At 43.8% G+C, this 56,356-nt stretch overlaps 2 protein-coding genes across 2 annotated transcripts; one reads left to right on the forward strand and one right to left on the reverse strand.

The window, feature by feature from the left end:
* The first annotated feature begins 4,989 nt into the window (after positions 1–4,989).
* Positions 4,990–18,324, forward strand: RIOK2 (RIO kinase 2). Its single transcript, XM_032096747.1, has 11 exons — positions 4,990–5,194; positions 5,825–5,963; positions 6,640–6,756; positions 7,590–7,765; positions 9,327–9,415; positions 10,567–10,758; positions 11,117–11,209; positions 12,155–12,691; positions 13,598–13,694; positions 15,315–16,672; positions 17,173–18,324. Exons 1-10 carry the CDS (start codon positions 5,129–5,131, stop codon positions 15,474–15,476), a joined length of 1,668 nt encoding a protein of 555 aa, XP_031952638.1. The 5' UTR covers positions 4,990–5,128; the 3' UTR covers positions 15,477–16,672; positions 17,173–18,324.
* Positions 18,325–24,144: 5,820 nt separating this feature from the next.
* On the reverse strand, positions 24,145–29,432 carry LOC116438116 (ketosamine-3-kinase-like). Its single transcript, XM_032096763.1, has 6 exons — positions 29,240–29,432; positions 28,104–28,255; positions 26,641–26,732; positions 26,052–26,134; positions 25,524–25,646; positions 24,145–24,799 (listed from the first exon to the last, which is right to left on the reverse strand). Exons 1-6 carry the CDS (start codon positions 29,378–29,380, stop codon positions 24,461–24,463), a joined length of 930 nt encoding a protein of 309 aa, XP_031952654.1. The 5' UTR covers positions 29,381–29,432; the 3' UTR covers positions 24,145–24,460.
* Between the last annotated feature and the right edge of the window lie 26,924 nt (positions 29,433–56,356).

Here is a 56,356-nt window from a genome sequence, read left to right on the forward strand (position 1 = left end):
TCCACCCCCATCCCACCTGGAGCTCTTTAGGGAGCACTCCAAGTGCCCCTCTGAAGGTCATCCTGGAGAGCAGCAGCAACCAGGGATCCTGAGCCAGCTGTGCTGCCTTTGGCAGCACTTTGGCAAAGGGTCTGGAGCAAGGGCGAGGGAACAGTGACTCTAACTGCTGCAGGGCAGGGATGAGGGAAGGGCCATTGACCCAAGTGCTGAAATGCTCCAAAATCCAGAAGGGTGCTGGAGAACTGGGAAGCAACAAGTTCTCACAAGTGCTGAAGTGATGGAAGCCCTTGGAGTGAAGTTCCCTGAAGGAACTCCCAGGGCAGTTGCTGCTGGGATCAGCAGTACCAGGAGACAGCAGGATCTGCTCATTTTGCTGGATCTGTTTCCAGGACACAGGCTGTGATTTCCCTGCTCACACAAACCCCGTGCCCATGGAGCCTGCAGGGTAAGAGCAATGCCGTTCCAAAGAGAGGCTTTGCAGCTGAAGTCCACCGCCCTCGTATTTAGGGAATTAATGACTCCCATGCTAAAGCACAGCAGGTGTGCTGGTCTCTCTCTGTGTTGCAGAGCCACCTGATGTGCCTGTGCTGCAACACATGTGCAAGGACAAAGTGACTTGATAATATTTTTAGCACAGAAACTCCTGCATGTGATGGCACACATCCTGACCAGCAGGGGAGAGTGACTGGCCAGGGCCCAGGCCTCTAGTGGGAGGGTTTTCCCCTAAAATACCCTAGGGTAACAAGCCTCTGTTCGTGTCAGTTGGGAATGTTCCTTAAAATGATAAATTTCTTGCAGATAATTATACAAGGTTATACAGAGGTAGCGTAAGAGTCTTTGTCATCTATTTTTAGCTAAATAATACGGAGGGTGTTCACAGAGTACCCAGGATTCATCTTGTAAATCAACTCTGGCTGAGGCCTGCTGCTCAGGCCTCAGCACATCAGACACTGAATTTAGAGAAACTTTTGATAAAGAATACATGTCACCACCCTTCACTAGTAAAGATTCACTGAACTGTGCTTGGGTTTGGCTGTTGCTGTTCTGCTCTTTTTTCCCTGCAGACCAGTTCTGGTGAGGCACTGATGCAGCGTGGGCGCTGCCAGCTGCTCCCTGCCCTTTCCCTGCTGCCAGGCACTGACAGGATCCATTGGGGATCAACAAGGGGACCATCTCCACAGTTTCTGCCCTGCACCTCTGTGCTGGTTTTGGGGTAGAGTTAATTTTCTTCCCAAGGGCTGGCATGGGGCTGTGTTTTTGACCTGTGCTGAACTCAGGGCTGATAATACACAGATGTTTTTGCTAAGCAGGGCTTGCACAGAGCCAAGGCATTTCCTTCTTTTCTTACTACCACACTGGTGAAGGACTGGGGGTACATGGGACAGCCAGGACAGGTGACCCACACTGACCGAAGGGATATTCCGGACCATATGGCATCAGACTGAGAGTATAAAATGGGGGAAGAAGAAGTAAGCAGGGGACATTTGGAGTGATGACATTTGTTCTCCCAAGTTGCCGTGATTTATGATGGGACCCTGCTCTGCTGGGGATGGCTGAACACCTGCCCAGCCATGGGAAGCCGGGTATTAATTCCTTATTTTGCTTTGCTTATGTGTGCAGCCTTTGCTTTCCCTATTACATTGTCTTTATCCCAACCCACGAGTTTTCCAGCTCTTACCCTCCCAATTCACAGGACTATGCCAGCGTGCTCCCCACTGCTCACACTGTGGCTCACACAGATCTCCTCCTTTCCTTCTGTTTCTCTGCTGTGAAAGCCAACACCCACGTGGCCACTCCTGGGATGTGCTTGGCAAGCATTGGAGCACAGATGCCAAGCTCTGGAATGCTTTTTCCAGGACTGATGAATGGGACTGTAGCTGTCTGCCTGGCTGGATTTCTTCAGCCTGCTCCTGTTTGCCCCAGATCTGGCTGTCAAAACTACTGAAGGAGTTGCCAACATGACTGGTGTGAGGATAAGTCTGTGTTACCTGTTCTAGCCTTCAGGATGCTGTGATCTTTCAATTTCCCTTTCTCAAAAGGAAAAAAAACCAACCTCAAAATATTTGTTAAAATATTTGTTCCATTGACCTGTTTCATATTGTCCTGGGGTGACTTTATGATGTGTATCCCATGTCGCTGCTCTATGCCCAGAAATTAACTTTGTGCCTTTCTATGCCTCTAAACTGAGCCTGAGAGGGGGAAGAAAAAACTGAGCAAAACTTCTTCAAAGCAGTTTGCAGCTTGTTCAAGGTCACACAGAGATAGCGTTTTTTTCCCAGCTGCCACAGGGGAGTGAGGAGGCACCTGGATTGCTGCTTCCCAGTCAGCTTTTGGCCAGTTGTTCAGTTCCTTTTCTCCGGAGACAGACTGAGAGTTGAACTTTGCTTTTCCTTCCCTGGAATTTCGGATTTTCTCCCTTTTCTGCTGGACTGCTTCAATATCAGAGCACATGGGGAGGACTTTCCACCGAGCACAGAGGGCCTGGCCCTGGCCCAAGCCCCAGCTCCGAGGAGACCAAAGGGAGGACTCTGACACTTTCCCAGGTTTTTCTTCACAGCGAGAGATTTTATTATTTAGCATTATTTTCCTTTCCCGTGTGTTTGTTAAATAAATAGTTTTATCTCCTTCACTTTCCTTCGAGGAAAATTTATTTTTTCCCAGAACCTGGTGGGGGAGGGGTGGTTGTGCCTTCTCTCAGAGGATGTATTTCTAAATTTGGCCAAACCGGAACACATATCTTACCATAAGTCAACAAGGGCTCTTACAGAATGAAACGCTCAACATAGTCAAAATTTATGTTTTCTTTACAGAGTATGAAGCATGCTGGGTTTTACAACACACAATGCAGTTGAGTTTCACTTTACTTCTGCTTTTACCTAAATTTACTTTCACTTGAAAACATCAAACCACTGTGTACTTGCAGTACAGTGTGGCCCAAGTAATCTGTGAATTTGTGGAACATGCCACCAGACTTCACAACTTTACATCCCTGAGTTGTAGATCAGATGGGATACATTCTCCTTAAGCATCCAGACAGTTTCTACTTAAAGGAAAAAGTAACCATTTAATTATTTTCTCTGGAGATCAGATGTCTGCTTTTAACACTCAGCATTCACACAACGTGTTCCAGCCAAGTCAGAAATTTTAAATCAAAGTGCTGTGTTTGCTGTGAAGTGCTGGGGTTTAGTTTTAATTACTTTCCTTTTTTTATTATTATTTTGAGTGGTTTGGGTGTTTTGTTGGTTTGTTGGGGGTTTTTTTGGGGTCGGGGTTGTGGGGTTTTTTTGTTTGTTTTTTTGCTTGGTGTTTGGTTCTTTTTTCATAAGTTTACACATAAATTCCTGTACATGAAAGAGCAGTTTATATTGTAATCTTTTCAGAATTACAGTCATGCAAAGCAAAACAAGTGTTCATTAAATTCTGAAGGAGAGAAATTTATTTCCCATAGCATTTTCTATTTCTAGAATGCAATCAATAAGTTTGACTGTAATGATTGGATCTCCTCTTCCTGGAGATTTCACAGCCTTAGAAGAAAACAGATCCCTGCAGAATAATTTGGAATAATTTATATCTACACAACTGTGGATTCTTTGGGATTCTTTCTACTTCTGTTGGCAAGTGGAATAGTGAAATATCAGGAACACAGAATTTATTTACTGGTTCTTCAGGCAGTCAGATTATAATGGAAAATATAGACAAAGGTAATAAATTCATAATGGAAAGCTGCACAAGGACACTAAGCCTCACGTCTTCATTTCCCTGTCTACTGAAGCTGGAAGTTTCTCTTTCTTCCCCTTCTGAACAGGGGGCAAAATCTTTGCCAAAATCAGTGACAGGATCTTTTCAGTTCATGGGTCTAGAATGAGAGCAAGGCAGGAAAGCCGAAGGTTCTTAAAAAAAAAAAAAAAACTAGTAAAGGGTAGAAAAAAAAGGTCTTTGTTTGCTACTAAATGTGCCTGGAGAAGGTGAACGGTTGTTTTGTGTCAGCTTGATGAGGAATTGGGCCAAAATCAAAGTGTTTTGGAGGATGCAGTTCAGCCTATTTCCTGTTGTGTGTCCATAAAATGGACTTGTCGGAGTGTACTGACCATGGCATTACCAGGCAGATAAAAACAAAGACAGATAAAATTAATTTTGCCTGTAATCTATAACAATTATATATTCTCTAAGATTTACAAACCACAATAAAGGATGGAAATTATAACGAGCAAATACGTAGTCTAAGGGATGTAAGACTGAGAGATCACAGATCATAAATATGGATCTTTGTTCACAATATGTGCACCTGGCTGTCTTCTGCTCTTTAGGTTTTCTTGTTTGGGTTTTTTCTTCGTTTTTCAAAATAGCTGAACAGAGTTGAACGCAGATGACTGGCTGAGGGAAATTAGAATTTTCTTTCATTCTTATTTTCCTATATAAAATAGTGGGGAAAAGGAAGAAAAAAAAAAGGAAGAGGAAAAAAATATGCTGGATGCAGTTCTGGTATGTTAACGTGAAGGAAACTGCAACAAGCATTGACATTTTGGCATTCAGAACTTGCTTTTACAGGGGTTGAAGTGGTGGAACGTTAATATTCTTCACTTTCTCCTAGTGAAATATTTGCTATAAAAGTGTAAATGAAGACCAAAGAGCTTTTTCTCCACATCAGCTTGCCAAAACGCCTGGATTCGTGTTTATATGTGTTTGCATCACCGGGTTATCCTCCCGAAAAGACAGCTCTTTTCCACCCGGACACACACCGCCATTCCCTCATTCCACACGGTCCCACAGCATCACGTGACGAGGGGGAAGGACTCCTCAGGGCAACGGGTCCTGGCAGCTGTACGGGCGGGACAAATAACTCCGCTGCGGGAGGGAGGGATGGACGGGACTCCCGCCGAGCTCCGAGCAGAATCTCGCTGCTTTCTGGTTCTGATCCCCGCTCGGTGAGAGGCGGAGCGCACCTAGAGCGCACTGGAACCTGGCGGAGCGCGGGAGCGCACGCAGCTGCCAGGACCTACCCAGAGCTCTGCTGCGCCTGTGCGGCCCGCTGTCCTTCTCCTCACCCTCCTCCTCATCCTTCTCCTCGTCGTTTTCCTGATATTCTTTCTCCTTTTCCTCTTTTTCTCGTTCCTGCTCCTCTGCGGCCATGGGGAAGCTGAACGTGGTGATGCTGCGGTACCTGTCCCGAGAGCACTTCAGAGTGCTGACCGCGGTGAGCGGGCACGGGCAGCGGGGCCGGGCCGGGCCGGGCCGGGCGGTGTCGCAGCTGGCGGCGGGAGGGGCCCGCCTGTGGTGCCGCTGGGGCTCCGCGCTGGCCTGTTCTGCTGGGGAGAGCCCGGTTCGGGCCGGTGTTTCCTTCGGCCGCCCGGCTGGGGAGGATCGGGAAGGGCAGGGGGTCCGTGGGGACGCTCGGGAGTTTTCTGGGGATGCCCAGGAGGGTCCCTGGGATGCCTGTGGGGTCGCTGGAGATGGCCGGTGGATCCCTGGATATGCTCGGGTGGTCCCTGAGGATGGCCGGATGATCGCAGACCCATCACGGTGAGGCAGCATCACCAGCGCCTCCGCTCTCTGTGCTCCCCGTGACTGGGACTAAAATCTAATCAGCCACTCATGTTGTGGCTGGCACTGAAGAACTTTCCAGGGTGGGTTGTTGTACGTAAGCTGCCAAGGAGCAGTGAGGCAAACTGAAATGTTTGTTAAGTCTTAAAACTTAGAAAACGAAGTCTCAAAGTCTATAGTCTTTAAAAATTGCATCCTTGAAAGGGGATTTTACTCTTGAGTGAGATCTGATACTTCATTGTTGAACACAGGGCTGACAAATCTGGTTTTAATTTTCTTTTAGGTGGAAATGGGCATGAAGAACCATGAAATAGTTCCTGCTAGCTTAATTGCTTCCATTGCCAGCCTTAAACATGGTGGCTGTAATAAAATTTTGAGAGAGTTGGCGAAGCACAAACTTCTGGCTTATGAACGAACTAAAAGTGAGTTTGAATTTTGTGTTGGAGTCCCTTTCTCATCCTGTCCCCAGTGCCTCACAATGGTACCTGCCCAGCAGGTTGGGATGTAGGAGTGACCAGAGTGTTTGCTTTCCCATCTCTTGGACTTAGCCTGGGAATGTGGGTTTGTGCAGCACCAGATGCTGTGTCTGCTATGTCTGTTTGTAGCTGTAGAGGTGACAGGCAGAAAAAAGATTCTTTTTTGTTCAGGATAAGGTAAAAAGAATCATCACATCACAATCAAGTGCATATAGGAATCAACTGAAATGATATCCTCACAGTTCTGGAACAGACTTGGACATTTCACCACCTCGGGAACAGCTGCTGAAGCAGTTTTTATTATCTGCCGTGTGACAAAGTTGTGCAGGCCTTTCCCCCTTCCCTTCACCCTTTTAGTTGGATTTGGCCCTGAAAACACAGCAGGGAAGTATATGGGAAATACCTCTCCCTTTTGTCCCAGTTCTTCAGAGGACTGAGGATTGCTCCAATCCAATTTAAACATCTCCACCATTCAGTTGAATTGGGCTGATAAGAGCCAAGGGGTGAAATATTATATGGGTGTTATGTATTTTAGGAAACAAGAAACAAGACTAAATTGAGACTTACTTTAAATATGATGTATGCATAATAAGGAGTGAAATGTGGTTTATTTTTTTCATAGCTGTCCAGGGTTATCGGTTAACTAATGCAGGATATGATTACCTGGCTCTCAAAACTCTCTCTTCCCGACAAGTCATCAATTCTCTGGGAAACCAGATGGGTGTCGGCAAAGAATCAGGTAAATTAAAATAACATTTTTAATAATTTTTTTAAGCAAACACATCTGCAATATTGCAAATATTTTGCTAGAAACTAGGGGAGCTCTCCTCTGGTTAGGCAGATCAGTTAATCTGTCAGACACCAAGATGTATTTGAACATAGCATGTTCAAGTGCTGTGTGAGGCTACATTTGAGTATTTTTGCACAAAAGTGTAGTTGCACTTTGCCCATTTTGTCTGTTTCTTAGTTCATCGTTTAAAAAGGTACTTTGCAGACAGGTGCTGCTTGTGTTGTGCTTTGTGAAGAGTTTCAAACCATTTAACTAAAAAATAATTTCAGCTTTATCATCCCATGTAAAAATAAGGTAATAAAGTAAAGTAGGCTCAAAATTATTGGAACACTATCTTGGTTCCTCTTATGTGCATGTATTTTGACACAGAATGTGACTTTCGTAATTGGAGAATGGGATTATTTGGGACAAATGCTAGAAATTAAATTTAGGGTATTTGTTAACACTTTAAATTAAAGGATCTGGTTCCTTGAGTTGTCTGTCCACTCAGCAGGAAGGAGAAGCTGTTCCAGGGTGTGACTAAGAACACCAGAACACTGAAAGATGCTTCAGATCCCATCAGCATTTTCTCTATTGGAGTACCATGAACTCTTAAACAGTAATTTCTTCATGTTCAGATCTCTTATACACACAATGTAATTAGCTGCCTTTGCTTACTCTGGTAGAACTTTTGTGTCAGGATCAGTGAGGAGTGAGGTAACAAACTTTCACTGCACTTTTTTGGCTGGCTTGTTAGATATCATTCATTTCTTAGATCTGTGCTGAAGATAAATGTCTTCTAGATATTTATATTGTTGCCAACGAAGAGGAGCAACAGTTTGCACTGAAATTGCACCGGCTGGGGAGAACCTCCTTCCGCAACCTGAAAAACAAACGTGACTACCACAAGCACAGGCACAAAATGTCCTGGCTGTACTTGTCCCGGATAGCAGCAATGAAAGAGTTTGCCTACATGAAGGTAGGTGGCCACTCACACAGTGCCAGCAGTGGTGGGACACACTGGAAGATGCCTCTCAGGCTGTCTTTTCATCAGTTTGTGTTTGCAGTGCTGGTAGGATTTGTGCTTCATTTTTTCTTTCCCCTAATGGACTTAAAGTACACATTTCAGAAACTTTCAATGCTACATGCTTTGTACACTTCCCAGTGCCAAAAATAAGCTTTGCCATGGAAATAACATGGAACAGAATCAGGTGCCATGAGAGAATTTCAAATTTACATCATTATTTATGGTAAGGCAATCTATATATCACCAATTCTGCAGTTTTTCCTTTCAAGTTTATTGCATGAACTAGGAAACAGCTGTCATTTTTTAAAATTAATCTATTTTTTATTTTACCAAGCTTTCACTTGTTGCTGTGCTGTTGAGAAATCTTTCAGATCAAAATTGGTGTTTTGATCTAAAAAGGCATACTTAGTTCTGCGCTGTGAGAAAAGATTTCATTTCCAAGCATATACTGCTACTCTTGAATTCTGTGGTTTTTTACCTGCTTTAAAAAACCACAGATATTGTATAGTGATGAAAGATGATAGCTGAAAATTAATTATTAATAAAAAACTAGTTTTCCTTTCTCCTTCTGTGCTATCCAAGAGTAATATATACATAAAATATGATTTTCTTGTTCTTCTGAAAAAGAACCATGATGGATTCTCTCAGTGGCCTGAACAGAGAAAGAGAGAACTGACACCATAATTTAGAACTTCTGTATTGGTCCAGGTGGTCCAACTGGTAAAACCTTGTGTGGTCAGAACTCGTAGGAATGTAATTGTGGGGGTCCGTTTCCCTGGGCAGAGGGTTGGGGCAGGATTAATTGAGTGCTGAAAAACAGTAATAGTATAATACTTAAGCAACAAAAACTGTATTTATGTTGCTTTAGCTTAGGACTCTATCTTAGAAAAGTTTCTATCTTAGAAAAGTTCACTGGTAACAACAGAATGAGTAAAAAGAGAATGAACCCATTAAAAAGTTGACTGGATTGAGTGAATGACTAAATTTGTGCTAGAAAAGGCAAACAGGAGAGCTTCAAAATATTATGAGCCACCTTTGGTTAATTTTAAGTGTGGTATAATGCTGATTATTACTATTTAAGAATGAACTTTTTGTTTTTACAGCAACTGAGTATAGGTTGACTAGTCAGGCAGGAGTGTATTGGCAGCAGCTTGATGTAGAATTCTTTTCTAATGCCCAACACCCTATTTCCAGTTATCTGCTGCTGATTTCTCCAGCTAATGTACTGGATAAGGTTCTGTCATTTCTCCACCCTGTTGTGGTTTTCTTCCAGATGCAGTGTTATTAAACCTTGGGCAGTCCACTCAGTGTCTAAACTTAGGAATTTTATTTTTCTTGGCAGTGAAAGTTCAAATGGCTGTGAGGCTGTTTTCCTTCTTAAGCATGTGATTGGGGCAATATATGCTGCTATCATAGTGATATGTACTGCTTATCTTAGATGTGCGTTTGTCAGTATATGTAATATTTTCTTAACTATTTAATTTTAAGTTTTCAGTGTGTTTTCTCTTTCCAGGCTTTGCACGACAGAGAATTTCCTGTTCCAAAGCCCATAGACTACAACAGGCATGCTGTTGTTATGGAACTTGTTGATGGATATCCTTTGTAAGTAGTGAAGCTTGAACTCTCTGTGTTACAGGGACCCTAACAACCCTAGGAAAAGTAACAGGGTTAGGGTTTTTCCTTGTTTTATACACAGAAATTGCACATTCTAAATGTTACTTTATATACAGAGTATTGGATATAATATCTGTCATGTTCTGAGCTCCAGTTTGTGATCCTTACTGTCTTAATTCAGTTGAGTTTGTAACTCACTGTTGTAGAACTTCTGCTCTGTTTATAGAGAATACAATGTATAATCTGGTTTTGCACCTTTGAGAAAGATTATTTTTCTTGAGTTTTCCAAGCTTTAAAAACAGTAAATATTATTGAGGTTTGTACGTGAAGGGTTGGTTTGGTTTTGAATGCAAAAGGCCTGTCTGTTTCATACAATATACAATAACCCAGATCCGATCCCAAGATTTAAAGTGTTTAGTAATAGAACAAACCAGCCCACGCTCCTGTATAGTATTCAAGATCTGAAGTTTAATCAAGAGGGAATTAATTCCAAAGTATAACAGTTGAAGAGTAATGTGGAAAAGACTTGATTGTGTTTTGTCTCCCCACCTTCATTTGTTTAATAATTCCACATCCATTGTGTGGAACACCAAGTTCTTGTGGAAGTCTGCAGTGGAAGTTCACTTTTTCTTCTTTTCCTAACATAATCTAGAAAATCTGATTTTATAAAAGAAAATGCAATGGCCTATTTGAATTTCAGTGCAAGAAGACTTAGGTTCTACTGACATGATAAGATTACCTAAAACAGGAGAAAAAGTTTGCTGCCCTGTTATTTACGTAATGCATTATGACAGCAGTGCTCCATGGGAGACAGTGAGTGTGAGTTTAGATGAGGTTTAGCCAGGGTGTAAGGAGGTATTCTCTCCTCTTGAGGACAGAGGGGCAGTGGCACAGGTTGCTTGGGAAGGTTTCACAGTCTCTCTCCGTAAGTGGAAGTTTTCTATCCTAACTAAACAAAGCCCTCAGCTTTGGTCTGTCTCTGATTTGACTCAGCTTTGAGGAGGATGCTGGACCAGAGAGACCTGAGGGCCCTTTTGACTTGAATTACCCTGGCATTCTGTCAGATGTATTTTGTGTACTTTATTTGTATTTTTAAATTAGGTCTTTCAAGGTTCAGAATATTTTATTTAACTTTTCAGGTGCCAGGTGCACCAAATGGAAGATCCTGCTGCTGTCTACAGTGAATTAATGGATCTGATTGTAAAACTTGCCAATCATGGTCTGATCCATGGGGATTTCAATGAGTTTAATCTCATCTTGGATAATGACGACCATGCCACTTTGATAGATTTCCCTCAGATGATGTCAACATCGCATGCAAATGCTGAATGGTAGGTTTAGATTTAAATGTGTTTTCGAGGTCAATCTGACAAATGTTGGTGACAGCAAACAGTCAACCATGACTTGTTTCCATAAGTCTTTTCCTGAATCCTTTTCTGCAAGCACAAGTAATGTTCCCAACAAAGAATGAGGAGAAATGTTTCTGCAGAATAAATATGTGATTAATTGCTTCTCAGAGATAATAATACTGTTCTGTTAAGAAATGCTCAGAAATAAACTGCATCCAGTTTCTCTTCCTAGCCTTTTCACTTGGGATCACTAATAGGAATAATTTTCAAATAAAACCATGCTTCTCATTGCAATAGCCTTCACTGATTTTTAATTTGTACAATTCTGTATTTTTTACAGGTATTTTGACAGAGATGTTAACTGTATTAGGGAGTTCTTCAAGAAACGCTTCAACTACGAGAGCGAGCTCTTCCCAACATTCAAAGACATCAGGTAGAAATGACCAGATGTGTTTTGAATTGTTCTACTTATGGCAGTAGTGTTGGTTTTCTGAGAAAAATGGATGCCTGTGAGAGATGCCTGTGGGAGAAATAAAAAAAAAATAAAATAAAAATAGGCCCAACTGTGCAATTTTAAGTTACATTTTTGTCATTTCTGTTGTGTTTTCTCCCAAGTTACTGTAAGTGGTTTTCTAAAGCTAAAGTGTGCTTTAAAATCCTCTGCTGCCTTCTTTATTTTCTTGCAACCAAGGAAGAGACATCAATCTGAAATCTTGATCCAAATGTTAAATGTCCAGGAAATTTTAACAGTGATGCAGAATCAGCCTGTTTGACAATTCTAATATGTTGAGGCTTAACTTGGGTTTCCATTTATAACTATTTTTAAAATGCTTGTAAATAGGGTGACTGCCTCCTCAGGCATTATTACATTTAAACTTTTCTTCCTAATGTCTTTTGCTCCTTCTGAAAAGTTAACTGATTTTTCACTCATTTTAAGATGGAAACTGTTGCAATGAAAACAGTTTTATTTCATCCTGAGCACTTTTCCTAAGGAATTTCACATTGTAATCAGCCTTCGTATGTCAGACCCTTTATTAATCTGTTTGCTTAAGCATGATTTGAACTTAAATCCAAATGTTATTCCTGCTAAAGTAAAATGATTTCCTGTAAAAAAAACCAAACATAAATGCAGGTTGTGGAGATAGAATCATCTTCTGGAGAGTTTTCTTCTCTCGGATTACATTCTAAGTTAGTACTTTATCTAAAGCTCAGCACCATCACGTGGTGTTTTGTGTGTTTCAACAGAGTATATCTTCTTTATTGATAGTGTGGGTAATTTTAGTCTAGCTTGATTAGGATTTTAAATCCAAAATGTAGTATATTGGTAACTTGGTTTATTGAATTTAGCATATTAAAAGAAAACATTCCTCTTTCACAGGAGAGAGTGTTCTCTTGATAAAGAGATTGCTGCCAGTGGCTATGCAAAGGAGATGCAGGAAGATGGTGAACTGCTTTACCCCGCAAGTTCTGACGAGGATGACAACACAGAGGTGTTAGAACTTGCAGAAGATGCTGAGAAGGAGCTCAGGTTCTTCAGCAAAGATGAAGAAAACAGTGAAGACTTCACATGTGAAATGGGTGATTTCACTGAAAGCAGAGCCTCTGACAATACTGTGAGCAGCAGTGAGGAAGAGGCTGATGCAGCTGAAAGCAGTGAAAATACACAAACACTGAATATGGCAGAGTTGAGTTCAGCCTTGGAAAAAGCTGAAGGGCCAGCTGTGCCATGGAAGTCCAGTGAAGATGCAGAGAGTTCTGCAATTACTTCCTCTAAGGGCAAAAGATTAACTGAAAATGCTGGTGAACTGGAAGATCAGGCAGGTCAAGGAGGGTGCTGTGAGGGTAAGGAGAACGAAGACGAGTGCCCTGAGCTGGTCAACTCATCAGCTTTAAATGAGGAATTCGGGCATTACAGGTAAAGATTCACATTTACTGTCTAGGAGCGTGGATCTTCCCCCCAAAAATGTAAATCTCTCAAGCAGCTCAAGAAGAACTGCTCTTCAGCTGTCCTTGTTTAAACTGAAGACTAAAAATTTAATTTATTTTGAAAATACTGCTGTGAATACCTTTCCTATTGGTATAATGATTGTCCAGCTGTGTTGTAGTATCTAATGAGAAAATAGGTCTTGCACTTCATAGACCAGCCTATTTTCTGTGGTGGATTTTTCCCCCTATTTCTTCATTTCAGCTAATATTGATAGTGAAGTAGTTCTTGATGTTAAAATATTACTTCTAAAGACCTTTTATGAGTAAGTGTGTAATTCAAATATTTGTGTCAAAGGCAAATGTTCCGCTGCTCACTCACCTGAAGTTATTAAGAACAAGCTCCTTGCAGTCTGTCATTCAACTATATTATACTGTGTGTTGTTCTGGATTTTAATTCCTTTCCTGACAAACTTAGAAATTCCTGCTTGCCTTCAGACTAACCCCTTGTATGTGAAAATCTGTTTCCTGAGTTTGCCAGCCCACCTTGTATGTGGATACAGAGATCAAACTGATAAACCTCCTCATTTGCTTTTGCACTTCAGTTAAGTGATTGTCAAAACACTGTGCAGGATCTAAAGCGTTTTAGTGCCCTGAGGTTTCTCTTCTTGTGCTCTATATTTATGTGGCTGTTGTGCTACAAATTCTTCCTTTCACAAAGTGCCTGTCTTGGACAACCAATGTGATTATTTAAAATAGAAACACTTTGTAGCACTTGCATGTTCTGTTGCGAGTTTTCAAGTTGTAGCCCAGAAAGTGAAGACTCAAACATGGTGCTTATAAAGGCAAAGGATGTTTATCTTGCTAATGGAATAACACATTGATTTGTTTGTTTCAGTAATGAAGAGTGCATCGTTCCCGTTGCTGGGCACAGAACAAGGACTAAGAGCATCACATCAGTCAGAAGTGTTGGGAGCTGTTCAACCATTCCTCCAGTAAGTATTATTTTGTTATGCTGTCATCTAGTTTACCCTCAGACCACCTTAAATTGCACATAGCTGTTAGTACCTGTTTCTGAAAATGTACTCTGGTATTAATCATCTTTAAAAACACTGTTACCATCTACCTCTCCAGTTTGTCTCTCCATTCCTACAGAAAAATAGGATTGATACGGTTTACAGGGAGTGATTTCCAGCACTCTCCTTCATATTTTGCTTTTTGGTCTCTCACTGAAGCTCCATATCAACATTAACAACTCTCATTTACCCTGTAACTAATTTATATTAATGTATGTTAATTCACTAACAGTATCAGTTAATCCATTTCTGTTGCTAACCACGATTAATATTTTTTATTTTGAACCTGGATACTTGAGTCTAGGTTTAATTTGGCCTTTCTCACCTGTCTTCTTAGAGATTTCTTCACATTCTTTTCTGAAAGATTTCTGTGAACTCTCATTCAACAGCAATCTCTTTGGCAATTTGAATTTGACCTTCTGAATTACATAAATCAGGACGTTTTCAGCAGAATTTAATGTGCTTTTCTTCAACCCCAGACTAGGCAGTAGGTGATATGTCTACCTCAGCACCGAGAATTTTGCAACATATGGAGGTTGTGATGATGGAAAGACTAGTGAGTGTTTCCACCAAGTGCTGCAGTTCAGCATAGAATTTGGTGAATTTACATTAGATTACATGTCATAATGGTGTCTGCCTTGCAGAATTTATTCTAGCAGGTTCCCAGCACAATACGATTCCACCATGATGAAACAGATGAAAGTAATTTGATTTCTCTTTTTCTTCCAAGAAAAAATACGCAAGTGTGTGCCACACTTGGCATCAGTGTGGCAACTTGAGTTAGGACCATGCCACAGTCTACCAAATCCTGGCTTCGTTTTTGTTACGGGTAGATACTGCCATCACAATGGAGAGCAGAACTCAGAATGAGGCAGAGGTGCAAATAACAGATGAAATTTCATAGAACTACTTCAGTTTGATGGAATGGGAAAACTGGAGGAGGGATTGTAAATCGCTAACTTCCCGTTTCTCTTAGCCACACTTGTGTTAGAGTTGTTGTTTTCCAGTAGAATCAGTCATATTTAGGGGCATATCTAAACTTCAGAATAATCAGGGTGCTAAAAAAAACAACACAAAGCAAATAATTACTGCTGGACATGGAATGTTCTACAATATTACCAGCTTTTACATTTTGGTGGAAGGCCTGTGTTCTGCACTGAGAGGTGTGGGTCCTTTAGCATCTCTGTAAGAAACACACTTGAAGTTTAATTTTAAAATTAAAAAGGATTTAAAATGCTATTTATTATAACTCAGAAGATAATAGCACAGATAAGCCCATACCCCTTTAGGTGCTGTGAGTCCTGAGGGTGTAGCACACACACAGCACTCCGTCCAGACCTTGTACATACCAGAGAATCTCCTTTTTCAGTCAGCTGAGCCATTTTATGATTTTCTCACAAGGAAAAACTTTGTTGATCATTTCTCCAGTCAAGGTGAATATCATGAATGTTCATGTTGGTCCTGAAAAAGTTCTGTTGTCAGGTCATGTGCTAAATGATTTAAAGGAGTTTTGATTCCAAATTGTGTGTTTGTTTGTAGGAGCTGGTGAAACAGAAGATAAAGCGACAACTGACCAAACAGCAAAAGTCTGCTCTGAAACAGCGGCTGCAAAAAGGGGAGGCAAATATTTACACCAAACAACGTCGAGAAAATATGCACAACATTAAGTCAAGCTTGGATGCAGCCAATTTCTGGGGATAGCTTATTAAAGCTCACGTGGAACATGAGGAATGTATACAGCTGAAAGAATCGTGCTAATTTACCAATAACCCTTTTATGTAAAGGAGCAATCTCTGCTATGCAAACCAGATATTTTTCTGGAAGTTAATAAACCTCATTCTCGTTCCTGTGACTTTAACTGGGAGGTTGTGTTTCTAGTCAGAGCTCTTGACTGTAATTTACATTGTATCAGTAGAATTGGTTAAGGTCATGATAGTAATTCCCAGCAGTGTTTTGTCATAAATGAATTGTGGTGTGTTTGTTGTGCAGAGGCACAAAAAGATTTTTTCTTTTTCTCAATTCTAGATGCACAATTATTTACAGAAATGTAAATTGGAAATACTTTCTGCTAAGTTAGTCAGATATGACTTTAACTTCAAAAAACTTCCTTTATCTTCAAAAACTTGGGGAATTAGATGTAACAAAACTTGGTTTCGTGTCTGAAATAATCACTTAGTGCAGGATGTCGCTTATTTGCTGTATCTTAGAAACATAAATAGGAGAAATCATTAAAATGTTTGTTGGCACAAGCACATTTTTGAAGTGCTGTTCTACAAAACAATATTGAAGCACAAAAAACCCTACTGCCATTAAACGACTATTCTGAAGGTAAAAGTGGCTTACAGTGGATCTAAAAAGCTAATAATCTAAAATTTGCCTGAATTTTTAATGGAATACTAAATACAACTGACAAAGATCTATAAAAGCATTATTAAGCAGTCGTTTAGAAATCTTTCAGTATTTTGCTTGTGAGACTGTTCAGCCGTCATACATGTCACTGTCATTGGCACAAGGAGCTACCTCAACACCATTCCATTAATATTTCTGTTTTAATCGTCAGTACTGGCAGAGCTGACCAACAGGAGTTTAGTCTCGTTTGTGTATCCATTCTGATTAGTTCTGGACTTGTTTGGTGGATGGTTTGTTGTTTTTTTTAGAATATACAGTGTCTTCACATGACCTAGACAGTACTCAGTAAGCAGGAAACGCCAAAACATTAAAAAGCCCCTAGAATACAATCCCTGGAGATAAGAGTGCTCATTCTTACACCAAGAGCATTCTGCAAACACCAGAGCATTTATCTTCCTAGTTACCATAAGCAGACACTGCTGCTGTTCTACAAGCAGTAGCAGGAAGTTGGATTTTTCACATTTAACACCCCAAACTGTAGCCTGGCAGTTTGGGATGCTAGATGTGAAAAATCCGATTTCTCATTTTCACTGGCACTCACTGCCCCTGGATATTTCCACCTGTGTCTCCCAGTTCCCTTCACCCTCCCCAGGACCAGGGTGCAGCAGCGGCTGTCTGCACGAGGGATGCTGGCACAAGCAGCGGCATGGCAATCAGCAGCTCACAGCCCAGGGTGAGAGTGAGGTGTAGCCGCCTCTGGCATCGCCGTGTCCCCCGCGGCGGCAGGGCAGGCTGGGGAGGGCAGAAGGAGGAGTTTCCGCGGTTGAAGCCTTTGCCCGCCGAGGACCCGGGCCCTGCCCCTCCCCGGCAGCCCGTCCCGCGCCCCTTCCCGCCGGGATGGCCGCAGGCTGGGGAGGCGTCGGTGGCTCTGGACGGCCTGGCGCTGCCTGGTCGGGCGACAGGAGCAGCATCCGCCGGCGCTCCACGCTCTGGGAAGAGCGGGCGGCACCTTCGCCGCCGCCGCGCACCGGGAGCGCGGGGCCGGGAGCGCCGCCGGCCGGGTCCGCAGGCGAGGACAGCAGGACGCGCTCCGCGGGTAGGAACGAGCCGCGCTCGTAGCCTGAAACTCCTTCCCTGCCTCCTTTTCGGTCCCCCGGGCATCTCCCCAGCCAGAGCCCCTACCCCGCCGTCGCCTGCCCTCTCCCGCACCTCGTGCATGCCCCCGGTTCATCTTCCTTTCCCCCGCTCCTTTGTATGGTCAAGGAGAGATGTTTGACAAGACATAACATTGGCAGTGAGTCCTATATTTTCTTCCTTTCTCAGAAGTTGCATCCTCAGGCTTGTTAACTCCATAATTCTTCTCAAAGAGGTAGTGTTCTAGTGATCTCTATTTTCTGGAGGTTCTAAGTGCAAGGAAGGGAGGGTGAGAATTTTGTAAATGATAGTTAGGCATAGATGACAGATATTTGTCTTTCCATACAATGGAAAGCAAAGTCCTAGCAGAACTCTAAAATCGCTTTATTTGTTACTATGTGATTTAATTGTAATAGATATTTAGATTACGTGTTATTAGCTCAATATTAAATACGTTCCTAGTACAGTTATGACTTTTCATGGTCTACTGAAGATTAAAGAAAACCATGATGTTTTTAAGGAAATACCTCCTTCACAACACTGGTTTCAAAAGCCAGTTGCTGAACTTTTTTAGATGGCTCTCAGTAGGGAAGATTTTTTGTCATTTAATCACTACCTTAAATTATCTACTAATATCTTATGAAGGAATCTTTCAGATGTCTTTTTCTATAGCTATAAATCCCTGGCTTCAGAGAAGCAATTCCTGCTCTAAAAACATCCATCTCTCTGCTGTCATGATTCCCAGACCTGTAGCCTGCATTTTCCTTCCTGCTCTGCTCTCCCTCCCGAGTTATCCTGTGGGATTGGGGTGAGACACAGACGAGGCTGTTCCTCTTATCCTCACTATAGCTTCAGTGCAGGTGTGTATTTGCAGAGTGTGTGTATCATTCCCCAAGCTCTGACTCTGTGTTACTCTGGATCTGAAGTTTTCTTCATAAGACTGACAGTATGTGACCTTTGTGTGTGAGCTGAAATTTTGCCTTTCATCTGCTTCAAGACCTTGGGTTGTGCCTCCTCTTTGCATCTGAAATATAAAACCATGTTTATTATGCTAGATATAGACAGACTTTTGATTTCATTTCACCCTTTGTGCCTTGTAACATAAATGACAGGAAGAATATAAAAGGACAATCCTGGGGTTTTTTTGACCTCGTTTTAGTTAAACTGATGGATCATATTTTAATGTGACTTTTCAGATATCATACTACCAGAGGCATCATGTAGTCCAACTTACACTTAGCAATCTGAAGCCCATAAACTTTCCCGGCTTCTGAATATTTGTAGGATGCAATATCCACAGTAAATGGAAAGTTTAAGGGAGGCCTCCTTAAGTCACATGAAAATAACAAAAGGTAACAATGGAAGAGACAAGAGACACTTTCCAGTATGGATATTGTATCAGCATATCAGAAATTGTAACATGTTTTCTTTCCTGAAAAACCTTTTTTTTTTTGAAAGCCTGGCTGATTGAAAGCTGGAGATCATGATCATAAAATTAGTTCTCAGATGGTGCAATTTAGAATTTAATCTTGGATTCACAAAGTGAAGAATTTCTTTCATTATTTGACTGCTGTAAGCAAATGTGACGTGCAAACTTAGGCATGTGTGTGAAAAGATGTTCCCTCTCCATATTAGAGTTCAGGTATAATGCATCATAAGCAGAGTCAAGCTATCCTTTTATCTCCTTTAAAAAACCCAGTGTGAGTGTGGCACTAGGAATAAGTGAATTTCATTGTTGTTTTCTGCCTAGAGAATCATTTCACGTCATTTATATTAACATATCTTAGTTGATGAAAACTTTTATAATTTGATTCTCTTACAATATAAAGCAATACAAATGTTTTTTAAACTACAGGTCTTCACAGTAGTTAAGCAGAAATAACTTTCTTCTGTTTCATTTTCTGAAACAGTAACTTTTAAAAGACTAGTTTTCCTCTGTTGTAATTGTCAGTAATTTTTTTTTTTATATTAATGGCATTGCACTTCAAAGGTATAATTTTATTCCTCGATAGTGTTATGCTTTTGCAATACCCTTCTGGCTGCCTTGCCTGTCCTCTACCTGAAGTTACTCTGCTCATTCTCTAAATCAAACTTATAAGGTTCAAAGTTGAAATTAACTGACCCAAAGCCATAGTAATTTGTGATACATGTCTAAAATACAATAACAAGCAATACTTTTTCATTGTTTTCCTATATTGTTAAGATTTTGTTGGTATGCTAACAATACAGATCTGTGATGTCTTTTACTCTGTCTCTCCTCACACTTTACACTTTTAAAATTTAAAAGAAGACAAATATAGGAAAATTTATAGAATTTATTGAGAGAAAAAAGGGGTGGGAATAGCCTCTAAAAGAAGTAAAAGAAACCTAACATGGACACTTGTAACATAACCAGTTTTATTCAGATCTAGTGGAACAATTTCTATTTATTTCAATTGGGTTAACTAAGGCCTCTCAAGGAGGAAAGGAAAAGCCCCTGAATGTATGTGACATGCTTTTACTTCAATATTTTATTTTTAGTAATAAATGCAGGGTTTTGCCATAGCTTGGTATGAAAATTTTAGGAAAAAAAGCAATACAGCAGTGTCACATGGGGTCAGATATCTCTGCAACAGTGAGCTAAAGTAAAAAGTTGAGGAGGGAGTTATGCTGAACAGAAAAACTGTGACTGGGGTTCTCACTACTAATCTGCAAGGAAACATACAATCTTAATATTTCTGTACCAAACTGATCCTGGTTGAGAAAGGTTGGGTGGGGAGTTTAATTCCAATAGAAGGAGCAAAGGGTGGTAAGTCTGTGAGCTGGGCATAGACAGAACCTGCAACAATGCTAGAAGGTGCGACTGCCCAGAGGGAACCTGTGCAGAACAAAATAAAGGGTTCATGATGGAGCTTGGGCAGCGGCAGGTGGGAATGCTACAAAAAATTTGACAAGTGAGGACTATTAGGAATTCAAGAAATAGTTGTTCTTTTGTCACATTCAATGCCTACAGGACAAGCTAATTCTATACCAGCTCCCACCTGTTTTCACTTCTGTTCAAACAGCCCTACAGCAGTTTAAATCACCAGATCTGTTTTGGAACAGCACTGAAGATGAAAAGCATATGGAAAACCAGTACTAGAGTGCAATATTTGTATCTGCTGGCAGTTTTTGCAGGGGGCAGCAGTCCTTGGCAATGAAAAGAGAAATCACACTGAATTGTTGGGCATGTAGGAACTGAAGCAACTCAGGTTCTTGCAGAGAGGTATCTTCACAAAAAGGGCAGTCAAGCCCAAGGAGGTTGTGCAGACTCCATTCTTGGAGGGTTCCAAGATCAGACAAAAATCGAAGTGACCTGGCCTGCTCTTGTAGCTTATCCTGCTCTAAGCAGGAGATTGAACTAAGTGAGCTCCTGAGGCCTGTCCCAACCTGAATTTTCCTAAGATTCTTCCCACTGAGTTCTGATTTCCAGGTTTCCCTTCCCCTAACTCCTCTCCAAGGCAGAAACTGATGTTACTCAAATTATGCATAATCATATCCTAATCCACTAAATAATTCCCTAAGGAGTTAATTTCAAAATTTAGTTTAAATTATTCATGTGGTGTGATACATCTTGAGAAAAGACTTGGAACTATTATTAGAGGACATTAAAACTGCTGACATCATAAAATACAACTACACTGTGTTTCAGAAAAATCCAGTGGGTTTTTTTGTTCTTTTTTTTTACCCTTTTTCCTTGTCCAAACAGAAATGGAAAGTCAGTAAAATTATGGTACAGAACCAGAACATACAGAATGAGAGCATGGATATAAGGAAATGTTCTCATGAGATTGAGAATGTACTGAGGAACAGATAAGAAGCAGGACACATTATCTTCAAACTGTGAGAGAAAGAGATGAATACTAACAAAGGCATGCCTAGAACACATAATGCAACAAAATGATCAGAGGAGAAAGAATTCCAAGACCAGTGCAGAACTGCACAAAACAAACTAAAAAAAAAGCAATTAACTTGTAGAATTGCAGTAACTTTTTGAGGAACCATGAGCACTCTGTCTTCAGGAGAGATTTAATTCCCTTCTCCATCCCCAGATTCAACTGGTGTCTAGAAGGGCTCAAAGACAAGGGACTAATGGAAAAGGAGAGCTTGCTCTTACATCCCATTTTTCTGCCTCTTTACACCCCTTTCAATTTTAATGACAGCACAAAACAGCTTTGAAAAAATGAGCATAATATCCCTTAAATTAATACTCTACATACAATTGTTTATATTCGTGTAACTTGCATATAACACAATTTTTCTTCAATCACATAAATACTTTGATTCAGTTCTATTAGGAAAAGGTCACCTCTGAAGACTTACTGTTTATCAGTAAGTTTATCTCACATGTGTGACTGACAGAAAATCCACTTTCATATTCCTTTTGTCCTGCTAATAATGTATAGTATTTAGATATTTTAGAAAAATCAACATCTTTGTGGAAGATTTATACAGAGAACGACCTTGCTAAGTAACTTCTAAGTTTATTATGGAGGAAGATGGATCAGTAAAGGGATCTAACCAGGCTGACTGCTGGCTAAAGCTCCACAGCATTTCCTCAATCAGTTGCACTAACTCTGGGTGACTTGTACAAGGAGAAAGGCACAGACACAACATTTTACCATCAGCATCTACACACTGGTAAAATTCATAAAAACTTGAAGGCAGAGTAGGTCCTCAAATTGCACTGACCATGCACATTCCCATAAACACCTCTGATGATCATAACTGTCTCACATAGTAATGACCTTTAGCAGGTCAGAGCAAGCAGCTTCCCAAGAATAAATATAAAATATAAGAATTTAATTCAGGAAACAGAGACAACCATAATAAACTGGAAAACTTGTATTTAAGCAACAAGGTAAAAGTAAAACCTGTTTTACCAAGCAGACTTTGTGCAGGAATAGTCAAACAGCCAGTGAGAAAAACAGTAGAATTAGGGAGAGAAAATTGTAGCAAGTGACAGCCTTCTCCAAACTTGCTTTCACTTTGTGTAAGTAACTGCAAAACCAGCAAACAAAAAACCTTCAGTAATATGCCAGTGTCCAGTGCAAAGCAGTTTTAGTTAACAAAAGTCATTTCCCAACACTCAAAGTGCATGTTAGGTATCGTGCATCTCTCTCACCTACCTGGTAGGCTTGCACAGAAGCACCACTATCTGCCTACATCAAAAAGAGAACAGTTTCAGTATGAACACCTTGCAGGCAAAAGCCATAGTCTGTGGAACTTTCATCAAGGGCTTCTGACACTGGTGAGGTGCTGTCCTCTGAATGACGCATTTACCTCCTTTGGTTTCATGTCTCTTACCACAAGAGCTATGACATGCACTTCATGGGGACTGTGAGGTAAAAATTTAGGAAAGGAAGACCCTCTTGCTTTCCAGGTTAGCCACAGATGTACTGGGCCCACAGGTGTCTACATCTTCTCCTCCTCAGTCTGTCTGAATCCCTGGGAGACCTTTACAGATAATATTTTAGAGGGAACAGTGCAGCACTCTAAGTCTGCATTAGAACTCTCATGACCAGAGATACACAAAAGGTGCAGCAGAGTGGGCACATTCCAAATCCCAAAGGCACAGTGTGGTTTACTGATCGTTGTGACAGAATAAGGGTTATAAACCATCTGCTATCAGTTACAACGCTATAACCAGATCTGGTTATGAACACACTGGTATCAGAAACCACAAGCAGTAGTATCCCCTTGGAATAAAGGTTACCTGACAGGCACCCTGTGGAGAAGCAGAGGGGTACAACCCACCAGTCATCCCAGGATACACAGGGGGAGTCTCCTCCGACCTCCCTCCCCTCCTGTGTTGTATTTATAGTTTTTTGGGGGAGTGGGAGAAGACAAAGTTCCAGCTGATGTCATTTCATGATTACATTGAGATTGAGTGACTTCAGTTTACACATGTGAAGTATGTACGGGTTTTACTTCATTAGCATATGCAGCTGTGAAAGGTTTTATTGTATTTTCAAGCCGGTGAAACAAAATTCAGCTTTTGGTCACTGGTGGGGCCCTTCCTTGGCTTAGTTCCCGTTGGCTGCATTGCTTTAAACAGAGCATCACCACAACACCTCTGTGCCACTCTGTCCTTTGTTTCCTGCCTCTCTCAGGGCAGCACCCCAAGCTCCCTCATTGTCCCTGCTCCTGGGGCTGCAGTTTGTTTCTGGTGAACTACTGCCACCATGGACACTTCCCTTTGCTTTGTCTTTTAATATTTCTCCACAAGGACTGAAATAAAATGTTAGCTTATGGCACCTGTACTCGAAAGCTACAGAAAACGTATGTGAAGACCGCACCACAACCAGATGGCATTGCTGTATGGGCACTGAGAATAGTAAAAAAGCAAGATGAGTCCATGCAAAGTGTCTTACCTAAAGAGTTCTCTAGGAATGCACACTGTTGGACAAAAGCATAACCCAAAAAAAGAAGAGAACTAGTTATTGTGGAAATGTAAGTGCTGTGGATAAAAGCCCACTGACCAAAAGCACAGAACAGCCTACAAACATGCCAGGAGGCACCAAAATTTCACACCACTGTACAAGAAAACAGTCTCCATCCAAAAGAATCACATTTGCAACATACTGGAGGTCTTTAAAAGCCTCTGGACACAACCCTGAGTAATGTGCTCTATGGGACTCTGCTTAAAGCAGGTAGGTTGGACTTGATGACATCCAGTGACCCCTTCCAACCTCGCCCATTCCGTGATTCTGTGATAATAAACAGCAAGCCCAAATCCCTTCTCACAGTTCCTGTTATTATTTTCCTGTTGGCTTTCAAACCATGTTGTTAACATTGCTCTCAGGCTCACAACCAGATGAGAAAGAGGGGAGAAGACACAGCAAAACACAAAGAACAACTCTTTTAGGCATCTCCTCAGTGTTTATTTGTATTACTTTGCATAATCTCAAGCACTTTCTGGATATGGAGATCTTTATTCACTGTGCAAATGAATAAGCTCCTTCTGCAGATATTTCCATGATAAAGCTATTTCCAACTATCCTAAAAAGCGATGACTAAGCTACACTTGGTATTCAGTAGGACTCACTGATTCTAAGGTCTTTAGCTGAGCAAGGTCAAGAGTTTCACAGGGGCTTTTTAACTAACATCACTACGCCTGCAGCTGCACCAGCAAGTCTGAGGTTTTCCAAAAAGCATAGGAAGTATTTTGCTTAAGCAGCAACTTACTTTACAAGGTTTCTCATAATGTTTATAGAAGACCCTCTGTACCCTGAACCAAAATGGTTCCAGTGGTTCATGTAGTGGAACAGCTGATAAAGCTTTAGGCGTTTCTCAAACCCTGTGGCTCTGGGGATTTTATTGTGATAAGCAGAATAAAAAGGACCACTGAAGCCACCAAACATCCCAGCTATTGCAAGATCATACTCTGAATGGCCGTAGAAAGAAGCTGGATCGAAGATAATTGGACCAGAATCATCCTCAGCTACATTTCCTCCCCAGAGATCCCCATGCAGGAGAGAAGGAACGATTTCTACACCACAGAAAAAACTGGGTATCTTCAGCTGCAGGGGGGAAAAGCAAGACATGTAAATTACTACAATCATTCACCTTAAAATGTAGAGGTTTATCTGCATACTTCAAACTTTTTAAAAGTCAGTTAAATAAACCTGTAACTTCAAACAGCACAGGACCAGGTCAAAAGAGATTCTGAGCAAATCCAGAGGATTCCTGTTTTTCATAAAAGCCAGGAGCAGAATAGTCATCCAAATCTCTTTTAGGAAGACAGTAAAGAATTTAAAACTGCATTTGGTGCTGTAATATTGACCAGGTTTAACAACAACAACCACTGCCAGTTCATCATTAGAAGGCTCAGGCATCTCTCAGCAACCTTGAGGAATTTCCACCCAAAGAGCCAAAGTTGCAGTCACTTAACCAGATACAAACAGTAAATGAACAAGGTGCAGAACAGTACTGTTTATGTACATTTCTCATCATGCAAGTGTTCCAGGGAGTGAGAAATATGAACTTCATCTATAAGATTTCCCAAACAGACAGACAAAGTGTTATCTGGCACTTCGGAATTCACTCTGGAATGTTAGCATAGGGTGATGTGGCAAAAGCCATTACACCTTAGAATAAAGGGTGTTTTAATCCCCAAAAACTGGAGTCTCTTACCAACAGAACCAGGTGCAAACCAACAAAAAGGAACTTTGTTTTAAGATAATAAAATCTAGATAACTGATACCCAGCTGTCACTATAATGAGAACTGTGAGAATGGCTGGTACCTGAAGCTGTGCCCAAAGTTCTCTTGCTTCCCTGTCTCCTGAGCTCCTTTCGATCAGGTCCATCTGGGGCTGGATCCTTTGTCTGGCAAAGAAGGTCACCCAGTCACTGCGCCAGTTGTTCACCTGAAGGAACAGGACTGCAGACGTCAGTCCTACACCACACAAAAGGCAGATTTTCTTCTTTTTCAAATAAGCCTTTTGAGGATTACACAGCCTTTGTGCTGGTACCATCCAGGGCAGTAAATGCTGCCATTTAATTGAATGTTATCTTCAAACATTCAATTAGGGGAATAAATAATTTTCTCTCAGTGATTAAAATCCAAGAAATTGAGGAGCCATCAGTGTCCAATGCAGCTATAAGTGCTGTCCAAAGCACTACTTTTCTTAGCAGGCTAAACCATGCTTTTTCTTATTCGTGGCTCCACAAAAATTCATTTCTTTACATTAGGATAATTTTGACCCTTTTTGTCACCCAAGGGAAAATGAGATAAACTTAAAATTCTATCAGTCTGGTGAAGTACAACCTACCTGCGGAAGATAACCACAGCAGGTAGCTGTATGAAAGCCAAAACGATCTACAAACTGGACTTCCATTTGCCCTTGTCCTTTACCTTTCAAATCAAAGACAAAAATTCAACACCAATGACAAAATACTGAGCATCCACAATGCAAATGAACCTTAAAACTATGCACAGGTACAATACTGCTTCTACTGAGAATAAAAAAAAAATGCACCTTAATGTTCTTTTTGTTACAATGGTTGCTGCTGCTGTTTTTTAAATTTAAAGCTCAATGTAAAGCAGCTATATTACAGTCTTTATTTTTCTTTATTTTTTTAAATTTTAAGGTACAGTATCTCTACTGATACTCTACTGATGTCCTTGTAGAAACTGTGGTTCAGGCTCCCAAACTGAATACATGTTTTGCTCACAGAAATCCAAGCAGAACAAACAAAAGTAAGAAGAAGAACACCCTGCCTGGGTGTTTCATCCCAACGTATTCTCATACTACCTATTTTGGAAGAAGATGAATCTGTCCTGAAGCGGCAAAAGATATTTTAACTACTTTGTAAATTATTATTAATTAGGTAAACTTTGAAAACAGCTGTGTACTGTACCAACTGTGCTCCCTTCTTTCTTCATCTTCTCTCTAAGTTGCTGGTTATGAAGGTGAAGATCAGCCAGCTGAGTTCCAAGCAGCGCTGAATGTCTAAGAAACAAAAATAATGTTAGCAACTCTGACACATGAATGAATCCAGACCCTGATATTCCAGGGGTCACTTGAAAACGTTTATCAAGCACATAGAAGTTCTCCATCTCTAATAAAATAACTTCGCTAAGTATTCCAGTATTATAAACACTTTATCTTCCTGTCAAGACTGCATATTAATATAGACAAAATGTACTTACTTGGTTGTTTCTGACACCACTATTGAAAGTGAAATCATAAATTTAGTAACAATTATAAACTATCAATCCTAATTCCTGTGTGATATCACTTCTACAAGCATTTTCAGTAAGGTATGTGTAAGAAAGCATGTACATAACGTGGAACATGTTGTGCCTTTTTTTTTGCCCTCTGGCAAACTGTCTTTGGAAAATAGAACCAAACAATGCTGATCCCCTTCTTTCTATCACTGTTTCTGGCTGCTCTTCTCTAAAAGGCCTCAAAGATGGGTGTCAGGTAGGCCTAGTTTATTATCTATTTTTCATAAAAGCTGATCCTCTACAGAGTTCAGAAAAGTCTTGTAGTAATTGCAAACAATCCTTACAGCCAGTTGCCCTCCATGTAAAACAAAATTATGTTCCTTTTCCTTTCTTTGACCTTTCTCAACTTTCTCTGTTCTAAAAGCACAGTCATTTAAGGCAAATTTAGTTCTTCATTTTGTTCCTGTTAACACAGATTGTAACTCTCCCCCAAAATCTGCACCCTGAAGGTACCATTTGAAATCCAAACCAGCAAGGTCTTTGCCATTTCTCTTGGGACTCACTGAGGGCTCTTCATAAATCAGAAACCCCAGCAATAAGCAGGATGATGGACAAGACTTTAAACTGGCTACAGAAGTTCTGAAAGTGAGATAAGAAATTGGTCATGATCACCTTCCCCGTGGAATCAGACAGACAGATTCATCACATTAAGTGCTAGTCACAGAGAAGAGACAAAATTTTGAAACTATCAAAATGAAGGTTAAGAGTTGCAAATATATGGAGATCAAGACTAATTCATTTGGGAAAGTGCCTCTGCACACTCATGACAAGCATTAGAGCACTGGTTCTTATATCAAAGGCTAGTACACAAAACAGGTGATCAGGTCATTTTCCTTACTGCAAAAAGGAACCTTATTATAAAACCACTAAGTACCTAAACAAACCAACCCAAAACTAATCAAAACCCAGACTCACTTCTTGATGTATTATCAGTTTGCTAGGTGAGGCATTACAGTTGTCTGCTGTATGACTTCCCATATGTCCCTTGACTTGCTTTAGAAAAAAATTAAGTTTTTCCTATGAAAACAAGTCGTTTAATTGTCATAATAGCCAAAATTTCTGGTTAAAGGAGGCAAAGGTAACACTGTTTTACCTGTTCAAGGTCTTCATTTCCAAATGTTCCATCACCAGCACAGTATTGTCCCCAGGCAGTTCTACAACTTTGATGGGTTTGGGCACTCTTACTGTCTGTGTTTTCAGAATGGCTTCCAAGCTTGCCATTTCTCCCAGAAACATTCTTCTGGCCTGCCAGATATTAAAGGAAAGCATTAGTCTCTAGAAGTGTGACTCACAGGTAAAAGGTTAAATAAAAAGGTTGGAGCAAACATTTATTCACACACAAGATACAGACAGAACGGGACCATCAGACTTGATGATAATTCCATGGTTGCAGAAATTTTACTTTGTAAAACAACTGAGTGAAAGCAACTTTGGTTCTAGCATTCTCTATAACTTAGAAACTCTCTTTACACTTGAAGGAATGCAAACTGCATACACACAAAATGCATGCAATATTCTATTAATACAGCAAATGTCTAGGAAGCCATGGACAATATACACCATCAGCTGGGAGACTAGAAGAATGTTGCTGACATTCACACACATCATGACTTTCCAGACCAAGTAATACAGTCAAGCTTCAAAAACAGCTCTATTTGCAGCCACAGAATCACAGAACCATAAAATTGTTAAGGTTGGAAAAGCCATCTAAGATCCCTGAGTCCAAGCACTAACCCAGCACTGCCATGGGCACTCTGTGCCAGTGCCTGACCACCCTTTGTGTGAAGAAATTTCCCCAACATCCAGTCTAAACCTCCCCTGACACAACTTGAGGCTGCTTCTTCTAACTTGTTCCCTGAGAGCAGAGCCTGACCCTCATCTGGCTGCACTCTCCTGTCAGGAAGTTGTACAGAACCAGAAAGTCCCCCCTGAGCCTCCTTTTCTCCAGGCTGAGCCCCCCCAGCTCCCTCAGCCACTCCTGGTACTCCACTCCCTTCCCCAGCTCCGTTCTCTTCTCTTGACATCCTCCAGCCCCTCAATGCCTTTCTTGTCGTGAGACGTCCAAAACTGCCCCCAGGATTCGAGGTGTGGCCGCAGCAGTGCCCAGCACAGGGGGTCGGTCACTGCCCTGGTCCCGCTGCCACACCAGGACTGGCACAACCCAGGGATGCTGCTCCCCTCGGCGCCGCCCGCCCAGCCCCGGCATCCCCGATCGCCTCCCCGCCACACCTCCCCCTCGGAGTTGCTCTTCACGAACACCCGGCCGCGGTCCGTGTCGTAGCTCCGGCCCTGGCTGATGCAGCCGCCGCCAGAGTGCCCGGTCGGCCGCAGCAGCGCGGTGCCCAGAGCTCGCTTCAGGGCGTCCTCCATGGTGGCCGCTGTGAGGGGAGCCACCGGCGGGAAGAGAATTAAAGGCACGGGGAAAGGCGGGGCGAGAAGGGGCGGGCAAGGGGCAGCTGGGGCGGGGAAAGGGCGTTTGAGGGGGGCAAAGGGAATCTCAGGGGGGCAAAGGACGTTTGAGGGGCGACAAAGGGCGACTTAGGCGGCCAAAGGGCGGCGGAGGCGGCTGAAGGAGCCGGGCCCATGACCCAGGCGCTGCTGTCAAAGGGTTCTCCCGCTCCTCTTATGCCAGTTTGCCCCCGTGTTCAGTTTTTTTCTTGTGTTCATGACAGAATAAATTACAGAATAGCAGAACGTTGTGAGTTGGAAGGGACCCACAGGGTTCGTCGTGTCCAGCTGCTGGCCCTGCACAGGACGCCCCAACAATCACACCCTGTGCCTGAGAGCATTGTCCAAATGTGCACCTTGTGCTCTGGCAGGTTGGTGCTGTAACCACTTCCCTGGGGAGCCTGTTCCAGTTGCCAAACACCCTCTGGAGGAAGAAGCTGTTCCTAATATCCAACCTAAACCTGCCCTGACACAACTTCAGGTCCCCTTAGGTTCTGTTGCTGAGCACCACAGAGGAGACATCAGTGTCTGTCCCTTCTCTTCCTTCACAAAGTTGAATACAATGATGAGGTGTCCCCTCAGACTAACTGGGAAAGATCTCTGAGAACATCAAGTCCAGCCTGTGACTGGACACCACGTTGTCAACCAGACCACGGCACTGAGTGCCATGTCCAGTCTTTCCTTAAAGACTTCCAGGGACAGTGGCTGCAGCACTTCCCTGGGCAGCCCCTTCCAGTGTCTAATCACCCTTTCTGTGAAGAAATTCCTCCTAATGTCCAACCTAAACCTCTGCTAATACAGCTTAAGACTGTGTCCTCTCATCCTGTCCCTTGTTCCCTGGGAGCAGAGCCCAAACCCCCCTGGCTGCACCCTCTTGTCAGGGAGTTGTGGAGAGCCAAGTAGGTCCCCCCTGAGCCTCCTTTTCTCCAGGCTGAGTCCCCCTAGCTCTCTCAGCTGCTCCTTAATGGACTTGTGCTGCAGACCCTTCACCCATCTGTTGAGTCGGTGGGTTTCTTGGGTTGGTGGCCACGAGCTGGTGATCACAATTTCCCCTGCCACAGTTACACTCTACCCAGTTTGATGAGTTGCCTTATTTTGTTCCTCATAATCTGGCATTGTCTTCGCTGTTTGGCCAAGTGTCCTTGGTTTGAAGATGTCAGCATTCTATTATGTCTGGTTTCAGCTGTTTTATGACCTCAATTTACTTGTTTTTATTTTTCTATAGCTGCTGCAATTGCTGAGACATTTTAAACATAATTTATCTAATCTGGAAGCCTGATGGTTCATCACTATCAAGTACTTGATTTCTGCCTTGAGATTTAGTTTAATTAGTCTGATCCCAAGGATGGAGCTCCTCTGATATGGAGATAGGCAGCAAGAGCTGGGGGGGCTCAGCCTGGAGAAGAGAAGGCTCTGGGGGGACATTTGAGCGCCTTCATGAGCCTAGAGGGGCTCCAAGAGACCTGGAGAGAGACTTTGGACAAGAGTCTGGAGTGACTGGACTATGTCTTCAGGCTGGAAGAGGGCAGGGTTAAATTGGATATTGGGAAAAAATTGTTCCCTGTGAGGGTGGAAAGGCCCTGCCACAGGTTTCCCAGAGAAGCTGTGGCTGCCCCATCCCTGGAAGTGTCCAAGGCCAGGTTGGACAGGGCTTGGAGCAACTTGGGATAGTGGAAGCTGTCCCTGCCCATGGCAGGGGGATGGAATGAGGTGGTGTTTAAGCCCCTTTCAACCCAAACTGTTCATGGATTCCATGAAAGCAAAGGTTCACAAAGAGCTCTGCCTGGTACTGCCATTCCTTGTTCTCCTTTGAAAGCTTTCAGGAGTTGCAAGTCTTTTCATTTTGTGTTTTGAGGAACAAGTCCCACTCCATCCTTCCATGGTGGTGTTGGTGAGGTTGGAGGAGCAAGAGTGGGAGAAAGTGATGGGAGCAGTAATTGGCAAAAATTATGTGTATCTGAGAAAAGAAAGAAACCATCAATAAAAGTTTTTTAAAAGTGCTATGTGATTCATGCTCTGTGCAAATGAACTAACCTTCTGTTTGTACTCATTTACCGCCCATTTTATTTTTCACAATATTTGCTGAAACTGGCAAAATTTTTTTCAAATTTATGCTTTCAAAATACAACATATTCAAAGCCCATTTTGATTTTTCAGGCAAGTGATGCTGTTAATCTGTATCTCATTATTGAGCAGAGCTACATTCTAGAAAGACCAAAGCCAGGTTTCCTGCTGATCATATGGAACATCTTGAGCTGAAGTCAGTTCACTGAACTGGCTTGATGGTGGAGAAAAAAGAGCAGAGAGACGCTGTTTGATCACTGCTAAATACCAGCCTGAGGATTTACAGCAGCCAGGATCAAGAATTAGTGAGATCCTGTGGGGGGCTCACCTGCCTACATCACTGGCAGCATCAAAATGGTGATGGAATGGAATCCCCCAGGCACGGCAGTGCATTTCCAGCACATTCTGAAGCAGCACACTTACTCAAATGGGCCAGAACAAATCCCCTCCTGTTCACCAGTTGTCTAATGCACATCTTTCCTGTTTCTCTGCCTGCACATGACAGCAGCACTCTTGCACACTTTGTCAGCCACCCCAGCCAGGGAGTCACCATGTGCAATGTCTGTGTCATTGTGTGCGCAGGTCAGTTCTACAGGGCAGGCAGAACACCATCACAGGCCCTGCTTCAGTGGGTTCCCAGCATTTGCTGAACAGCAATGTACACTCCAGGGACACAACAGAGATGCAGATTCACTGCACTGTTTTGCAGCACACAGGCTGTCGTGGACACCCACAAGGCCTCAGAAATGCTCAGTGCAAATGGAGCAAAAACTTCCATTAAAGCCTTGTCAGGTCTGACAATGAACAGCACTGCTGGACCTCTGCAGCAGCACTGACCTCCAGCTGCAGTACAGGCACAGCCTGTAACCTAGAGGGTGCAGGCAAGTACAGGTCAGTGCAATCAAAGGGGGGTGAAAAATAGTCCATGAGCTGTGCTGGGTCTTGGTGACACAGGGACAGGGCTAGGAATGATCACACACATTGAGGCAGCTGTGGCAGCACGCTGTGTCCCAAGTGGCGACTCATGTCAGACCTAGGCACGTGGCTTAGATACAGGGCACAGAACTTCCAGAACAGGTCCAAGTATAGAGAGCTCCACTGCATTTTAAGCTGAGCAGCCACATTGTTTCTCAGGTGGGAGCTTCCCCAGTCCATGCTGCTGCAGCACGACCCCAGTGAGTTCAACAGCCACTGTGTGAGCCCTGAGCACTTGGGCATGGGTGTGCTCAGGACACAGGGCAGGCACACCCAGGGGAATGCAGCTGTGTGTGGAAGGGCTTCTGTTCCTTTGCCACTGAAAGGTGGAGCTGAAAACAACTGCACTAACCCAAGGGACCCAGGGCCAACATGGTCTCAAGTAGGAAACACAAATGTCCCATCCATGCAACAGAAAGGGATGCACTTTGCCTGCCTTTACACTTCCAGGAATGCAGTGCCTTTGAACCCACAAAGTTAAGGAAAAAATCACACTGATCCCATTTACTCGAATGCCTGTTTTCTGGAAGGGAAATATTTTCTGGTTTACAGTGACACACAACAGGGTGATTTGATGATGGAGATGACGTCTGCTAGCCATACTGCCAAAATCTTGTCAAAAGCACCAAAATCAGATTTGAAAACATAATGTTTCCCTTTTCTCTTGGCAGCATTTTGAAATGACAAATGCAGTGAGACACTCAAAGATTTGGCTCAGTTTTGACCAAATAACCTATGTTTTCACAGGATAAAGTAAGCAACGATTCACATTAAAATAAACCAAAAAGTTGCATGAAATGAAAGTTTCTGCTCTTAGGTAATCACAGTCGTTCATAGTTACAGACATGTCATCTTTGCTATATTTCTGGCACTCAGGGCAAAAATCTTTAAATATATATTTCATATTTATTACATTCTTTGCCTCTCTCTTTTCAAAAAATACTTGATAGCAGCATATAAATAAATACTGACATGTTTAAGTTATAATCTTGCCCAAAACCTAGATTTGTTTCGTTTTTGTAAAGCATTCATTTCCCCAATATTATTAAAGCTGAGGAACTACTGGATTGGGAAATGGTCTCATCTTCCACAATGGAAGCAGCAATTTTATAGGAAAAACCTACAGCTACAAGCAAACACTTTTAGCCATCACTGCAATGGGGGCTGAAGTTGCAGGGGTGAGTTTCTGCCTCTTTAACCCTCCAAAACAAGATGATTTCTTGTTCTTTTGTGCAAATTTCTGGTCCTTCTATCACACTAGGCAAAGAGTTTGTATTAACAAGAAAGAAGAGAAAACAGCCTTAGACTTATCCTAAAGTATTTCAATTCCCTACAATATTTTTCTTAAAATGTGCACAACTTCCCAGGAGAAGTACTGGGTCTCCAGTACCTACTGATAAATTTATTTAAATGCACAAAACCTAAGCCTTGAAGAAAGGAAAAGGCTAGAACAAAGCAGCTTCAAATATGGTATAAGCAATAAGTAGTTACAATGCTGAAACTTCTTTAATACAAAAGACACTAATTTACATAATCTTAAATGATTAAATTACAATTCAGTAATGACTTACATAATCTTGCAGGTATTAATCCTAAATTTTAAGTAAATAAGCTACACTTGATAGACTGGCTGGCTGAAGCAGACAACTGGTGCCAGGATTCTCCTTGCTGATTGTCAGATTCCTGTATTAATCTCTTACTGTGGACAGCTTGTTGTGGAGATACTGGCATCTGTTCTTCACCTCAGAGTAGCTGTGGCTAGACTATGAAGGAGAGATAAAATTAGGGCATGCAAACATTTCTGCAGAGTTTAGAATTTCATGTTCTTTGCTTTAAAGTAGCCTTGAGCAAGACTCAGAGGTTACCCCCTCCCAGAGACTGTTTTGTCTTCTGATACTCTAAGACTTTTCTAAGAATCATCTTCGAGAAGAAAACCCCCCATGAAGTCAATATGAAGAACATTTCCCCACTACTACAAAATGCAAACTTATGTAAACACTAAAAATACACTCAATTTGACACAAGGTATTTTCTTCTTTGTGAGCCACCACTCTCCTGCTTTGCAAAAACGAATCTCAGGCGCCTGTATCACCCAAGATCTGCAGTTAAACCTGTCAGTAAGCAATAAAAACAGCTCGTGCTCAAAGACTCTTTGGGATGTGTCCCCTGCTGCTGTGCATCCACAGACAGCTCAAACAGGTGAAATCTGAGGGCTGAACAACTCTTTTGGCTGACTTTTGCAAAAATCAGAGGCAGTCCATGCAGCACGTGTGGGTATATGCCAATTCGACAAGGTTTCCTGTTGTCTGCTGGAGCCGAGCCTGGGACTTGGCCTTGCACAGCTGCAGACCCGAGAGCACGGCTGTGGCACAGGGCTGGTGATGTCAATAAAGCAGAAAAAGAGTATTGTATGGAGATCCAGTTCTAAAGTTGTGAAGTTGGGTGTAATGGCATATTCCAAGTAACTGGTACTCAGAACACCCAGCACTTCAGGGTGCTCAGAGACTGTGAGACCAGCAGAGTTCTTCGCAGAACTTTTCACTTTTCTGCTTTGGAATGACTGCCTTTAAAATTAATGCCCTTAAAATTAATGTTTATGTTAAAAATAGAGCCCGCAGCATCCTGTGGGTCTGTGGGTGATCAAAGGCTCCAGGCCTCTGCATCCTTTCTCTTGCCTGCTACTTTTGTTACATGTGTGGCACAATTACTACACAGTGCTCACTAAGGAGCTGACGTTGCTGGTTGCCAATTGTTAGTTATGTCCTTACTGTGAACGGAAAGATATGGCTAATGGTATTATTTTTTTCTTTACAGACTAGTCTAAAAGAAGAAAAAAGTTCTATTTAAACTTTTAAGAAATTCTCTTTTGGACAACTATTAATATCCAGAAACATTTTTTTTTTTCATTGTCTGCACTGTGTCTCAAACTTGTGTTTAGGACACCAATAATCACCCTTTGACATTTGTTGATCATCTTTTATGAAGTGACCAAATGGCATCCCTCCATTTCAGCATGAACAGGAGTCACGTCACCAGAGGAAGGTGAGTACTTTCTGTTTCTAGTTCTGCTGAAGAAAGACCAGACCATGACTGAGCATTTTGCGAGGAGATAATAAAGAAGGTTCTGATGGCTAAACCTGCAGGTGCTCAGCTGGCCACTGGAGTCCCTGGAAAATGCAGTTCTATAACCATAAAAATGAAGGACAAGCCCGGCTGGCAGCAATCTCTAAATGTTCTTGTTCAACACAACCACAAAAGCAGGGCTGACTTTAAAGTTAGATCCAGATTCAAAGTTATTCCATGTGGCACAGGGTCCTGTTTCAGGGACTAAATTTAAAAAAAAAACAAAAACCAAAACAAACTAAGTAAATCCATGGCTGGAATTCCAGTGAAAAAATTGTACCTCTGCTGGATTAAAACCAGGAGCTTTGGATAGATGGGAAACAAATGCCTGTCAGTGCTAGACACTGTTCTTATTGTGGAGAGAAAGCTAAAGTCGCATAGAAAAAATGGAAATTTCCAGCAACTATTTGTAGTGCTGATCCTATCCACAGTATTTGCTCTGTGCTGGTGTCAGGTTTGTGGAGGGAAGTTTGCAGCACGTGAAATGCAGTGACTGTAAATGCTATAGTATCTTTAATACAATCCATGCATGGAGTTGGTACTGTTAGGAATTCGGAATGAAGGAAGGAAGGAAGGAAGGAAGGAAGGAAGGAAGGAAGGAAGGAAGGAAGGAAGGAAGGAAGGAAGGAATTCGGAAGGGATTCGGAAGGAAGGAAGGAGGGAAGGAAGGAAGGAAGGAAGGAAGGAAGGAAGGAAGGAAGGAAGGAAGGAAGGAAGGAAGGAAGGAAGGAAGGAAGGAAGGAAGGAAGGAAGGAAGGAAGGAAGGAAGGAAGGAAGGAAGGAAGGAAGGAAGGAAGGAAGGAAGGAAGGAAGGAAGGAAGGAAGGAAGGAAGGAAGGAAGGAAGGAAGGAAGGAAGGAAGGAAGGAAGGAAGGAAGGAAGGAAGGAAGGAAGGAAGGAAGGAAGGAAGGAAGGAAGGAAGGGCAGGAATATATATTTACAGTTTAAACAGTGACTTACTGAATGGCATAGTGGTTATTTATTTACCCATGTGTCAACCCATCTACATCTCTTAGTATACTTTGCTGTATGAAATCTCAAAATTACATGAAAAAAGATGATGAAAGAGACTGTATACTGCACATGAAGAATTATGGTGTCATTTCAGATAAATTTCCTAATGAGAAGTAAAAAGATAAATAAGCTTCATGCATAATCGGAATGACTCAAGCTCTCAATGTCTGTAAGGCTTTTTATCATTGTAGCATATGAACAGTCCTGGACATGTGTCCAGAAATGAGCGGAACATGGTCTCAAATCTGCTACAGTATTCTTCATTTCCTAAGAGGTTCAATATTTTAGAGCTATAGAAAACTAATACTGGTCAACTTTCCAGGTACTTCATTTCATCTAACAGGCTGTGTATGATTTTCTGCATGTTCAGAGCTGAATATTCAGTGCTCAATATTTTTGTGCTTTTATAGTGTTATTATTTCAACTTCTTTCCTCCAGCTGTTTCAGAAGACAGGTTCTATTATTAAGAATTATCAAAACAGAATTTAACTAGGTAACTGTATAATGCAAAAGCGAAATATTTTCTAATTCAGTTCTTGCCTTCAGTGTCTTTTATCGCCTTCATGTTGGTTTTCCTCAGAAGGCATCTTTCTGGCTTTTCAGCACAAGCAAGACACACCTGTACAGAACCACAGAATCACAGGGTCACCAAATGCTTGGGGGACCTCTTGAGATACTCCAGCTTCTCCGAGAAGTTCAAGTCACCCTCATGGCCCTTCACTGGACTCACTTGGCAAGCTGAGCTCTCTGTCCTAAGGGGAGCCCACCAGCTCTGTGTGGAGAGGAAGGATTCCTTCCCTCGAATGCTGCCTATGCTCTGCCAGTCCAGGGGGTTATTGGCCTTCCCTGAAAAGATTCTCCCCAGCCAGCTGGTCCCTAGCCTGTCCTAGCACGTGGATGGGGCTATTCCTTCCCAGGTGCCCGACTGTGTTTCTTCTTGTGGAACTTTATGAGGTTCCTGCCAGCCCTTTTCTCCAGCCGGCTGAGGTCTCTCTGGATGGCAGAACAAACCTCTGGTCTACAGAACAATCCTTTCCATTGTTTCTCACCACAAACCTGCTGAGGGTGCTCTCTGTTCCAACATCCAGGTCATCCACGAGGACATTAAATGGTGTTTTGGCCCCAGTATTGACTGACGGGGTGCTTTATAAGAAATGGTGAATAGGAAACCTTTGTACTTTTTTTTTTCCTTTTTTTTTTTCTTTTTTTTTTCTTTTTAGGATTAGTAGATTTTTTTCCCCTGGAGGAACAGTAGAAATTATTTATAGAGAATTCATGCTAAAAAGTACAAGGAAAACCACTGCATAATAGTGAAGCACAGAAGCAAGAGTTCCTGAGATGGAGCCACTGGCAATACTTATAAAACCTGTCATGAAGATGTTCTTTGTTACATTTGAGAACAGATTTTGATATTTGCTACTGGACAAATTGCCTCAAGTCAAGAAAGAATCCTCAAACTTGTCTAATAAAACTGATTGATTCTCACTACCTTTCAAAAAAGCCTGAGTTAATTGTAGATTTAGGTGTCTGGGAAAAAAACTGGGAAGGAGTTTACAGTTACTTAAAGAGAAAAGGGAGGAAATTAATGTTTAAGCATCTGGTGATTTTCCCAAAACTCAACTCCCAAACCTTTTTACTGGGCAAGCAAAGCAGAACAGTCACACAGCCCCAGAAACAGGCAAAAAGTGTCCTTGTGCCATCACCATTGATCCAGCAGGGCTGTAGACATGACAAACTCTGAATTCAAAACCAAATGGGAAAATCTGGTGTAGGTATTGGCCTGAAATGCCTGGATGTGGTGGCCTCTCCCAGGAAGGCAGATGAGAAGCCCTGTGAATAGAGACCAGGGGCTGTCACCTGAGCAGAGCCAGTGCCGCCCTCACACAGCAGGTCCAACTTGCACTAGCCAGCCCTCAAACTAACAAAGATACTCTTCCAAATTTAAAAAGGAGTGGTAGAAGTGCTAATGACTCAAATGATGACAACGGCCCGAGGCAAGAAGGGATAACGGGACAGTAGGGCCAACAGTGGTGTTGGATCCTGGGCTCTCTGGAGTCAGGGGCAAAGGGCCCTTCTACCCTATTTTGGAAGGCAGCAACTCCAGCTCCTTCCTGCAGCTGTGGGACCAGGCTCCATTGCTGGTGGGTTTGAGGAGCACAAAGGCACTGGCTTCCAGAAACATGGAGACTTGGGAAGTGGAAAGGGACCTGGTACCGTGGGCAAGTGCCAGTGGGAGCAGATGGGGCTAGAGCAAAAGATTCCTTTCTACTTCTCCCTGTGCTGGAAGCACAACCTACAGGGGTGGGAGACTCACCCAGAGCTGGCCACTGACCACCCAAATCCTCCAAATCCCATCATTGAACAGGGAAAGGCAGTGAGGGGCAGCTGCAGACAGTCCATGCTGACTGCTCCCACCACACTCCTGCTCATGGGAGACCTTGGCAATGTATCAGGAGCAGGGACAAGATGTGTGACACAGGTGATCAAGGAAGAGCAACACAGAAATGTAGGAGTTCAAAACAAGAAACCGGTACTTCCTTTTTCCTCCTGGCACTGGGCACCTGTAGGGGAGAACATCCCATCTCACATCCTGGTGACATCACAAGTGGCAGATTGTGACCTCACCAGAGGATGGCTTCTCACATCTTGTATCTCACTGCTCATATGTGGGCACCAGCAGAGCCTGAGTCAGTCTGGTTCAAGCCTTGACTCCTGCCAAGCATTTCTGCAAGTGGGATCAGCTCATGGTGCCAAACTCTCCCCAGCCCTCTGCAGAACTCAGAAATGGCCACAGGGACAGAGTGGAGCTGCCCCATCTGCCAGGACACTCAGAATGACATGGCTTCTGCTCTGCCCTGTCACCACCAGTTCTGTCTGGGCTGTATCCTATGGTGGACAAGGGAAAATCCAGCGTGCCCACTCTGCAGCAGGCCAGTAGAGACTGTCAGGTTTCCTGGCCATGAAGAAGATGACTATATAGAGATGGTCATCAGAGCCTGTGAGGAGTCACCAGAGACCAGCAGCCAGGCATGGAGAGTCCCTTCCTTCCTCCTGGGTGAAAACAGCCCCAGTTGTGCAGCAGTGACACCTTCATCTTCTTCACAGGGAACACTGTCCCCAGCTGAGCAGGGGACTGCAGGACCAGAGCCTGTGGGTGGCCTCCTACTCGAGGTAGGTGGGCAAGACTGTTCCGACAACAGCAGCATCTCCTGGACCCCGTGCAACCATGCCTGCGCCAGAGGCTGGAAGGAATATTCTGGGACCAGTGGTGGCTGGTTGAGGACACAGAGAGCTGCATCCTGTACAGCCTTTGTATCTGTGGTCCAGATGTGGAGATGCTGCAGCCTCTCCTCAGTGAGCACACAGTGCCAGTGATCCACAGCATCAGCAGTGTCATTGTGGGCCAGTGCAGTGAGGAGGCCCAGAGGCTGCTGTGCTCTCGTCCTGTCAGGGATGAGAACAATGGCCCTGTGGCCAGCTCCAGCTCCAGGAGCTCCAGCAGCTCCAGAAGATCCAGATCCAGGTCCAGCAGCTCTTAGTCCAGGAGCTCCTGGGAGGGGACTCCGACCAGCAGCCCTGCAGCCTTCAAGATGGAGAAAAAAGCTTGTACATCAGCAACTACCCCTGCTGGGAGCCCCAGCTGCCCCTCACCTGCACCCAACCCCTCAGAGTTGGACCAGAGCCAGGAGAGACTACAGCAGCCAGTGGTGGCAGGTCCCTCTGCCCAGGGCTGCAGACACAGCCCCCCTGCTCCTGGCCAGGGCAGGAACATCTTGCCCAGGGGGTCCTCGCACCCCCCAAAGCAGAGGGTCCCCAGCTCCCAGGATTCTTCTCCTCCCAGCAGGAGACCACCCTGACAGCAGTGCTAGCAGGACTAATGCAACCCTTTAGTCAGGAAATAAAAAAAGGAAATAAATTGTTGTTTCCCTTACACAGTCTCTGAGCTTCTCTTCCTTCTAATGCCTTTACCCTTCCCCTCATGCCCCACTGTTGGAGGCACCCGCATGCTGAGTGGCACAGCCATGGGCCCTGGAGCCTCAGGGCCATGTCAGTGGTGCTTCCTCCCATAGGAAACCCTGCTGCAGCCACACACCCGCAGTGCGGCAGATGACAAAGGTGGAATGGGCAGGAGGGGCAAATTATCTTGTCACCGATACATTGAGGATCCAGCTGGGCATCACTCCTGGCTTCTGCTGGCATGTCCCCGTTGCCCCACTTGGTCCCAGTGCCTGAGGGTAATCCCAAACTCTGACCAGCCAAAAGGAGTATCCCCGGAACCCTGGGCACCACTCCAGGGTGTCAGCACGGGGATCATGAGGATGTGTCCCCCCAAACTGGGTGTGCCTGAGTGTTGCAGTGGCTAAGACCACAGTACAGCCCCCAAGTTGCCTTAAAAGTGGTCTCTCCTTACAACACTGTGCTAGAAAGTTCTCCCTCTGTCTAGATTCTGCTGGTCACTGGCCCTCTCTCCCCTCCCATCCCTTTTCCCATTGGCCCCTGTTATGCCATTCAACCTTGCCTCTGCCCCCTAGCCCTCAGACCATTGGTTTTGGATGCTCTGCCCGCCTTCGGGAGTTTTTAGGATAAAACTGGCGCGGGCTTTTGGTTTGGTGGTTCTTTCTTGCCTCTGTTCCCTTCAGGTGTGTTGCCATTAAACGCCTCAGAATTGCATGCAGAGAACCCTTCTCACGTCTCTGTCTCCGGTTCGTGCACAGACTGGGTGTGAGCGGCTGTTCGCAACCACCTGTGAAGGTGAGGTTGTGTGCACATGTAGGTGCCAGGAGAGTGCTGCCTAAGCAGTCCACGAGGGACACAGCAGGGACAAATGTGGCATCGCTTCACCAAAGTCCTCTTCCATACCTGAGGGGCCTGGCGGAAGTATGTGGGCATTGTTTACGGAAGTGGCCTAAATGCCTATGGCCAGAGGGGACCCTTCCTCTCACCCAGGGCTGGCCACCCCACCCAAATCCTCCAAATCCTGGCATTGCCCAGGGAAAGGCAGTGAGGGAAGGAGGCATCATCTAGCTACAGGAAGTCCATACTGACTCCTCCCACCACATTCCTGCTCTTGGGACACCTTGGCAATGCATCAGGAAGAGTGACATGATACATGGCCATGCATGTGTGTCAGAGACTGAAAACAGTTCATGCCTCAAACATTGATATAAAATTTTGCTCCTTATAAAGAAGCTACAATGGAAGAAGCTTCCCTGAAGAGTGGGACTTTGAACTGAAAAGTCAAACTGTTGATTAGATAATGGGAAACCTATCCTTCAGTCATCTCAGGCTGAGGGAAAGGAATGCCTCCACAAAAGGCCAAAGCCACCAGCTGCAACTATCCCTGGCTGAGTTTGGGGTGGGGGGAGAGCACAGCTCACAGAAGCCAGGTTTACACAGACTCCCCCCAACCAAGGGGGGAGGAGGAGGTTTTGGGTGCATGGTGCAACCTCTGGTGAGAGGCAATGAGCACCCATTCTCCGATTACACAAACTGGCCCAGCTGTGGAACCCCCAACCCCACAGGACACATCCACAGGACGGTCACGTGAGAGGCTTGGCCCCACAGGGCTGCACGTGGTGCAACAGACCCAGAGTCTGCCGTGAGAGACTGACCCCCCTCCAGGGGGACATGGCTGGACATGCCCACCCAGCCTGAGCATGTACACCCATGGGACTCTGTGCCTTCTGGGGGGACTTCACCACCGAGAAGACCAGCTGGAGAGGATCAACGAACAACATTGGGATCCACGGAGTGGTGATATTTTCCTTATTCTGTCCCTGTCACTCTTTCTCTCCCCCCCATCTTCTTCTTTCTCTTTTCTTTTTTCTTTTCTTTTTCTTTTTTCTTTTCTTTTCTTTCTTTCTTTTCTTTTCTTTCTTTTCTTTTCTTTTTCTTTTCTTTTCTTTTTCTTTTCTTTTCTTTTCTTTTCTTTCTTTTCTTTTTCTTTTCTCTTTCTTTCTCCTTTCCTTTCCTTTCCTTTCCTTTCCTTTCCTTTCCTTTCCTTTCCTTTCCTTTCCTTTCCTTTCCTTCCTTTCCTTTCCTTTCCTTCTTTCCTTTCCTTTCCTTTCCTTTCCCTTTCCTTTCCTTTCCTTTCCTTTCCTTTCCTTTCCTTTTCCTTTCCTTTCCTTTCCTTTCCTTTCCTTTCCTTTCCTTTCCTTTTCCTTTCCTTTTCCTTTCCTTTCCTTTCCTTTCCTTCCTTTTCCTTTCCTTTCCTTTTTCCTTTCCTTTTCCTTTCCTTTCCTTTCCTTCTTCCTTCCTTCCTTTCCTTCCTTCCTTCCTTCCTCCTCTCTTTTTTTCTTTCTCTCTTTTTTCTTTCTCTCTTTTTTTCTTTCTTCTCTTCTTTCTTTCTTTCTTTCTTTTTCTTTTTCTTTTTCTTTTTCTTTTTCTTTTTCTTTTTCTTTTTCTTTTCTTTTTCTTTTTTCTTTTTCTTTTTCTTTTTTCTTTTTCTTTTTCTTTTTCTTTTTCTTTTTCTTTTTCTTCCCTCTCCCTCTCCCTCTCCCTCATATTTATCATCAAATAAAACCCTTACTATTGCCACTGGCATATGGTCTCATTTGCACCTTAATTCGGGCAGAGGCATTTCTAAGAACCTTAAAACTGGATCATAACAATGTGTGACACAGGTGATCAAGGAAGAGCAACATGAAAATTTAGAAGTTCAAACCAAGAAACTATATTTTCTTTTCTCTCTTGCACTTGTAGGGGGGAACATCCATTGTGACATCACCAGGCGCTGGAGGGTGAAATCTGAAGTGGCAGATTGTGACAGCACATCCATTGCTGATTTTATTTGGACACCAGCAGTAACTGGGCCAATCTAGCCTAAGCCTTGACTCTTGCTGAGGAAGACACTGAGGTCTGCAGAGTCAAACCAGGCTTTACCCAGCACTGGTGGTGTGTTGGGGGCTGCCATCAACAGCTCTCCATGCCCATCTTACACCCATCGCTCCTCTTTCCCTGCCCTGCCTGGTTGGGGTAGTTGGGCACTGCAGGTGCAGCACTGAGAATGAGCTGTGCAGGAAAACATCCCTGCAGGGTGGCCATGGGGTGGGTGATGGGACTTAGGGAGACGAGAGAGTGTTCTTTTTCAGGGGTCTGGCCATTTCTTCCTCCCCTCCCTAGGACAGTCAGTGACTGCAGCTTCTACAGTGTGTGACGCCAATGAAGGGGAGCAACTCCTGATGCTCAGGTCTCCCCAAAGTGCTGCCGAGCACAAAAATGGCCAGAGAAAATTACAGCAACTGCCTCATCTGCCAGGACACTCCAAAGGATGTGACTTCTGCTCTGCCCTGTCACCACCGGTTCTGCCTGGGCGGTATCCTGCGGTGGACACACAAATCTATCATGCCCACTCTGCAGGACACCAATAGAGACCATCAGGTTTTCTGAGCAGGGTGAACAGGACTATCTGCTCTTTGCTGTCATATCCCCTGAAGAGTCACCAGAGACCAGCAGCCACACAGGTGCAGTTCCCATCATCCTGGATGAAAACAGCCACCACAGCCCTCTGGTGTCCTCTGCATCTTCTCCATGGGGAACACTGTCCCCAGCTGAGCAGGGGGCTGCAGGACCAGAGCATGTGGGTGGCCTCCTGCCCGAGGTGTGGGCAAGACTATTTCAACAACGACAGCACCTCCTGGACCCTGTGTGGCCCTGGCTGCATGAGAGGCTGGAGGGAATATTCCAAGAGCAGTGGTGGCTGGTACAAGTTACACAGAGCAGCATCCTGCATAATGTCTGCCTCCATGGTGTGAATGTGGAAAACTTGGTCCTAATACTGCAGTACTGCCTTGGGGAACACACAGCACCACTAGTCCATGGCCTCATTGATGTCATTGTGGGCCAGTGCAGCGAGGAGGCCCAGAGGCTGCTGTTTTTCTACACTGGCAGGGAGGAGACTGACAGCCTTGTGCCCAGTTGCCAGCTCCAGCTCCATGTCCAGCAGCTCCAGGTCCAGCAGCTCACAGGAGAGGATTTCTGCCAGTGTCCCAGCAGAATTCAACATGGAGGAGAAAGCAGGAACATTGGAGGCTGTCCTCCAAGGGGGTCCCAGCCACTGCCCACCCGTGCCCATTCCTGCAGAGCGGGACCAGCCCCAGGAGGAGCCAGAGCAGGCAGCAGTGGCAGGTCCCTCTGCCCAGGGTAGCATCTGCAGCGCCTCTGCTCCTGGCCAGGGCAGGGACCACTCTCAGGGAGCCCCGGTGTGCCTGAAAGAGGAGAGCCCCCAGCCCCCAGGATTCTCCTCCACCCAACAAGAGGCCAAGGCAGGCACCTGTGCAACCCTGCAGCCCTGAGGGGCTTTCGTCAGAGGAAGTGATGAAACCTGGACCAAGCAAGCCTACGGTGACCTCCCCTTCCCAGGTCTTGCTTCCGTACAGTGCCTGGTGAAGTCCCTGCTGGGGCAGTCCTCTGGTGCCAGCAGTCCAAGTTCCCCCAGTAACTGAGAGAACCTGACACACAAATGTGAGCACATTTGAAAATGTAGTCCCAGATACAGCAGTGGTGCTGAATGAAAGAGTTAACCTTAATAAATTTACCTGTTATACTCTTACTCAGTAGCTTATAATTTTGTTATATTACACTGTAATTATTGAACTGCAAGGAGTTCGCTCAGGTGGAATAATGGATAAGGAGACTACTTCACATGTATGTGGAAAACTTGTTTTCCTAAGTGAATGCTTTCTTTGTCTAGCTTGCTGAAAAGCAATTGCTGTAATTGAACTGAAAGCCTGCTTGGTAAAATTTATTACAAAGTACAGATTTAATAAAGTTATATAAAAAGCAAAATATGAATATTGACAAAGAGTCTAAGACTGTTCTATTCTTGGGAAAAATTCTTCTGGTCTTTTTTTCAGTCCCACAATTACAAAGAATGCTATAAAGCTAATTGCAACTGAGTATTTTCAGATCATGCAAAAAAAATTAAGCAAAATAGCAGAAACAGTTATATTTAAGCTGCCTTTCCAAAGGAGGCGGTTTACTTTAATGCTTAAGCTAGAGAAGAGAAATGAGAGGACCTATGTGTTGAACAAAAAACCATAATGGCATTCTGTTCCTCCCCCAAATGAATATTCTCATATTCAAAGCAGCATTGAAGATTGAAGCCAAAATTTCAAATCATTTTATTTCTATCAACTGTGCTAAAACAATAATAAAAGCATTATTGTTCTGGATTAACAAGTGTCTTGATGAATTATAAAATTTGCACATTCTGATACCACAAGTATCACAAAGTGTTACTTCCTTGAATAGGTCAGATTTTTTAGAGAATTCAACACAGATTGAATTAGGTTTGAGTTGGGGGGGTTTTTTCTCTCAAAAAAAAACAACCCAAAAGGGCTCACATCTTTGTTTACTCAGTTCAAGGCAAACAGGCTCTGAGGGATCACTTGGCTACTACCAAAGCAAAGTCAGAGATCTTGGATTCTGAGCACTTCCAAAAAGATGTCCTTGATTTTCAGACTTAACACAGAAAAAATGTCATCAAAACGAAAGTGAAATCAGTTGAATTCGAACACTGTTTTGCTCTCCATTAAACCACAAACCTCTACCCTTCTCATTAATACAAACACAGAAACACTGATAGCCTTGGTTTGCAGAAAAAAGAAAAGGAAAGCTGTTAGTACCAGTCACCTTATCATGATAAGAGCAGTCAGTGCTGGCAGTGCTGCATTTAAGTCTCCAGCCATCACCTTGACTTGCTGTTCTTTACTGTACAGAGATTCTACATCTCTGCCACCTAGGCAAAGCAGTCCTGTCCCTCTCTCTGAGCTGTGAGTTATTTTAACACATGGGCCTGACCTTCACAGCTTCCTTGGAGCTGGAGATGTAACAGGGCTATAGGCAAAATGCAACCCTTTTAATGTTCTTTTTGACTCCTTGCATTACCCTCATCTCCCTCACTCTCAAATGTCTCTAAGGCTGAATGTGGGGAAACGGAGACAGAGGAATTTCTGCAGAGTCTGATCCCAACGAGACAATCATCTACTGAGCATATAAGGAAATTTCTTCTGCTGTCATTCTTCATGTAGTGAGAAACAACTGCTCCTTCCAACAAGAGGCTTATCATGAACAAATGCTTCTTATAAAAATGTCTTAAAGGGTGTGAGTTATGTGTGTGTGTCTGTACATGTGTGTGCTGGGGCAGGGGTGGGAGCTATACACGGAAAACTTCTGTACATTTTCCATACAAGTAAACTTTTAAAAAGGCACAAGCTCACACAAGTAATGTTCTGGCAAAATTGCCACAAGATAATTACGTAGTTTAGTTCATCTGCTCTGAGTCAAGTTGTTACCACAAACTGGTAAAATGAAAGTCCTTAACACCAATGTAGCATTAAGAAACAGGCAGTCTTTATTCAGCCGGATGCACAAGGGCATATCTCCTCTGCAATATCATGCATTCTGATTGTAGGAAAACTTCTGTTTATATATTATATTTTACATACATATCCATTGATTTTTCTGAAATGGACATACATATGATAATAATTTTCCCCAAATCATTAATGTGATACCTCCCCTCTGCACATGTGATCTTCTGTCCCAGGGGTCTCTCTGTTGGTCCCTGGTGGTCAGTGACCCCCAAGTCCAACTTGACCACCCAAAGAACTTGTGCTGCTTTCCAAATTAGCAGAAAAGTTGGCAAAACTGGGCTGGTTACTCTCCTGTTCTTTTTTGGTTAATGTTCAACATGATCCTAGAATAAGCATTGTGCAGTTCCATAGGCCAGTGGTTTTTGAAGAATAAGCATTGTATCAGCCCACCAGGTGTGCAAACAGCTCTTCATCTGGCAGAAAGGTCGATCATGTGGTGATAACTCTTGATAGAAAATATTAATCTAATTTTTTTGTAATGCTGCAATTCAATCAGAGCATTGGTTTGGTTTGGAGATTGGATGGGGTTTTGTTGGTTTTGGTTTGGTTTTTTATTCTAAAATGGGAGACTTATGGTCAGCAGGCCAGACATTTTCTGCAACTAACCAGGTTCTGGAAGTTCCTAAGCAGACCCAGAGAGGCCTTCCTTCCTTTGAATTTTCAAGAGAAACTGGACAAAGCCCTGAGCAATCTGTCGTGGATGATGCTGTGTTGAGCAGGAGGTCGGGCTAAAGACCTCCCGAGGTCCTTTCCCACCTTATTATGTGATTCCAGTGCACGACTTCAGTTTGAGTGTTCCTACCACAGCAACAGACTGCTAAGTTTGGTCTAACAGCAGCCAGTTCCATTCCCCTAGACTGACTGCCCTTCGGAGTCAAGCCCAACTACCCACGTGAGTAAACGAGCTCGATGCAGGGAGTCAGGCTTGCAGGAGGAGGCTCCTCGGCAAGGTCCAGGGCTAGGGGTCAGCAGCATTCCTAAAGAAACATCAGCAGGTCATATATTCCCTATTTATGAGGTTGCTTGTGAATGGAGATCACAAAAATAACAGTGAAGAGGAGCAAATAACAGGGTTTGTATTCTCAGAACTACAGCGTGTCCCTACCCATATTTCCCATTTGCACTAATCTATCTCAGGATTGCTTTCTTTTCAGGACTTAGGTCTCAGGGAATCTCCCTAACAGGACCTTTGTGAACCACAGGTGTCAGTCTCGAAAGTCCCTTTGTTCTGTGAACCGGGGAAGTGTGCCTACATAGGTCACCTTAATCGGTCTGCTTTTCATTTCAAGGCTCAACGACTTGCTAATGAGACTTGTTCTTCCCACTTGTTTTGCTGCTGAGGAAACAAAGGGAGTGATTTCATGGGCTTCATAATTAGGCAAAGGAGACGAAATGGCTATTCTGAAAGTCTCTAATGATGTATATTCTTGAATGTTTGGCTATATTTCTTCCTCAATGTACACCCAAAAATAAAAACTCCTAGAATCATCAGGATCATCATTTACATGGGTCAATGGCAGACGTGCCAAATTTCCATTTGCATTTAAATACCCCTATTTCAAATTCAGTATAGGCATTGTTTGGCTGGCAGATGCATTTTAGCACGTAATCTGTTTTTTATTAGCCACCAAAGCAATCATGTCAAATTAGACTTCCCACCCGTCCTGGGGAAATAAGTCATGAACAACAACCTCCAGGTTCCCGTGGAGATACAGAAGAGTCAGATAATAAAGCAGAAATTATGGGTAAGGCAAGGATCAGGACAAGATGTACAGCTCATTTTAGTATGTCCTACCACTGGGATTAATTCAAGCTAGCAAGAAGAACAGTTTAAGTTACTCCCCAGGGAGATCCCCAGGAGAGACCCATGGACTCTTCCCTGCCATCACTGATGTTCCACAGTTAAGGACATGTGCTGTCTTAGCTTAGCTGTTTTAGGCTTGGACTGGAGAGGATACCATTGATTCCAACTACAGCAGAATTGATTGTCTGTTTTTTCCCTGAGCTGATCTAGGAGAGTAAATGACTGCTTTCAAATGAAGAGTTCCTCTTCATGTGCATGTAAATGTATGTGAAAACCCATTAGTTCTCTATAGTGGACCTATATGTACAGGGGACCTATATACGCCTCAGATCTCTATAGAGAAAAGTAAACAGCAGAGAAAAAACCCCACTTTTGAAACAAAACACCAGGAAACTGAAAACATTTTATACAAATAAAACATGCTTTGTCTGCCCTACCACTAGAGCAAATATTAAAATGAGCTTCATGTTTAAATCTGCATTTATCCATACCTGCAGTTGCATTCATTATCACAATGAGATTTAAATATATATTCAACAATGATAAAGAACTAGAAATGGCACAAAGAAACTCTGCAAGAGCCTTTGGGGCAGGGGAAGAGGGAGGAAGTTTTTCCTTGTATAAGACATGGGAAGGAAAATATCTTCAAAACCTCACAAAGATTATTTCGGAAAAAAGTGTATGGAAATTGATTTTATCTGTATTTCAACATCCCTGTGTAAAGAAGAGGAAATATCTGAGGCTCAAGGACTCCGCATTCTTGCAAAGGAAGGTGAAATAAGGAGCAGATTGTGAAAAGTGCAGCTGTCTCTGACCCAGGACAAAGTGCCTGGGCTGGTAGGTTCTAAACTCAGGACTTGGGTGGCCAAGGTGCAACTGAAGCTCTTAAAAATGCCGTTTGAGGCAAAACATGAACTCAGAAAACCAGGAGACACCAAGAGAGGGGACGTGCCCTCACACCCTGAGCCTGGCTTCTCCCGCCAGCTGTAAGAAATCAGCCAGCAGGAAGCCAGGGGCCCTCCTGCTTCCCAACACGGCCATCGACAGGGGCAGAGCTCGCTGCCAGCACTGCCCAGGGCTGGGTGCTGCAAACCCGCACGCAAAGCACACATTTCTGCCTGGCACTCTCACCACCCGCACCTAAGTGCTCAGACAATCACAATGTGTTGCATTTTGGAGCCCTCTGCTGCCTCTACAGATGTATTATCCGGGCAAATATTTACAGAACTGGGGTATTTCCAGGATTATGTGGCAAAAATCTGTAGAGTAAAAAAACCCCCAAAACTAAGACAACCATGTTATGTTTCTATTCCATTGAGGAAGTAAAATCCCAAAGTTAAGGTGTTGGAATGTACTCCAACACCTCCATGGCTCACACGCTTAATCCCTCAATCCCTCATTCCTAACAATGTCATCTGGCCCCAAAGGTCTTCAACGACGGAGAAGATTGACTTCTCAAACACAGTCCAAGAGCTGTCCAAGCTGACAATGTTGAATGCAGGGAGTCACACTGAACAGATGAAGTGGGCACTAAGGAAGGAGTCCTGCCAGCTCCTGGCACAGGGATGCGCTCCTCCCTCCACAGCCCTGAGCAGAACAGCAGAACAGTCTCATCCAGGCTGCAGCTTTGCAGGGTCTGGATGGGAACACACATCTCTTCCCACAGAGATGCCCAAGAGGAAGGTGCCTGAGCTCTGGAACACGGAGAGCAAGACTGGCAAGTTTGCCCAGCTGAGGATTTGCCAGATAGAAACTGGAATGGAGGCACCAGGCTACTGAGAGGACCAGAAAGCTGCAGCTCCAGCCCATCCCCAAGCACGGCTCTGGCAGCGCCTGCACGCTTGGCTCACACAGCAGCAGCACCAGCTGCAGCCCAGCCCTTGCTTTGCCTTGGCCTTCCCACCCAAAAGAAGTAGAACCCGGATTTGGCTCTGTTGTAGAATTGAGGAATAATTAAAGCTGGAAGCAATCTCAGGAGATCTCTCCTTTTGCCTTCTGCTCAAAGCAGTCCTTCATGGGGTCAGACCAGGTTGCCTGGGGCTTCAGGCAGTCAAGGCTTGAAATCCTCCAAGGTGGCACAATTTCTCCAGGCCTTCACTTCCCCACCTTGTCCTTGTGGGGAAAAAGCTTTTCCTTATCTCCAGCCCAAGCCTCTTGAGTTTCTCCTGCTAAGCTTTTAATTGAACAAAGTGCTGTAATCACTTTGTTGAGGATTTTATTTAAGAGGATCTCAGGAAGTAAAGAAGGAACCAGACAGAGATGGAAAAGGGCAGCTGGGTTAGAGACAAATAAAATGGATGTGCATCAGTGGGTGCCCTGTAATGATTCCTGAAGCATTTTATGGTAGAAAGGTAAAATAGAAAAGCACTAATCCCCTGAATAGGCTAAACAGCACCAGGTGGAGCTGTGTGTCTGTGCTGAAACCGTAGAAGTAGAGAGGCCTTCGGAAGAAACTTCAAATACCATTTCCATTTGTGTCTTTGCAGATCACCATAGAAAGCCAGTTGAAGTGTTTGCTGTATTTTTTAATCTGTATTTATTACATGTTAAAACAGAGGAAGGAGCCCAGCTCTGAAGCTGTACTCTCAAAATACTTTGACTGTTCTCCAAACCTGAAAGGTGGAATGTGTGATGGAGAGGCTACAAAAAGAAGGTTGGAAATACAGAGTGGCTTGTAATTGATTTCTTCCTGAAGAGCTGATTTTACAATTTTGCAAGGCTGATAGAAGTTCATCTGTCATTTGAATGTGAGGCAGTAAAGGTGAAGTGAAAGATGCAGAACTGATCTTTGAAAACACATCTGAAATTTGGCAAAAAGGAGTCAGGAACATTGTGTTGTGACACTGTAGTCATGACTGAGAAATCTGGAAATTAAAAAAAGTAGAACTAATGAATAGGTAGAATTCAGAATCAACTCGATCAAGAACAAGATAAAGAAACACATTCACCATGACAAGAACTGACAGTCAGCACAAGGCCCTGCATTAAGGATGAATTTGTGTAGTATTTGTGAGAACTGGGAATTAATGGAGGAGAGAGATTGAATCAGAAAGAGCTGATGGATCTTTAACAGAAATCATTCTTTCAGAAGGCTGAGTTTTATGACAAACTCGTCCACTCATCTTTGATTGCTGCAGTTAATTAAGTGTTGTAGCACAGTGGGGATGTGGTGGACACTGGCTGGGTAGAAAGCACTGGGAAAATTCAAAATTATCATGGGTAAGATTTTTTTTAAAAAGGAAGGCTTTCTTTTGTGTTTGTTTGTTTGGTTGGTTTTTAAGGAAATGACAGCAGCTTTTTAGCATTTTACAGTAACAGCTATCTTCTGGTCTATCAACACTTAGCTCACATTTACTCACTTCACTGAATCTCAGTGTTACCAGCTGGTCACAAATACTGCAGGGAGAACTAAATTTGGGTTTTTCATTTCAGTTCCTGAATACCTGTAGTAATGATAAAAAAGTTCTACCAATACCTAGAGTTTTGCTTGTTTCTTTTTTTTTTTTTTAATGCAACCTTTCTATCTCTGAGTTCAACATAACAAATAAGCTGTTAAACAGAAAGCAGGAAGAAAGGTGGACCTTCAGTGTAGTGAATGTGAATGCAGATTTCAAATATTTTATCACTTTACAAAGTGAATGTGATGTTAATTGATTTGGGCTAGGGAGCAGAAAAATACAGCAGGAAAACACAGTCTTTATGAACCAAAATAAAAATGTGTGAAAAGTAATGAGAGTGGTCACTATCAATGAAGTTCATGGACTAGAAAAACTATGACACAGTGCTGCTGACCCCTCTGAAATGGTGAGTGTAGAGCTGCAATGAGATTCCAGTAGAAAGACGGTGTGGAATCTCATCTGCAAAGTCCTTCAAGCAAAGACAAAGAAAACCACAGAGAAAGAAAAAAAAAAACAACCCAAACGAAAAGGAGATAGGTTACTAATATTACAGTGAAAGGACAGAGGCCAAAATATGCTCTCCAATCACACTCACTGCCAATTTATATACTGGAATTAAACCCTTAGGATTTAAAAATGGCATAATCATAGATGCTAGAACTGGCTACCATTTAATAATAGATTTCTCTGCTGTGACTATATGTAACATTTGGAAATTAGTCACCAGGGACTGTGTAATCACTCTTTTTCTAATGCAAAAAAAACCTGCTCTCTTCCACAGTAGTTGAGAGATTATATCTTTTTAAATGAGCATTTAAAATAGATATTGAATCAGAAAGAGGATAAAAATGGCTGTTTTGAGGAAAATACTCATGAAAATGTTTATTTTAGACATCTAAAGCAGCATGTCAACAGCTAACAAATCCTAATGAAAATGAAAATCATCTGGAAAAAGCCAGTCAAGACATAACCAAATAACCAAGCAACCAACCAAGCAACCAACCAAGCAACCAAGAACCCCCAAACAGACAAGCTGAAGACACTGAGATATCTGAAGCTGTTTTCAGAGCACTGGCAGCTGTCCCTGCCTGGCTGATGGTCTCTGGTGACCCTTCCAGGCCTGTCCCCATGGCTATGGCTGCTCCTGGGGCTGGTCCTGCTTTTCAGAATGGATTTTGATTCCTTATTTTAAGCAGGATTTGTGCTTATAGATCTTCTGATCCTCACTCAGTTTGATTTCTGCTTTGTCCTAATCCATCCCTCTGTCATTGAGGGGAGGGATCTTGGGGGGGAACTGCATCAAAAGCCTTACAGAAATCCAAGTAAGTCAGCAGGCTGCTCTGAAACATCTCCCAGGATAACCCTGGAGTGCACAGCACCCACTTTCTCAAAAGCTCTTCCGGCTGCAGCAGGATTTCCTGTGTGGGGAGGTGCTATCAAAATGGTCCTGGGAGCTCCAGGGGCCCTGAGCCAATGGTGGGGCATGGGGGTCAGGCAAAGACACTAGAAGGGGGAGAAAGCAGAGCCTAGGGACTTTGTCAGGGAAATAGAATTTATTTACTTTTTCTTGGCTAAAGGGTTCCTGGAGTCTCGCTAGTACCACCAGCAGGGTGGCCTCTTGCTGGGCTAAAGAGAATCCTGGGATCTGGGGGCTCTCCTCCCTTGGGCATGCTGGGGATCCCTGAGAGAGTGGTCCTCACCCTGGCCAGGAGCAGAGGGGCTACAGATGCTACCCTGGGCAGAGGGACCTGCCCCCTGCTCTGGCTCCTCCTTGGTCTGGTCCTGCTCTGCAGGGTCAGGCACAGGTCGGGGACAGCTGTGACTCCCTTGGAGGCTGGCCTGTGACATACCAGCTTCCTCCTCCACGTTGAAGCCTGCAGGGCCAGTGGAAGGAGTCCTCTCCTGGGAGCTAGTGCAGCTGCAGCTGCTGGAGCTGGCGCTTACCACAGGCCTGTTGTCCTCTCTGGCATGATGGAAGCGCAGCAGCCTCTGGGCCTCCTCGTGGCACTGGCCCACAATGGTGCTGATGACACCATGGACCAGTGGTGCTGTGTGCCCACTGAGGAGAGGCTGCAGCACCTCCACCAAGGCCTCTGCATCTGGACCACGGGCACAAAGGCTGTGCAGGATGGAGGCCTCTGCAGCCTCTGCCCTCCACCACTGGTCCCCATAGATTTCTGCCAGCCTCTGGTGCAGCCAGGGCTGCACAGGGTTCAGGCGGTGCTGTTGTTGTTGGAACAGTCCTGCCCACACCTCGGGTAGGAGGCCACCCACAGGCTCTGGCCCTGCAGCCCCCTGCTCAGCTGGGGACAGTGTTCCCTGTAGAGAAGATGGAGGAGACATGAAAGGGCCATGGGGGCTATTTTTGACAAGGTGGAGGGGAGCTCTCCATGCCTGGCTGTTGGTCTCTGGTGACTCTTCAGGGGAGCTGATGGCAAATTGTATGTAGTCCTGTCCCCCCGCTCAGAAAACCTGACAGTCTCTACTGGCCTGCTGCAGAGTGGGCACGCTGGATTTCTCTTTGCCCACCGCAGGATGCAGCCCAGGCAGAACTGGTGGTGACAGGGCAGAGCAGAAGCCATGTCATTCTGAGTGTCCTGGCAGATGGGGCAGCTCCACTCTGTCTCCATGGCCATGTCTGCCTGTTGCAGCAGGCAAGGAGAGCAGAGGATCAGGCATGCTTGGCAGGAGTCAAGGATCAATCCAGTTTGAATCCAGGATCGGCTGGCACCAAAATACAAGCAGTGAGGGATGAGACATCACATCCATCCCCTGGTGATGTCACAGTCCACCACTCAATGATACCACAGTGGGACATCTGGTGCCTGAATATAAATTGAAAGGAATGCAAGGTCACAAATCACTCCCTGGTGATATCATGATGCACCACTCAGCGATGTCATCCTCCACCATCCGGTGATGTCACAATGGGATATCCATACCTTCATTCCCTCACACCTCGGCACACAGGTCTGGGACTACTGGCAGACATGGCCGCGGAGACAGACATGGGAGGGTCACCAGAGGCCAGGAGCCAGGCTGGGAGAGTGCCCTGAAAACAGCCCCCACTGCCCAGTGCTCCTGCGTGGCCTCATGCCCAGGAGCTGGGCAGGACTTACCCTTTGAAAATGGCATCTTCCAGACTCTGTGTGGCCCTGGCTAATCCAGAGGCAGGAGGGAATATACTGGGGCTGGAAGTGGCTGGCAGAGGCTGTGGAGAGCACCATCTGCACAGTCCAGTGGCAGAGAGGTTGGCCCACTGGAGGCTCCCCCAAGGGCTCCCAGCAAGCCCCCTCCTGCAGAACAGGAGCAGGCCCAGGAGGAGAGGATTTTCTCCAGCTTCAAGATAATCTAGATGCCCTTGCCTATTGACCACAGGGAACTGATAGAAAAACAAATAAAAAGAAAGCAAAGTATAATACAATTTGTTTTCCACTAATGATGCTATGATTACACTCCTCCAGTCTCTAGCTTCCAGTGTCTTTAAAAAACCACTTCTTTCACGCCATCAAGACAGTTATTTCCATATCTAGCTAGCTCAATAACCAGTTAACTATCTACCAACTTAACAGTTCTCAGAACAAAATGACATTCTGTAGCGGGTTGGGTTTGTAACTGGGCAGAAACACCAATTTAGTGTAGTGGTTTGGCCCAGAATACTCATTACTGTTTATCTTCTGTGAGATAAGCTTTAGAAGAAACACAAAGCAGGCGCCAAACTTGAAAGAATATAAAGAGGTTTATTAACAGACCTAAAAGAGGAAAAAAAATTATACCACACCTTCAGAACTCTTCTCCTCCCCCCACCTTCCTCCCTTCTCCCACTGACAATGTAAAAAGACAACCCTTAAGATGTTCAATCTGTTTACCACTTCCATAATAACCTTGTTCAGTCCATTTAGGAAGAGGAGTCTCTCTTGCCCATGCTATGAACACATTATCATGAGACAGCCGCCCACTTCCAAATAATTTTGTTCAGTCCATTTAGGAAGAGGTCTCTCTGCTCGCATGTGAGTCCCTTCCCCCGACTTGCAGCTTTTCCCACAACTGCTTTCAAGGGTCCACTCTTGAAGTTTTTTGGGGTACAATTTTGGGGTACAAAAGGTTGAGCTGTTCAGAAACAAAAGTTCTCTTCACCCATCTCT

The sequence above is a fragment of the Corvus moneduloides genome, chromosome Z, assembly GCF_009650955.1.
Source record: "Corvus moneduloides isolate bCorMon1 chromosome Z, bCorMon1.pri, whole genome shotgun sequence".
Classification (NCBI taxonomy): Eukaryota; Metazoa; Chordata; class Aves; order Passeriformes; family Corvidae; genus Corvus; species Corvus moneduloides.

Coding starts and splice junctions, on each gene's coding strand:
- RIOK2 (XM_032096747.1), top strand. CDS start 5,129: ATGGGGAAGCTGAACGTGGTGATGCTGCGGTACCTGTCCCGAGAGCAC. Junction 5,964..6,639: donor GGCTTATGAACGAACTAAAA/GTGAGTTTGAAT, acceptor TTTTTTTCATAG/CTGTCCAGGGTTATCGGTTA. Junction 6,757..7,589: donor GGGTGTCGGCAAAGAATCAG/GTAAATTAAAAT, acceptor AATGTCTTCTAG/ATATTTATATTGTTGCCAAC.
- LOC116438116 (XM_032096763.1), bottom strand. CDS start 29,380: ATGGAGGACGCCCTGAAGCGAGCTCTGGGCACCGCGCTGCTGCGGCCG. Junction 25,647..26,051: donor GCTGTGGTTATCTTCCGCAG/GTAGGTTGTACT, acceptor CTGTTCCTTCAG/GTGAACAACTGGCGCAGTGA. Junction 24,800..25,523: donor AACTTTGGGCACAGCTTCAG/GTACCAGCCATT, acceptor TCCCCCCTGCAG/CTGAAGATACCCAGTTTTTT.